The sequence below is a fragment of the Oncorhynchus mykiss genome, chromosome 16, assembly GCF_057628025.1.
Source record: "Oncorhynchus mykiss isolate SJ-2025 chromosome 16, ASM5762802v1, whole genome shotgun sequence".
Classification (NCBI taxonomy): domain Eukaryota; kingdom Metazoa; phylum Chordata; class Actinopteri; order Salmoniformes; family Salmonidae; genus Oncorhynchus; species Oncorhynchus mykiss.
The window spans coordinates 15,306,643-15,378,731 of record NC_143037.1 but is presented as its reverse complement, the minus strand read 5'-3'; the positions used below and the strand labels follow the sequence as shown (position 1 = coordinate 15,378,731).

General features: G+C 43.8%; 2 protein-coding genes and 1 long non-coding RNA gene across 3 annotated transcripts; 2 read left to right on the top strand and 1 right to left on the bottom strand.

Annotated features, from left to right (window-relative positions):
• Positions 1–16,972: 16,972 nt before the first annotated feature.
• LOC149976559 (uncharacterized) lies at positions 16,973–27,908 on the top strand. The gene is made up of 3 exons (XR_016487568.1): positions 16,973–17,235; positions 27,049–27,102; positions 27,827–27,908. It is a non-coding gene; the product is annotated as an uncharacterized LOC149976559 (long non-coding RNA).
• A 12,623-nt stretch (positions 27,909–40,531) lies between these two features.
• On the top strand, positions 40,532–43,256 carry LOC110491444 (bone morphogenetic protein 2). The gene is made up of 5 exons (XM_021564905.3): positions 40,532–40,961; positions 41,099–41,238; positions 41,329–41,445; positions 41,538–41,730; positions 42,693–43,256. Exons 1-5 carry the CDS (start codon positions 40,649–40,651, stop codon positions 43,115–43,117), a joined length of 1,188 nt encoding a protein of 395 aa, XP_021420580.2. The 5' UTR covers positions 40,532–40,648; the 3' UTR covers positions 43,118–43,256.
• Positions 43,257–48,662: 5,406 nt separating this feature from the next.
• On the bottom strand, positions 48,663–59,825 carry LOC110491443 (uncharacterized). Its single transcript, XM_036946291.2, has 3 exons — positions 59,531–59,825; positions 59,326–59,433; positions 48,663–56,146 (listed from the first exon to the last, which is right to left on the bottom strand). The coding sequence occupies exon 3, from the start codon at positions 56,066–56,068 to the stop codon at positions 49,316–49,318; it is 6,753 nt and encodes a 2,250-aa protein (XP_036802186.2). The 5' UTR covers positions 56,069–56,146; positions 59,326–59,433; positions 59,531–59,825; the 3' UTR covers positions 48,663–49,315.
• Between the last annotated feature and the right edge of the window lie 12,264 nt (positions 59,826–72,089).

Here is a 72,089-nt window from a genome sequence, read left to right as displayed (position 1 = left end):
AGCATGATCATTACACAGGTGTACCTTGTGCTGGGTACAATAAAAGGCCACTAAAATGTGCAGTTCTTTCACACAACACAATGTCACAGATTTCATTTTGAGGGAAAGCGACGCAATTGGCATGTTGACTGCAGGAATGTCCACCAGAGCTGTTGCCAGATAATACAATTTTCTTTCGAGAATTTGGCAGTACATCCAACTGGCCTCACAGACCACGTGTAACCAGGCCAGCCCAGGACGTTCACATCCGACTTCTTTACCTGCGGGATCATCTGAGATAAGCCACCCAGACAGCTGATGAAACTGAGGAGTATTTCTGTCTTTAATAAAGCCTTTTTGTGGGGAAAAACTCATTATGATTGGCTGGGCCTGGCTTCCAAGTGGGTGGGCCTATGTCCTCCTAGGCACACCCATGGCTGCACCCCTGCCCAGTGAAATCCATAGATTAGGGCCTAATAAATGTATTTCAATTGAATGATTTCCTTATATGAAATGTAAATCTTTGAAATTGTTTCATGTTGCATTTATATTTTTGTTCAGTATAGGTTGCACAGAACAGTTCCACAATGTTGCATAATGTTCCACAAATAATTCAGTTCGTATGACCTTCAGAACCTTCATTTATTTTACGTTTAACATAATATTCCATTGATGTTCACACAATGTGCATTTTACTTTACCTTGGAAAGTCCTCGGAACATTTCAAGAACATTCAGAAGATGTTATGATAAAGTATGATTTAATATTACCACAACATTCTCAGCATGCAAATGTGTAGCTCCTTAAACCATAAGAAAGCTAATTGCAATAAATCCCCATTATGTTTCTCTCCAGATTTAATGGCTATTCACATTTGAAGGTGATATAGGGACACATTACATTTTCATTTCATTCATATGACATTTGAACATAATTAATTCGTTGACACAAAATTATCAAACAGTCCGAATGCACAGAGGTGTCTGGGAAGAAGGATCACAATGGAGGACCAGCATGTGTGTGTGTTGGGGGGGAGGGGGGTATCCGAGTTCCATCAGCTAGGACTATACATTGGTTACTGTAATCAAATCTCCCCTTCCTGCTCAATTTGGCATGCCTTCTCAAACAGCTACAACGATATATGCATTCACACATCAAGTCTACTCTTGAGTTGGGCTTGGGGATTGGAACAACTGTTGAACAACTGAGCTTGTGGTTGTGTGTGTGTGTGTGTGTGTGTGTGTGTGTGTGTGTGTGTGTGTGTGTATGTGTGTGTGTGTGTGTGTGTGTGTGTGTGTGTGTGTGTGTGTGTGTGTGTGTGTGTGTGTGTGTCTGTGTGTGTGTGTGTGTGTGTGTGTGTGTGTGCGCGTGTGTGCGTGTGTGCGTGTGTGCGTGTGTGTGTGTGTGTGTGTCTGTGTGTGTGTGTGTGTGTGTGTGTGTGTGTGTCTGTGTGTGTGTGTGTGTGTGTGTGTGTGTGCGTGTGTGCGTGTGTACATTGTGTTTTCTATTTAATCGACCATCTGGATCCCTTCACAGCCTCATAGAGGATCTAGATTTGTTCCATATCCTCTCTGGATTACAACCAAACTATGATAATTGCACCATATCATATATTGGATCAAAAAAATACAACTTTTACATTATCGTGTAGTTTACCAATAAAATGGTCTGACTGTGACAAGGACATACTAGGTATTCATATCCAAAAATAAAGAAATGATCTCACTACAATACATTTCAATAGAAAGTAAGCAAAAATAGATAAACTCTTGCTACCATGGAAATGTAAATACTTGCATATTTTTGGAAAAATCAGCCTGAATGATTATTTAGTCATATCCTAGCTTAACTATTTATTTATTGCCCTGCCTACACTGAGCAAGTCAGACAAAATTAATTGGGGCTATTTATATAACGAATATGAATTTGGAGGCCTAAAAGTATTAAATATTAAAGCATTGAAACGTTTTTGTATAATCTTGGTTAATGATGTAGTAAATACGACTTATGTCACACATGCAGATAACAAAAATAAATGGCTGAAAAATCACAACATTTATCTAAAACTAACTCTGCAAATAGTACTGCTGGGCGACTTGAAAAGCCATAGTCTAGTTTGGTTGTAATCCAGAGAGGATATGGAACAAATCTTGAAAAGCCATAAATTTCTAGAAAGGTTTTTTCAATTTACGCCTAAAATGACATATCCAAATCGAACTGCCTGTAGCTCAGGATCTGAAGTAAGGATATGCATATTCTTGATACCATTTGAAAGGAAACACTTTGAAGTTTGTGGAAATGTGAAATGAATGTAAAACAATAGAACACATTTGATGTGGTAAAAGATAATCCAAAATATAAAAACATGCATTTTGAACAGAGCAGGGGTTCAAACTGTAGAAACCAATTCCTACATTTGAATATAAAAATGGATTTCATCAAACAAAACTATGCTACATTTTATCTCTGGGACCCTCAGGATGACAAATCAGAGCAGGATTACTGAATGTAAGTACATTATTTACCTTCCGAGGGGAATGTATCAAACCAGTTGCCGTGATAAATGTTTTTGTTGTTGTGCACTCTCCTCAAACAATAGCAGGGTATCTTTTCACTGTAATGGCTACTGTAAATTGGAAAGTGCAGTTCGATTAACAAGAATTTAAGCTTTCTGCCCATATTAAGACATGTCTATGTCCTGGGAAATTTTCTTGTTACTTACAACGTCATGCTAATCACATTAGTGCACGCAGCTCAACCATCACACGGGGGGGGGGGGGGGGGGGGGGGGGACGATGACACCGATCCCGTAGACAAATATGATATGAACATCGTAAAATCAGACTTATTTGGAAATGGTGGAACATTCTGCAACATTGTGGGAATGTTCTGTGCAACATTTGTGAATATCACAAGAATATTCTTACAACATCCCAGACAACTCCCATAACTTAATTAAATGTTCTTGGAACCTTTAAATATTTTAGACCAGGTGTTATGTCAACATTCTTAAAACGTTATAGGAATATCCTGTGCAACCTAACCTAAACATTGTAATGAATGTCATCACAACAGTATATTTTGTGTTTTGGGAACCTATGTCTTGTAATATATTCACACTGTTCCCACAACCTAATTAAATGTTCTGGGAACCTTTAAAGAACTCAGAAAGACTGTTATGTCAGCATTCTTGCAACATCAAATAAATAATCTGAATGTCAGCCCAACTGGACAGGTTTTGTGTTTTGGGAACATTTGCCGTAACTTAACAAATATTCTTGGAACTTTAACAGAAACTATTTCGATATTCTGGGTTAACACCCAACAAGCACTGTTGCTACTTCATATCCCATTGCATTACACTTGGGAAGAACACAGTTTGCTCAACTTGCCTTTGGCTAAACGTACCCCATTGCCTCTGGCTGAACTTACCACAAGGCAAACATTTTGACTATATTAGCCCACACAGCTACAAGTATGCACTTTCATACTAGGTTTAGGATCTCATATTGAAGCATATAGACTTGAAGAAAATCATTTTTTTTTACCTAACTTTTTCCATGTGGTTTCTTCCTTCAAAGACTCCATGAAATGATGACCTCTTCCTTAGATTCTGGTGAAATTATAGGTTTTATGTATGGTTTTCTAGAAACACGGGCGGCTCAACTTACCCCTTTGGCTCAACTTACCCCTCTCTCCCCTACTGAGTTGCCCCAACAAACCAAGGGTTTGAACAAACCTTGCCCTCGCCGCGACTAATCGAGAAACGATTGCCTCGGTGTGATTGTTGAAGTAGTTTGGCTGCAATTGAAATAACACCGCGGGGAAGAACACTATGTTTTAGTAACAGCAGGCGGTGCGTTTCTGTAACAACATATTTTTTGATGTTTAACGAAGGCGGCACTCTGAACTTCCATCCAACTCGGGGGTTTTTCTTTCTACTTTTTATTTGCCAGACTAAGAATGTCATTGTTAGAATGACATGAAGCTAGTAGAACGTTTCTAATGACTATATCAGTAATTGTCAAATCTTTTAATAAAATGTGATGTGTTTGACAGTGCTGTTTCCTTACGATATGGGGGGTTAGGTTATTTTACTCAGGCAGCTACTAGTCGGGTAGACAGTGTTTGTTATATCTTTATTTTCTCTCTGATGAGCTGAACAAAGAAAAAACAATGGTGGAATGTCCAGCCAGCTCTCGTTTTCCAAGGAAAACTGTAGCAGATGTCCGAGGAAGAAGGAATTTAGCTTATTTTGCCAGTGCTCTTGGGAATTTCACCAAGTGAAGGAGACAGGCGGAACACAGTAAAGAGAAAACCCATGCTCAGGACCCCGACCATGTGATGAAAGCTCAATCCACGGATGACAGGTCATCCCAGACGATGCCTTCCTCTGATTAGCCTGTTTTCTCTCTGATGCTGTTGTTCAAAAGATGTGCTCTGCTTTAGCCTGGTTAAACCAGAATGAATGATACACTCATCAAGTGGAACAATGCAGAGCCTCTTCCCCCTCAGGAGGTTGAAAAGATTTGACATGAGCCCTTCAATCCTCAAAAGGTTCTACAGCTGCACAATTGAGAGCGTCTTGACTGGCTGCATCACCGGTTGATGTGGCAACTGCACCGCCCTCGATCGCATGGCACTACAGAGGGTAGTCTGGACAGCCCAGTACATCACTGTGGCCGAGCTCCCTGCTATCCAGGATTTCTATATCAGGTGATATAAATGCCAGTGAAACTGTCCCCAAGCCATTGCACTGACTCTATGCACACTCACAGGACTCTGCACACTCACTCACACAAACTGACACTCCAACACACACAGCGGGGGCCCAATGGACATTTCCAGCCGCCAGGGTGGACGAAGGCCGGCTGACGTCAGTCATTCACGTACTGTCATATTGTAAGTTCAACGGACGCCCACACACACACACACACACACACACACACACACACACACACACACACACACACACACACACACACACTTAATTTGCTCCAACACACACTTAACATGCACTCATATTCACACAGACTATACACACAAGCACACACTCACACTCACACTCACACTGGCACTCACACTCATCAACAATCATCATATACGGTGCTGCTACTCTATTTGTCATATATCCTGATGCCTAGTCGCCTGACCCCGATACATACTGCATTCGGAAAGCATTCAGACCCCTTGGCTTTTTACACATTTTGTTACATTACAGCCTTATTCTAAAATTAATGAACATAATGACATAATGACAAAGCAAAAGCAGGTTTTAGATTTTTTGGCCAAAAAAATAAACAAATAAAAACAGAAATATTACATTTACATAAGTATTCAGATCCATTACTCAGTACTTTGTTGAAGCATTTTGGCAGCGATTACAGCCTTGAGTCTTCTTGAGTATGACGCTACAAGCTTGGAGAACCTGTATTTGGGGAGTGGGCCACTCAAGGACATTCAGAGACTTGTCCCGAAGCCACGCCTGCGTCATCTTCGCTGTGTGCTTCGGGTCGTTGTCCTGGTGCAAGGAGAACCTTTGCCCCAGTCTGAGGTCCTAGAGCGCTCTGAGCAGATTTCAATCAAAGGTCTCAATGTACTTTGCTCCATTCATCTATCCCTCAATCCTGACTATTCTTCTAGTCCCTGCTCCTGTCTTGGAGCTCTACGGACAATTCCTTCGACCTCATGGCTTGGTTTTTGCTCTGACATGCACTCCTGTGGGACCAAATATAGACAGGCGTATGCCTTTCCAAATCATGTCCAATCACTTGAATTGACCACAAGTGGACTCCAATCAAGTTGTAGAAACATCTCAAGGATGATCAATGGAAACAGGATACACCTGAGCTCGAGTCTCATAGCAAAGGGTCTGAATACTTAAGTAAAGAAGGTATTTCTGTTTTTTATTTTTAATACAATTGCAAAAATTTCTAAAAACCTGTTTTCGCTTTGTCATTATGGATTATTGTGTGTAGAATGCTGAGGGAAAAAAAGATTAAGGCTGTACCCTTAATAAAAAAAGATATTAAGGCTGTACCCTTAAAAAGTCAAGGGGTCTGAATACTTTCTGAATGCACCGTATCTACCTCTATCACTCCAGTATCCCTGCACATTGTAAATATGGTACTGGCACTGTTACAGTAGATAGTTCACTTTACTTACATGTTTTTCTTATTTATTTTATGTCTTTTTGAATTTTGAATTTGTTTTATAGTATACTATTTTTACTACTGACATTGATTACTACTTTGTTGGGAAAGAGCTTGCAAGAAAGGCATTTCACTGTACTTGTGCATGTTACAATACACCTTGGAACTTGATACTTGAAACAATGTTGAGTAGAGAATGCAGTCTGGTTTATTAATCAGGCTGGTTCTGGGCGGTTTGGGCAGGGCGGTAGTCCATGAAGAGTCTGTAAGAATATTTCAAAGATAAATACTGAGACAGATATGAAACAAACCAAACCATTATCAATTTCTGTTGGTCCAATGAAGATTGATGCAGGGGCGTGGAAAAGTAGTGAAGGCTCCTATCATCATACAACGTGGCACTCCATGTTATCCAGCTCCTCTGATGCTTCCTCCAGATACCATATTACTTGAACATGACTATTGTGAGTTGGTTTTGGATCAGCTCTCTGAAATTGACGATGGATACATGTCACTCATTGCAAGGTTGTCCATTTTGATGACAAAGCGGAGGCTGGAGAATTAAGAACTGATTGATTAGCAATCGGGGGTCAATCTCGGGGGAAGAAGCATAGTAAGATGATCAGAACCTGATAAGCTTCTATGTTGTACACAGCAGTCATCATCTTGGGGATATCTTGGTGAAATGTCCAACGTTTTCATGAAAACCAGGAAATGTTACTTTCACTTTTTTGTTTCCTTTGTTACAGGTTATGAGAATCTATCTTCTGAAGCTATAGCAATATCCCTTGACCCAAGGAATGTACCTGAAATGATACAAGATCATCGGTGAAGTGTTCATTAGAGAAGTCCTCATCAACCAGTGGAACGGAAGAAGAATTCCTCACTGCCGGCAGACTGTCAGAACATCATTTCTAGTGGTTATCTACAGTATGTATGTATTATTTTTATTTCTACTTTGCACATTCTTCCACTGCAAATCTACCATTCCAGTGTTTTACTTGCTATATTGTATTTACTTACTCACGATGGCCTTTTTTTGCCTTTACCTCCCTTATCTCACCTCATTTGCTCACATCGTACATAGACTTATTTTACTACTGTATTATTGACTGTATGTTTGTTTTACTCCATGTGTAACTCTGGGTTGTTGTTGTTGTGTCGAACTGCATTGCTTTATCTTGGCCAAGTCGCAATTGTAAATGAGAACTTGCTCTCAACTTGCCTTCCTAGTTCATTAAAGGTGAAATAAAAATAACAAAATAAAAAATGTGGGACTGATGCCAGTGTGGAAGAGCTGATCACTTTTAAAGGACTCGGTGAATGATTACCTTGCCAATAGGACGATTGAATATTCCTGTCTTGTAGACAATTGAGTTTCCTCCTAATACAGGATGTGGTAGGAATCGTCAGGGACATCAACATTACACCTGTTAATACTTATTTTCTATAACTTTGTTTGAAGTCTATTTCTTATTGCAACAGCAAGTCAAATATGTCCTTTGTGTTTTATAGAAATGCAAGGTGTTTAATGTGAAGAATGTTATGCTTACTGCTGTTTTCTATTTTTGTCTATTTTTTTCATGTTTTTCATTGTTTTCTAAAAATACATTTGAAGTAAGAGTGTAAGAATATTTTGAAGGTAAATACACAACGCAGAGTACAAGAGGTCAATAGAGTACTAATGATCAATGGAAATAGTGTTTTTTCTATAAAATCAATGGGTTAGAGACATGGGAGGAATTTCAGTCCGGGACTCATAGCTACAGTGCCTTGCGAAAGTATTCGGCCCCCTTGAACTTTGTGACCTTTTGCCACATTTCAGGCTTCAAACATAAAGATATAAAACTGTATTTTTTTGTGAAGAATCAACAACAAGTGGGACACAATCATGAAGTGGAACGACATTTATTGGATATTTCAAACTTTTTTAACAAATCAAAAACTGAAAAATTGGGCGTGCAAAATTATTCAGCCCCCTTAAGTTAATACTGTGTAGCGCCACCTTTTGCTGCGATTACAGCTGTAAGTCGCTTGGGGTATGTCTCTATCAGTTTTGCACATCGAGAGACTGACATTTTTTCCCATTCCTCCTTGCAAAACAGCTCGAGCTCAGTGAGGTTGGATGAAGAGCATTTGTGAACAGCAGTTTTCAGTTCTTTCCACAGATTCTCGATTGGATTCAGGTCTGGACTTTGACTTGGCCATTCTAACACCTGGAAATGTTTATTTTTGAACCATTCCATTGTAGATTTTGCTTTATGTTTTGGATCATTGTCTTGTTGGAAGACAAATCTCCGTCCCAGTCTCAGGTCTTTTGCAGACTCCATCAGGTTTTCTTCCAGAATGGTCCTGTATTTGGCTCCATCCATCTTCCCATCAATTTTAACCATCTTCCCTGTCCCTGCTGAAGAAAAGCAGGCCCAAACCATGATGCTGCCACCACCATGTTTGACAGTGGGGATGGTGTGTTAAGCTGTGTTGCTTTTACGCCAAACATAACGTTTTGCATTTTTGTCAAAAAGTTCAATTTTGGTTTCATCTGACCAGAGCACCTTCTTCCACATGTTTGGTGTGTCTCCCAGGTGGCTTGTAGCAAACTTTAAACTACACTTTTTATGGATATCTTTAAGAAATGGCTTTCTTCTTGCCACTCTTCCATAAAGGCCAGATTTGTGCAATATACGACTGATTGTTGTCCAATGGACAGAGTCTCCCACCTCAGCTGTAGATCTCTGCAGTTCATCCAGAGTGATTATGGGCCTCTTGGCTGCATCTCTGATCAGTCTTCTCCTTGTATGAGCTGAAAGTTTAGAGGGACGGCCAGGTTTTGGTAGATTTGCAGTGGTCTGATACTCCTTCCATTTCAATATTATCGCTTGCACAGTACTCCTTGGGATGTTTAAAGCTTGGGAAATATTTTTGTATCCAAATCCGGCTTTAAACTTCTTCACAACAGTATCTCGGACCTGCCTGGTGTGTTCCTTGTTCTTCATGCTCTCTGCGCTTTTAACGGACCTCTGAGACTATCACAGTGCAGGTGCATTTATACGGAGACTTGATTACACACAGGTGGATTGTATTTATCATCATTAGTCATTTAGGTCAACATTGGATCATTCAGAGATCCTCACTGAACTTCTGGAGAGAGTTTGCTGCACTGAAAGCAAAGGGGCTGAATAATTTTGCACGCCCAATTTTTCAGTTTTTGATTTGTTAAAAAAGTTTGAAATATCCAATAAATGTCGTTCCACTTCATGATTGTGTCCCACTTGTTGCTGATTCTTCACAAAAAAATACAGTTTTATATCTTTATGTTTGAAGCCTGAAATGTGGCAAAAGGTCGCAAAGTTCAAGGGGGCTGAATACTTTCGCAAGGCACTGTACATGACAAGTTGTCATTGGTCCAAATTGTTTATACATTGAATCTGAAATAGGATACTTGTTATTTGGCCTCTGCCCAGTATTATTGCAAAGAATTCTAATTGGTCAACCACAGGCTTGGGCTGGGTTCTAAAACGACATCCTGTAGTTCCGTGGAGAGAATCACAGGAGAGAATCACTCAGGAGAGAATCACTGAGGACAGGGGAGCATGAACATCTACCATCTACCTCCCCCTGATTTGCTTTGGTGTTTGTGTTATTGAAGAGTAACATCAACTGCTGACAAGGCTCATGGAGGTGGTAACATATGGATTGCTGATGATGTAATGCCAGGCATGGCGTTGTTGATAGTTTGTGTAGTCTATAGGTGCTCATCTCTCAATCGGAGCCTCATCCAGTTGGAGACTAAACAAAGATGCTTGTCCGGGATTCTTATAATGCCTCACAAAACGGTATGGCTTCTAAAGTACTGGTACACTGACCCACTGGCCTAAACCAGGGTGAATTGTACCCCATTCACAGGCTAATGTGACACATTTAAATCCTTTCAACTGGGTCTCCACAAGTCACATGTGTGATGATTGTGTGTTTAGAGATAATGTATGGAAAGGTTGAATGTTATTATAACACACAGCTCTGACCACCACTATTTGAAGTAAGGTTCTCTCCCTCTTTCACACCAGTGCAATTTTTAAACAACGATCTATGAAAAATGGCCTCAAACTGCCAACATCAAAAGCCTCAACAGACTTGTGTTACTAATGATAAGTGTGTTAGGTTTTATCTGTGATTTTTATTTCACCTTTATTTAACCAGGTAGGCCAGTTGAGAACAAGTTCTCATTTACAACTGCAACCTGGCCAAGATAAAGCAAAGCAGTGGTACAAAAACCACAACACAGAGTTACACATGGGATAAACAAACGTACGTTCAATAACACAATATAAAAATCTGTATACAGTGTGTTCAAATGAAGTAAGGAGGTAAGGCAATAAATAGGCCAATAGTGGCAAGGTAATTACAATTTAGCAATTTACACTGAAGTGATATATATGCAGATGGTGTGAAAAAGAGTAGAAAAACAAAAACAAATATGGGGATGAGGTAGGTAGTTGGTTGGATGGGCTATTTACAGATGGGCTGTGTACAGCTGCAGCGATCGGTAAGTTGCTCTGACAACTGACGCTTATAACTTCTTGATGCACCCATCCTGTTACCGGGATCCTTTTCGTCAAAATCTGCTGAATTACAGAGCGCCAAATTCAAATTAAATTACAAAAAATATTTAATTTTCATGAAATCACAAGTGCAATATAGCAAAACACAGCGTAGCTTGTTGTTAATCCACCTGGCGTGTCAGATTTCAAAAACGATTTTCGACGAAAGCATACCAAGCGTTTATGTAAGGACATCTCTCAGTAGACAAAACATTACAAACAGCTAGCAGCCAAGTAGATTGGTCACGAAAGTCAGAAAAGCAATAAAATGAATCGCTTACCTCTGATTATCTTCAGATGTTTGCACTCACGAGACTCCCAGTTACACAATAAATGTTCCTTCTGTTCCATAAAGATTATTTTTATATCCAAAATACCTCCATTTGGTTGGCGCATTATGTTCAGAAATCCACAGAAATCCACAGGCTCGAGCGGTCACGACCACGCAGATGACAATTCCAAATAGTATCCGTAAAGTTCGTAGAAACACTGTTTTTTATAATCAATCCTCAGGTTGTTTTGACAATATATAATCGATAATATTTCAACCGGGACTGTAGCTTCTTCAATAGGAGAGAGAGAGTACATGTCTGCTCCAAGCTATTGCACATGCAAAACGCTGCTCGCACCCAGCCATACAATGACACGATGTGATCTTTCTCGCTCATTTTTCAAAATAAAAGCCTGAAGCTATATCTAAAGACTGTTCACGCCATGGGGAAGCCATAGGAAAAGAAATTGGGTTGATATCCCTTTAAATGGAGCGAAGGCAGGAAATGGAAAGGAGACCTTTCAGGAAAAAAAGCACTTCCGGGTTGGATTTTCCTCAGGTTTTCTCCTGCAATATCAGTTATGTTATACTCACAGACAATATTTTGACAGTTTTGGAAACTTTAGAGTGTTTTCTATCCTAATCTGACAATTATATGCATATTTTAGATTCTGGACCTGAGAAATAGGCAGTTTCATTTGGGTACATTTTTCATCCAAACATCAAAATTCTGCCCCCTACACTCAACAGGTTAAAGTTAGTGAGGGAGATATAAGTCTCCAACTTCAGTGATTTTTGCAATTCGTTCCAGTCATTGGCAGAAGAGAACTGGAAGGAAAGGCGGCAAAAGTGGTGTTGGCTTTGGGGATGACCAGTGAAATATACCTGCTGGAGCGCGTGCTACGGGTGGGTGTTATGGTGACCAGTGAGCTGAGATAAGGCTGAGCTATACCTAGCAAAGACTTATAGATCACCTGGAGCCAGTGGGTTTAGTGACAAATATGAAGCGAGGGCCAGCCAACGAGAGCATACAGGTTGCAGTGGTGGGTAGTATATGGGGCTTTGGTGACAAAACGGATGGCACTGTGATAGACTGCATCCAATTTGTTGAGTAGAGTGTTAGAGGCTATTTTGTAAATTACATCGCCGAAGTCAAGGATCGGTAGGATAGTCAGTTTTACGGGGGTATGTTTGGCAGCATGAGTGAAGGAGGCTTTGTTGCGAAAATAGGATGCCAATTCTAGATTTCATTTTGGATTGGGGATGCTTAATGTGTGTCTGGAAGGAGAGTTTACAGTCTAACCAGACACCTAGGTATTTGTAGTTGTCCACATATTCTAAGTCAGAACCGTCCAGAGTAGTGATGCTAGTCGGGCGGGCGGGTGCGGGCAGCGATCATTTGAAGAACGTGGATTTAGTTTTACTAGCATTTAAGAGCAGTTGGATGCCACGGAAGGAGAGTTGTATGGCATTGAAGCTCATTTGGAGGTTTGTCAAAACTACAGTGTCCAAAGAAGGACCAGATGTATACAGCATGGTGTCGTCAGCGTAGAGGTGGATCAAAGAATCGCCCGCAGCAAGAGCGACATCATTGAGATATACAGAGTTGGCCCGAGAATTGAACCCTGTGATCTGTGAAGTCTTACCATATACAAACAGTCAAACTAAATACTGCCTCAGAAGATTGGCAGAGAAGTCCGTGAAACACGGCACCCCCCTAAAAAGAGACCTATGTCATCCAATGACATGATCAGTCAGTGGTCATTGCCAAACCTTCAAAGATTGGGATTGGAGGGAAGAGCTCAATCAAGCATATCTGACCTCATAGTGTCCCATGCTGCTGCTGAAAACACTGAACACTTTCCTATTGGCTTGGGCAACTTGGTTACTCTTGAGACAGTGGCGGTGAGGTCACAAGGGGATAAAACTGCTACTCCCGGTGAAATCTAACTTCTTGGCCTTGGATAAGTGTGAGAAATGAGAGAGAAGAGAGAGAGAGAGGAGAGCTAGGGAGAAAGGGGGAGAAATGGGTAGAGAGGGGAGAAAGGGGGGGAGTCAGCGCCCAAGTCTTGCGCCAAACACTCTTTCCCTCCCAGGACCTCTCAAAGGTCCATTAAACTCATCCTACAAGCAACAGCCTCAGGCCTACATCCCCTGCTGTTCAATGGATTCGCCAATCACTCTAAATCACTCTGTAAACAAAGAGAGTGATTTAGAAGGAAAGCAGGAAAGAAGGAAAGCAGGAGACCATGACCAGAGGGAGGGGTCTCATTTTCTAATTCCTTTCTGGATGTGTTTTCTTCATCAACTGGCAACATCCTCCTATCTGGATCTCTGTTGTTTGAGTTTATCTTCATGGAACCTTTTGTCTCTACTGTACCCGTATGGCCAAGTCTGGATGATATGCTGTTCTGTAGCTGGATGTCATTTTACAGGTTTGGATGGTATGCTGTTCTGTAGCTGGATGTCATGTCACAGGTTTGGATGGTATGCTGTTCTGTAGCTGGATGTCATTTTACAGGTTTGGATGGTATGCTGTTCTGTAGCTGGATGTCATTTTACAGGTTTGGATGGTATGCTGTTCTGTAGCTGGATGTCATTTCACAGGTTTGGATGATATGCTGTTCTGTAACTAGATGTCATTTCACAGGTTTGGATGATATGCTGTTCTGTAGCTGGATGTCATTTCACAGGTTTGGATGATATGCTGTTCTGTAGCTGGAGGTCATTTTACAGGTTTGGATGGTATGCTGTTCTGTAGCTGGATGTCATTTTACAGGTTTGGATGGTATGCTGTTCTGTAGCTGGATGTCATTTCACAGGTTTGGATGGTATGCTGTTCTGTAGCTGGATGTCATTTCACAGGTTTGGATGATATGCTGTTATGTAGCTGGATGTCATTTTACAGGTTTGGATGGTATGCTGTTCTGTAGCTGGATGTCATTTTACAGGTTTGGATGGTATGCTGTTCTGTAGCTGGATGTCATGTCACAGGTTTGGATGGTATGCTGTTCTGTAGCTGGATGTCATTTCACAGGTTTGGATGGTATGCTGTTCTGTAGCTGGATGTCATTTCACAGGTTTGGATGGTATGCTGTTCTGTAGCTGGATGTCATTTCACAGGTTTGGATGATATGCTGTTATGTAGCTGGATGTCATTTCACAGGTTTGGAAAGTTGGGTTCATTGGAATCTTTGGAGAAGGATCAAATGTCCACGGGGCCTAGTGTCACACTCCCTTCAACTCCCAAAAGACCAGCGATGACGACTGCTAGCTGAAATCAAGCTGGGTCTGTATCCAAATCTCCAGTGTGCATCACTAAAGTACATACTGTATCTCTTGGCAGAGCTCACTGTGAAGAAATAGAATGTCAGATCTGTTGGCAATCCTAAGTTGAGCCCTTGGATGAGACTCCTCTGGTATCATGGTCATTCTTTTCCGAGAAATGCATTCTCAATCAACATGTCATAATTTGTTCTGTCTTTGGTGATGCATCAAAAACAACAGGGGTTGAGAAACTGTTTCTCCCTAAATCTCCCGATGTTGTTTTGAAGAACATAGCATTGTATCATGTAGACAACTATAGGCTACTGTTCGTATAGAGAACATAATGTCATTCTTAGCCATAAACGTGTCACCACCGCTCACCGTGCTACCGCCATCCCTTCACTATTCTATGAACACATGCATAATCACATGTCATAAATACAAGTGTAGTGTACGCTAGAATAATATGCCTGAAGTCTTCTCGCCACGACCGAGCACAGTGTCAAGCCCCGTACTCCTCTGTTTGACTTGGACGGTCTACAGGAGCCGCAAAACAAATGGATGACCCCTGTGAACTTACAGAACTTACAGTCCAATGAAGTTCGGGTCTGAAGTGCCATGGGACTGCACAGAGGATGGAGGAGGGAGGGAAGGAGGAGGTAGAGAACTCAAACAACAGGCGATGAGGTGGCCACTGTCATGCCTTACTAGCTTTTACAGTTGGGTTTATGGGGCTAGTGGAGGCGGTGGGAGGGGGCCTGACATGGAATCACTGGTCACTTTAATAATGTTTACATGTTGCTTTACTCATCTTGTATGTATATACTGTATTCTATTCTACACTATTTTAGTCAATTCCACTCTGACATTGCACGTCCTAATATTTATTCACTCCATTATTTTACTTTTGGATTTGTGTATTGTTGTGAACTGTTAGATACTACTGCACTGTTGGTGCTAGGAACACAAGCATTTCGCTACACCCGCAATAACATCTGCAAAATATGTGTATATGACGATACAATTTGATTTCATTTGATTTTGACAGCTAGGCCTCTGGACAGGTATCCCATGAGCCTTTGCTCTTGAGTCGGTTGTTGGTTGGTGGCCACGTAGGACTGCAGTGAGAGATGAAGAATCGTCAGACAGGCGTGAAATTCGCCCCGCGGGAGGTTGTAGAAGTCTAGGATGTGCTACAGTAAAACTGTTCCCCCCCCCTCTCACAGTCTCCTCTCTCCCATATCGGTTCCCTCTTGTGTCTCTTTACCAACTGAAAGCCAAATGCTTTGCAAGTTCACGTTTCGGTCTCTATGGAGACACTAACATCTATAACCTTTACAAGAAATTCAGTAGTGTTTTATCACTAAAACCGACCTATAAAGTTTGTAATTTACTGTCATTTTGCAGTCGGTTGCAAATATCCCCTCATAACAATACTCTTAGTGTTGTTTTGTCTCGCCTCCATCCATCCCTCAGTGTTGCAGCCTCTACCCATGAGTTGTTTTTCTTGTGGGGGTGATCTATCCCTCTATGTGTAAGGAGTGACGCTGGAGAGGAGAAGCAGGCACGGGGAGTCAAACATTTTAATAGGGAACAGACATAGAACAAGACAGCAACAGGGTCAGAACACAGGTAACACGGACATATGACAATCAATCCCGACGCAGGGAACAGAGCTTGGGAACAGACAGATATAGGGAAGGTAATGACACAAGTAATTGAGTCCAAGTGAGCAATGATCGCTGATGCGCGTGACGGGGGGGGAGACAGGTGTGCGTACTGATGGTGGCTTGAGCGAGTAATGCTGGGGATCCTTGAGTTGAGTATCGGGAGCATCAACATTTGTGGGTTCGATTACAGGCTCAAAATGTCCAGAAACAAAGACCTTTCTTCTGAAACTCGTCAGTCTATTCTTGTTCTGAGAAATTAAGTCTATTCCATGAGAGAAATTGCCAAGAAACGGAAGATCTTGCACAACCCTGTGTACTACTCCCTTCACAGAAGAGCGCAAACTGGCTCTAACTAGAATAGAAAGAGGAGTGGGAGGCACAACTGAACAAGAGGACAAGTACATTAGAGTGTCTCATTTGAGAAACAGATGCCTCACAAGTCCTCAACTAGCAACTTTATTAAATACTACTCTCAAAACACCAATCTCAACGTCAACGGTGAAGAGGCGACTCCGGGATCCTGACCTTCTAGGCAGAGTTCCTCTGTCCAGTGTCTGTGTTCTTTTGCACATCTTAATCTTTTCTTTTTATTGGCCAGTCTGAGATATGGCTTTTTCTCTGCAACTCTGCCTAGAAGGCCAGCATCCCGGAGTCGTCACTTCGTTGTTGACATTGAGAATGGTGTCAAAAACAATATATATATATATATATATATATATATATCTGTGTCTGACCCGATTCAGGAATCTAGGTGTATGTCGTAAGTTACAACTTCACAAGAGAGCCGTTTTAAAGTTATTAAAGTTTTTATGAAAATGCGTTTTTGTTAGAAATGCCTTCTCGTACATGTGAACCTTCATGTGCCTTAATAACAGACTTGTATGCCATCTGTAAATACAAATTAAATTATTAAATTATGAGCCTTGGTTAAGCCACAGAAAAAGCGAGCAACCTTCCCACTAGCCATGATTGGCTGAGATAACGAGTGGGCTGGACGTACCAAGAGGGGAGTTCAGATTGGTCTGCTATATAGAAAGCTTCTGTCTATTTGAGTTGGTCAGTCTGTAATCCTGTCGATAATCCTGTAATCGTGTTTTTAAAATGTATTGTGTAGAGGAGCTGCATAAGTGTTGATCTCCAATTTCTGGAGGATCAAGTTTTGAAATCAGTGGAATAAGAGTATGATTGCTAAAGAGAAAACATCTGTCTCCGGATTACATTTTCAACCTTAGTGCATCCGTGGCATGGCATTCCTGACAGGGAGCTGTGTCCATCATGCATGATGATGTATAAAGGTAAGACATTCTAGCGTTAGCTAGCTACATTGACTGGCTCCCTAGCTGAGGTTATTATTCGTATCCCAGAGCTTTTTTTATATTTTCTAATTTGAGCCTAATGTTAGCTAGCTAACATAGAACCTAATTGCTTAGCTCCCAGCATATTCGTGCAGGGTAGTAACAACATTATTTTGGACTGTGTTCATTGTTGTTTAACTAGCTAACGTTAGCTGGCTGGCTCGTTAGCTGGCGTTACGTGACGTGTGTGATCTTATACTTTGTTTGTCTAGCTAGGTTCATTGTATACCTAGCTAGCTAGCTACATGTCTTAAGCTAACGTGTACAGTTAGCTAGCTAGCTAACTTTAGCTGGCTGGCTCCCTAGCTAACGTTATAATTCGTATCCCAGAGCCGTTTGTTTTTCTAGTTAGAGCCTAATGTTAGCTAGCTAACATTGCACCTGGTTGGTTAGCTCCCAGCATATTCATGCAGGTTAGTAACGACATGATTTGGCACTGTGTTCATAGTTGTTTAACTAGCTAACGTTAGCTAGCTGACTCGTTAGCTAACGTTATGTGACGTGTGTGATCTTACACTTTGTTTGTCTAGCTAGGTTCATTGTATACCTAGCTAGCTAGTTACATGTCTTAAGCTAAAGTGTACAACACCCATTGAATATGGCCGGTGTCGGTAAACGTCTGCAAAAAAGCATAATGAAATTGTTGCCAGCAGAGCTTGTTAGGCTGTTTTCATGTTATTCATAGGTAAACAAATCAGCAAAACGAGATGGGTGGGGATAAAGCTTAAGAGTGTGTGAATGATGCTGAATGGGTGTAGACAAAGAGGAGTTCTTAACTAGATACCAAAACATTCAAAGGCCATTTTCTCAAAAGTGAGTTTACAAGTTTATTAACTTTCAAAGCAGAATTACTTTCCCATTGTTCCTTAAACATGCAGTGTATGCTGTAACATTTTTTAGCTCTGAGTCTCTACTGTTATCCAATGTAAAAAACACAATTTCAAATGTTGCTACATAACACCGAGTCCAGGTGGTGTGTCACATATACACATTCATATGTGAATAGCTAGGCCTACTACGCTATGAAACCACACACTATTGCAGAGACTTTGATATTACCGGCCGCAATTGATATGGTGAAAACAATGTGTGGGGAGGCAGAGGCACAGAAACTCACATCAAAACCTTTGTCAGATTGTACTGTTAAACAAATCATTTATGCTATTGCTAGCAATCAAGAGGAAACTGACAGAACGAGTCAAAAACTCCTCAGCTAATGCACTCCAAATGGACGTTAGCTGGAAGTGCCAAGATGCTCATGCATTGGCTTTTTTTCGCTATACACGTCAGGGGATGCTATTCACGAGGACATTTTGTTCTGTCTCACGATTCCCGAGCATGAAAGGGCACATGGGATATTCAGTGTGCTGTGTGGCTATTTTGACGAAAAACAGATTGCATGGTGGGCTTTTGCACAGATGGAGCTCCATCTATGGCAGGACAGTGGGCAGGCCTCTGCACTCCAGTTATGACTGTTTCTTCCTCTGCCATATCAACGCTTTGTATAATACACTGAGAGCAATTGGCGGCAAAGGAGCTGAGCACAGAACTCGTAAATATACTGCAGCAAATAACTTAGATTGTAACCTACATCAAACTACATTCACTTGCGCGCACGCCTGTTCGCAGTACTACACTATATGACCAAAAATATGTGGACACCTGCTCTCGAACATTTTATTACAAAATCATGGGCATTAATATGGAGTTGGTCCCCCCTTTGCTGCTATAACAGCCGCAACTCTTCTTGGAACGCTTTCCACTAGATGTCGAAACATTGCTGCGGGTACTTGCTTCCATTCAGCCACAGGTTGAGGTTGGGCACCGATGTTGGGGAATTAGGCCTGGCTCGCAGTCGCCGTTCCAAATCATCCCAAAGGTATTCGATGGAGTTGAGGTCAGGGCACTGTGCAGGCCAGTCAAGTTCTTCCACACAGGCCAGTCAAGATCTCGACACACGATTTCTCGACACACGATTTCTGTATGGACCTCGCTTTGTGCACAGGGGCATTGTCATGCTGAAACAGGAAAGTGCTTTCCCTGAACTGTTGCCACAAAGTTGAAAGCACAGAATCGACTAGAATGTCATTCTACACGGTAGCGTTAAGATTTCCCTTTACGTGAACTAAGGGGCCTAGCCTAAACCATGAAGACAGTAGTGAGTGTTGCAACCGAGGACAGACGATTTTTTCGCCCTACGCACTTCAGCACTCAGCAGTCCCATTCTGTGAGCTTGTGTGGCCTACTACATTCGCATTTCCACTTCACAATAACAGCACTCGGGGCAGCTCTAGCAGGGCAGAAATTTGACCAACCGACTCGGAAATGCGACATCCTATGACGGTGCCACATTGAAAGTCACTAAGCTCTTCAGTAAGGCCATTCTACTGCCAATGTTTGTCTATGGCGACTGCATGGCTGAGTGCTCGATTTTATACACCTGTCAGTAACAAGTGGGGCTGAAATAGTCGAATTCTTAATATGAAGGGGTGTTCCAATACTTTTGTATACTGTATATAATGTATGTGGCGATATTGGATCATACCCAGGCTTGGTGGTTATCGAGTGGGAATGTTGGAAAAAAAATTGCATTGAAAGAGGAACTGTTGTCATTCACAATGGATGTAAAAAAAAAAAGAAAGAGTGTTTTGACTTTCTATCTCCTTGCCTATGTAACAGAAATATTTGGGGAACTTAACAGACTGAACACGTCCATGCAGGGAAAATACAGATACATTCTACAAATGAGTACCCGAATCAGTGGATTCAGAGGAAAGACTTCTTACTGGAGAGAAGGTCTTTCAAAAGCGAACCATGTCCCCTTCCCTCGGCTGTGCATATATCTAACAGAAAACAGCATCAGTAAGTGTCCCGGGTGCTATGAGACCAGGCCGGTGTCCCACACGAGTGATGAGTGCTCACCTCCAATGCTTGGAAGAGCACTTTGGGACATCTTCCCAATCCGTTTGTCTGTGATCCTGACTCAGTTGACATGCTGGTAAGTGCAATCGAACAGCTGATCGAGTTGTCATGTGAGTGAATGCATTCACAGGTCACTACGGTGGAGTTTTGGTTCCTTACTCAAAGGGAATACTTCTGCCTCTGAGCATTAATGCCACGTTCAAAACAACGGTGAACTCTGAACTGGGAATTCAGAAATCTCAAACTTCTGACTTCAGTGCGTTCAAGACAACTGGGAACTCTGAAAAAAACGACCTCCAATCGGGAAAAATAGTTTTGAACGGTCATCCAACTCGGCTTTCTGACCAGAAGATCACTGATATCATGATTTGACCTTGCATTTTTCAGAGTTCTCAGTTGTCTTGAAAGCACCATAAAACTCATGCTACCCTTCGCCAGCTCATATCTGTGTGAAGTTGGATTTAGTGCTCTCGTCTGCATTAAAACCAAATATCGATCCATTTTGGATGTGACAGCAGAGATGAGGTGCGCACTGTTGATCACGCCCCCTGACTTCTCAAAGTTGGGGGGTGGGACTTGTGTCACGGGTGACCTTGCAGGTCTATACACAAACACACACGGACACACACGCCCGAACGCACACTCACACACAAACACACAGTTGAAAACCTATCAGTCCCTGCTGTAGAGAACTCAACCATCATCTCTCGTGAGATAGGCTCCTGGACTGTGCATTTCCTCATAGCCATGACAACCATCTGATACAGTAGATAGCATCTTCAAACTGGATACTAATGAATGTGATAGGACAAACCACAGGAACAGAGCATTGGGGAGCCTTCTATCACAGTATCAGATAGTATGTACCTACATCATAGGCATATGGAATGGTTTAATTCTTTGATTGTATAACTTTGCAGTCCTGCATCATTTTATGGAAGCCCACACTGCTCAAAGCGAGAATGAACTGTCAACAGGCCGTTTGCAAGTTTCTCTGATTACAAAATTGGCCTGCTCCACCAGAGAGAGAGGCCTCGTTTGATATTTTATGTCTATGGTAGGGGCTTTTGGCGGCTGGGCCCTTCTTAGTCACTGTCCATCCTGAACGGTTTTATGTTCAGCTTGTCTTGGCCAGAGAGAGCATATCACTCCAATGACATTCTACAGACGTTTCCAGATTTGATTTGTGCCACGTTCATCTCTCGCTCTCTTTAAGTTGCATTCATATCTTCTCACACTGACTTGAGACTCCTATTCGCTGTTTCTCTCCCCTCCCGTCCTGTGACATCGCTCTGCTCTGGAACTGACAACAGTTCAGACGACTCCTTTGGTGCCACATTTCACAGATTTGTGACGTCTATGAATCTCCCACTCCATTCCCCATTGCTCCCCTCTCCACCTCTCCCTCTATCGCTGAGAGACTGACCGGGAGGGCTGGAGCAAGTCCTTGTGAAGTCTGGGAGTGTGTTAAATATGTCTCTGTCAGCAAGGCAACCATTCCTAACTGTCTGCTTATTGGTCGGTCGGAGCCAACTAACGCGCGTTGTCCGCCAAGGTGTGCTAAAGCAATCGGGACACATGATGTCAGACCACGACTCCCCCCCCCCTCTCTCTCTAACCGTTCAAAAGGGAAATGAGATATTTTTTTTCAGTTTATTCTTCGTTGAACCTCGGTTTAAAGACCCAAGGAAAAGTGAAAAGAGAAATCGATCCATTCATTTTGAGCATTAGATTTTCATCCCTGGGTCTCTGTGTCTGTGTTTTTACACAGTGTTGACAGTAGAGAAGTCATGCATTAGGTAATTTGAGCCAGTTTGCTACAGCAGGAAAATAATCCTGCAGCAACAGGAATTGTTCATTATTATGTGGATTAGAATTAGTGCTCATTTTTTAATGGGTTTAACTATTTCGTAAGGGAAAATCAAGTCAGAAAATTCCAATAGGATATTACAAACTTCAGAAGCCTCTTTAACCTCAAATGCACTACAGGTTTTCCACAACCTGCATCGAAAAAAAGTTCTCCTCCAACCGGGGAATTAAATTAAGATCCTACATCTGTACTCCAGTCAAGTATTCCAGTTCTTGGGACTTTTCTCTGTCATTGGTACATTTATTCATTATTGGCTTCTTTAGCTGCAATTCATCAAATCTTTCAATGTGTCATCTTGAACCATGGAGCCATCTAGTAGTGTTTAAGACAAGGTTGCACAACCTGAGATGAAAACTGATTCCCTCAGAAAATGGTCAAATGATTCATCCCGACTCACCATGTGCACAGCAGTGCACATTGATGTATGCATATCATTTTGTGCTGAGGATATTGAATTTACAGGGGAAGAAACATTCCGTCAAATATTCTAAGACACCCGTTACACACACACAAACACAAGCACAAACACAGAGACCCTTGCTCTGTGACCTGAGTAACCCAGTGATGGCAGAGAGGCAGTATGAGATAGAAGGAGGATGGATGGATTGTTGGATGGGGTGTTGGTGGTTGTAAACTCACTATAAGGGACAATGTGTTTATTTTGAGGCTGATTCACAGGACTGGTGACAGGTACGGATAGACTTCACAGCCCGTCCCACCTCCCTATATTTAGCAGCGCCCCTCCGATCATCCATCCTTCCTCCCCAAGTGAGCCTGCACCCCCAAAATCCCTTCTCAATGTCGGACTGAGACCCCCCCCCCCCCCCCACACACACACACACACACACACACACACACAGAGAGAGAGCAACAGACTAAGAAACAGTAGGAAAAATACCCTAAAACACTATATATCACTCGTTCACCTCTGATTGAAACAGAGCAGCACCATAGTACCCTCAAAGCTCAAAACTAAGCTAAGTATCCTAGGACTAAACATCTCCCTCTGCAACTGGATCCTCGACCTCCTGACGGGCCGCCCACAGGTGGTGAGGGCAGGTAGCAACACATCTGCCACGCTGATCCTCAACACTGGAGCTCCCCAGGGTTGCGTGTTCAGTCCCCTCCTGTACTCCCTGTTCACCCGCGACTGCATGGCCATGCATGACTCCAACACCATCATTAAGAACAACAGCGGTAGGCCTGATCGACGAGACAGCCTATAGGGAGGAAGTCAGAGACCTGGCCGGGTGGTGCCAGAAAAACAACCTATCCCTCAATGTAACCAAGACTAAGGAGATGATTGTGGACTACAGGAAAAGGAGGACTGCCCCCATTCTCATCGACGGGGCTGTAGTGGAGCAGGTTGAGAGCTTCAAATTCCTTGGGGTCCACATCAGCAACAAACTAGAATGGTCCAAACTAGAGGTCGACCGATTAATCGCAATGGAAGATTAATTAGGGCCGATTTCAAGTTTTCATAACAATCGTAAATCGGTATTTTCGGGCGCCGTTTTTTTTTTTTAAATCATATTTTTTTATACCTTTATTTAACTAGGCAAGTCAGTTAAGAACACATTCTTATTTTCAATGACGGCCTAGGAACGGTGGGTTAACTGCCTCGTTCAGGGGCAGAACGACAGATTTTCACCTTGTCAGCTCGGGGGATCCAATCTTGCAACCTTACAGTTAACTAGTCCAATGCAATACCGACCTGCCTCTCTCTCGTTGCACTCCACAAGGAGACGGCCTGTTACGCAAATGCAGTAAGCCAAGGTAAGTTGCTAGCTAGCATTGAACTTATCTTATAAAAAACAATCAATCATAATCACTAGTTAACTACACATGGTTGATGATATTACTAGATATTATCTAGCGTGTCCTGCGTTGCATATAATCTGACTGAACATACAAGCATACAAGTATCTGACTGAGCGGTGGTAGGCAGAAGCAGGCACGTAAACATTCATTCAAACAGCACTTTTGTGCGTTTTGCAAGCAGCTCTTCGTTGTGCGTCAAGCATTGCGCTGTTTATGACTTCAAGCCTATCAACTCCCGAGATGAGGCTGGTGTAACCGAAGTGAAATGGCTAGCTAGTTAGCGCGCGCCAATAGCGTTTCAATCGTCACTCCCTCTGAGCCTTCTAGTAGTTGTTCCCCTTGCTCTGCATGGGTAACGCTGCTTCGATGGTGGCTGTTGTCGTTGTGTTGCTGGTTCGAGCCCAGGTAGGAGAGAGGAGAGGGACGGAAGCTATACTGTTACACTGGCAATACTAACGTGCCCATAAGAACATCCAATAGTCAAAGGTTAATGAAATACAAATGGTATATAGTCCTATAATAGTCCTATAATTCCTATAATAACTACAACCTAAAACTTCTTACCTGAGAATATTGAAGACTCATGTTAAAAGGAACCACCAGCTTTCATATGTTCTCATGTTCTGAGCAAGGAACTGAAACGTTAGCTTTCTTATATAGCACATATTGCACTTTTACTTTCTTCTCCAACACTTTGTTTTTGCATTATTTAAACCAAATTGAACATGTTTCATTATTTACTTGAGGCTAAATAGATTTTATTGATGTATTATATTAAGTTAAAATACGTGTTCATTCAGTATTGTTGTAATTGTCATTATTACAAAAAAAATGAAATCGTCCGATTCATCAGGAAAGGTTTTTTTGGTCATCCAATAATCGGTATCGGTATCGGCGTTGAAAAATCGTAATTGGTCGACCCCTAGTCCAAACACACCAAGACAGTTGTGAAGAGGACACGACAAAGCCTATTCCCCCTCAGGAAACTAAAAAGATTTGGCATGGGTCCTGAGATCATCAAACGGTTCTACAGCTGCAACATCGAGAGCATCCTGACCGGTTGCATCACTGCCTGGTACGGTAACTGCTCGTCCTCTGACCGCAAGGCACTACAGAGGGTAGTGTATACGGCCCAGTACATCACTGGGGCTAAGCTGCCTGCCATCCAGGACCTCTACACCAGGCGGGGTCAGAGGAAGGCCCTAAACATTGTCAAAGACCCCAGCCACCCAGTCATAGACTGTTCTCTCTACAACTGCATGGCAAGCGGTACCGGAGTGCCAAGTCTAGGACAAAAAAGGCTTCTCAACAGTTTTTACCCCCAAGCCATAAGACTCCTGAACAGGTAATCAAATGGCTACCCGGACTATTTGCATTGTGTGCCCCCCCAACCCCTCTTTTTACGCTGTTGCTACTCTCTGTTTATCATATATGCATAGTCACTTTAACTATACATTCATGTACATACTACCTCAATTTGTCAGACCAAACAGTGATCCCGCACATTGGCTAACCGGGCAATCTGAATTGTGTCCCACCCACCACCCACCAACCCCTCTTTTACGCTACTTCTACTCTCTGTTCATCATATATGCATAGTCACTTTAACCATATCTACATGTACATACTACCTCAATCAGCCTGACTAACCGGTGTCTGTATGTAGCCTCGCTACTTTTATAGCCTCGCTACTGTATATAGCCTGTCTTTTTACTGTTGTTTTATTTCTTTACTTACCTATTATTCACCTAATACCTTTTTTTGCACTGTTGATTAGAGCCTGTAAGTAAGCATTTCACTGTAAGGTCTACTACACCTGTTGTATTCAGCGCATGTGACAAATAAACTTTGATTTGATTTGAGCATACAGACCTACACATGGAAGATCGGAGGGAAAGACAAACAAACCGATGGATCTTTCCTTCTCTCTTTCACTCTGTCAAACGTACTATTAGACGGCCATTAGTATTAAACAAGCAGATAATACTACAAGTGTTGGGGCTTTACTGATTTTGGCATATCTGTCCTGGCAAATGTTCTCATGTGGGAGAAACAGACAAGGAAGACAGAAATACAGCTGATGAAAACTGGTCAAATACAAGCCTGTTTCATGGTTAAAGCCTACTGGGATAACCTTTATGAGAAAGAGACTTAGTTTCACATGATATACTGGTAGCAATTGTTTTATCTTAAGTTCTCAAGGGCCATTACAGATCAATGTAAAAGCCTCAAGATTATCCAGCTCAGTGAGAAACGGGCGGTTCACCTAAGTGGATGGTGACAGATATGAGCTTGTGTATGGGGTGACCCAGAGTACAGTATACACTGACTGTACAAAACATTTCCATGACATAGACTGACCAGGTGAATCCAGGTGAAGGATATGATCCCTTATTGATGTCACTTGTTAAACCCACTTCAATCAGTGTAGATGAAGGGGAGGAGACAGTTTAAAGAATCATTTTTAAGGCTTGAGACAATTTAGACATGGATTGTGTGTGTGCCATTCAGAGGGTGAACGGGCAAGACAAAGGACTGTGCCTTTGAACGGGGTATGGAGGTCGGTGCCAGGAGCACTGATTTGAATGTGTCAAGAACTGCAACAGTGTTGTTTTTTTTAGCAACAAAACTGATGCATGTGCAATTATGGGACAAAACAGACAGGGTTGGCTTAGACTGTTAACGACATGTAAACTATATTTTGTCTCCAAATGTTTATCGAACACATAAATACATTTGCACTATGAGCACTTGTTGTCTCTCAAATATGTTGATACAGTTGTTGGTTAGCTAGCTAGCTAATTATGGTGCATGGCTAGAGCCCCTCTCTGTGGTCCCTCTGTGACCTCTCCCCTTACAGGCTTGTTGTGAGCTATACGCTGTGGTAATGTTGTGTTGAGATCAGGTTCTCTATTGCTTTTGGCCCTGCGTTAGCCGGCGAAGCCTTCCTCACCTGTCAAATTACAACTACTGTTTGTTTTTAGGTAATCACAAGTATCAGGGCCCGGCCTTCTCCAAACTGCCCTAGGGAAAGGCAGGCTACTTGACTTTATATTAGCTTTCATAGAACACTGTGGCCTCTCAGACGTTACTATGGAAGCAAATAAACAGGATTGTTTTTCACTCCGTGTTTTTTTAAGGTACAGCGAAGATAGTCGAGATCCAGCCAGCATCAGTTTTGGCGGCAAGTACAGGTATGTTCTGGTGGGGGGAAACATAGAGAGAGTTTTTGGATCATTAATAAAGCCTAATTGCAGTTAACCTAGCTGTTATCGGCTTGCCCTTAAGCAAGCTCTGTGGTATGAAACTCAAGATCTTCCTCTCAATTAGGCCAGTGTTAGCACACTTTATGTAAACACTTTATAAATCCTCCATATGAGGTAGTTGGTAGTACTAGCCCAGGGCCATTCATGGCCTGTTTCTCCAGCCTGAAGCGATCTCTCTCTCTCTGCATGGGCTTATTTAAAATAGGGTCTGTCTCAGATGTTTCATGGGATTTATAGCAAACCGCAATCCGCTGGAGCGAAGAGAGAAAAAAAAGGCCTGGTTCATGATTTTTTTATTTGCCTTTTGGAATTATTGCCTTTGTCTGCAGTTGGAAAAATATCCATGTTTCATTTGGGGGGGCAGACACAAAGGGGAGGCTGCCAGCAGGGAGAAGAGAGGCAACGCTAGAGAAAATCACTGCTCCACTTGGCAGGAAATTACAAATCCACCCTTCAGACAATCATGTCCTACCTGTACAACACTCAACCCATTCAGCCCCAAACACTTGGCCACTCCAAATGCAGCATAACTATAACCAGCCCAAGCACAACCCAGCGCTCTCTCTCTCTCTCAAAAGGCACACGAAGCAGCAGGCCACGGATGTACAATGATTGACTCTGACTCTTTCTTCTCTTCACATCCCATCCGCAGGTGGGAGAGCTTGATGAGGGTCCAAGAGAACAGAACACAAGGCTGCTGTCCACACCACTGGGATGGGATGAGAAATTGAGGTTTATGGTGTATGTCTTCCATATGCAGTGACCCCCCCCCCCCCCCCCAGGCCGTGAGCGACGAACCCAGTTGGGGAATACTGGGGGACTCAGGGGAGATGCATGGCCATTGGTCAACAGATGCTGATGTCATTATGGAGGGGAGGGGGGTCCGCTGTCTCTCTCCTATACCCCTGTCTGACTATGTTATAACTTACACAGCGCATTGGCATGCATACTGTAGAGATCCCCCTCTGATGCACCTCTTCTTCTGTAGTTTAACCCCTCTATTTCCCACTCCACCTTCATACATAGTTCCGTTTCCAACCATTGCGTTTGTTGAAAGAAAAAAAATTGAAAATTGTAGTGTTAGAAGCAAAGAGAAAATAAACATAATGAAAGAAAGAAATGAACGGTCAGATAGGCAAAGTTCCAAATTCTCCACAAAGGCTCTCCTCGCACCATTTGAACGATACTTCATTCAAACTTCTGACCGGTTTATGTAAACAGCCATTTAAAAGTCTCACAAAAGGAGTAAGAGATGCATGTCAGATAGCTTGTAGTTGAGGGACCTTTGGATAATAGGTAAAGGCATCGAGTGCCAGCTGAAACACACACACACACTAGTCAGTATTGTACGTATGTGCCTATGCCTACAGTAAATAAAAACAAGCCAACATAACCAGCTAACCATTACATATGTCTGAAGGCCTAAAGCCAATGGAGCCAGTGGACACAGACAGAATAATGAGGCTCCTTCAGTATATTTGCCCAAGTCTTCTTTAATCCACATCACTGCAGTGCTGAAGACCTAGAGCCACAGTGCTCTGTGGATGTTGGCACTCCAGTGGCCTGTACCCTGTCTGCCCACTGCTCCACCCCTCCTTCACCCTGCCACCCTTCTTCCCCTTCTAAACCCTCTGTTCCAGCACTGGCACCAGCTTGAACCCACTGGCACACAGGCCTATAGACTAGACCGACTGTCCTTGTACACACACACACACACACACACACACACACACACACACACACACACACACACACACACAGGCACTCTCACGTGCACACACACACACCATGCACAAATGCACATTCACACACCCACTTGCACGCACACACACACATATGCACATGCGCACACTCTCACGGTCCTCCACTCAGTGTACTGGGCAGTGGCTGCTGTTGGCTGGCTAGAGTAATTACCAATGTAATTAGAAACAGGAAAATATAATAACTCCCCTCTACTGCTGATATTGACAAAATAATAACACAGTAGAAAAAAATAACACTGCACATTTCGGCAATCGGGAATATCACCTAAACCCGCAACAACTTCCCATATGATGTAGCGTCTAGCCCTCTGAATGGTCAAGAGGTGAGGAGGCTACTCAGAAGTTTGAGAAATTGGAACAAAAAGTTAAACAGGTTCAGGGCCATGAGTACCTCTCTCTTTTTGTCTTTCTCTCTCGTTCCCTCTCTCTGCTCCCAAAACTAAATGTTCTCTCTCTTTTTTCAAAGCAAGAGAGCAATATTTAAAGGATAGAAATGAAAGATTTAACAGAGATCTCAGTCCCAAGCTCGGTGCATTCGTTCAGGGGTTCCCTTCCCTTGGCTCTCATTTCATTTACAACACCAAGCCCTGGCCCACACTCATCAAGGGAAAAATATGCACTATCCTGGAACAGACCGGTATTTAGCACCAACACTAACTAACCCGCCTACTGTTTTATCTGCTGAACCAATGAAAAATCAAGTGAGACTTCTTAACAGACAATCAAAGTATTTTCATTGTGAGGAACCACATAGGGAATCGAAAGCCTCCCTGACACGCAAAGGCCTGGATCCAACCCAAAGATCATTACACACCTCTGGCTGTCCTGCTCGTTTCTCTGAGGCAGAGAGGGGGATCCGAAAACGGATGTGATAAATATTATTGAGTTGTATCTGATACTGCGGTTGTGTGTTTGCGTAGAAGCTGGGCTAGTTAAGGGGCTGGAAGCTGTACAGAGGAGCAATTGCACACACCAATACACACACTCATGCCCCTTCAACCCCCCTCTCTCCTTCTCGTCCCAGGTTTAAAACGCCGGTGAAGGTCCTAGGAAGTGTGTTCACTTAGCAGGTGACCTCTCACTGGCTTCGATGTCTAATAAGCACGCGAGTAATACTCTATTGGTGAAGTAGAGGATGTACGTTTTTGAGGATCTTCCAGCACTAAGATTATGAGAGAAAAAAAAGTCATTTTCGACATCTCTCTTACACTCTTTTGTATCTCTCTCACTCCTATCCCCCTTCTTACTGGCCCGGCTTCCTTCTTCTAAAACTCCTCATTTGTCATGTATTTCAGTCATGCTACAGTCAAAGTAACATATCCAGGAACAGCACTCATCATATCCATTGAAGCTGATGTCCTGTGATATTCATGCTTAGGCTGCGGTGAGTACCACGCTAATGCTCCTGCTGGAAGTCTGTCCATGCAAGATAAGGCTCTTACAGCTCTCCTTCTCTGTCTGGGCTGCCTGTCCCCGTTTAGGCATAAAATAAGTATTTATGCACCTGTAATAGAACTGTGTGTGTGTGTGTGTGTGTGTGTGTGTGTGTGTGTGTGTGTGTGTGTGTGTGTGTGTGTGCGTGTGCGGGCGTCCGTTGAACTTACACTATGACAGCACGTGAATGACAGACGTCAGCCGGCCTTCGTCCACACTGGCGGCTGGAAATGTCCATTGGGCCCGGGCTGTGCATGAGGAGAATCAGGACCTGGAGGTAGTGAGGGAGGAGAGGACACAGTGCCAGACACGTGTTAGGACTAACAAGAATCCTCCTCGACACCCAGCATGGCTGAGTACAAGGAGGCCAGTGTAGAAGGTTGAAGAAGTTTCATCCACAACAGCAAACCCTCAGCAAAGACAGACAGCTAAAATAGTCCCTCTCCCTCAGCATCATCCTTCCGCAGTTCACCAACAGTCAATAAATAAGGACCATGTATCTTTGACATGGCAGTGCTGGCTCTAGTGAATGGTGAGATGTGAGATGTGAGTGGTGTCCTATAGAAGCAGCAGTGAGCATATGCCTCCGAGGGAAGTAGGGAGGGGCCTTACCGGACTCGCCACCCGCTCAGCCTGGCAGAGGCCCAGCACTGCTCTGTCAGCACCGCTTAGGGCTGTTTGTTTACCATGTGCCAACGTGTCTATCAGTGACCGGACGGGGCAGCAGCAAGTGTGTGTGTGTGTGTGTGTGTGGAGTGTACCCCCTCTAACGAACAAACACACAACCAGCCCCACACTCCACCCAGGGGCCCAGCTGCTCCTGTGCCAGGGATGAGGTGTTGAAAGATGGCTCAGACCCACTGGAGCAGATGGGCTGCCAAAAAGCAGAGGAGCTAGTCAAAGCATGGAGGTAGAGAGACTGAGAAGGGGAGGAAAGAGAGACTGAGACGGGCAGGGAAGGCAGACTGAGACAGGGAGGGGAGAGAGACTGAGACGAGGAGGGAAGACAAACTGAGACAGGGAGGGAAGACAGACAGACGGGTAGGGAAGACAGACTGAGATGGGGAGGGAAGAGGAGACAGGAAGGGAAGAGGAGACAGGAAGGGAAGAGGAGACAGGGAGGGAAGAATAGACAGGAAGGGAAGATGAGACAGTGAGGGAAAAGGAGACAGGAACGGAAGAGGAGACGGGGAGGGAAGACGAGGCAGGGAGGGAAGACAGACTGAGATGCAGAGGGAAGAGGAGACAGGGGGGAAGAGGAGACAGGGAGGGAAGACGAGGCAGGGAGGGAAAACGAGGCAGGGAGGGAAGATGAGACAGTGAGGGAAAAGGAGACAGGAACGAAAGAGGAGACGGGGAGGGAAGACGAGACAGGGAGGGAAGAGGAGGCAGGAAGGGAAGACGAGGCAGGAAGGGAAGACGAGGCAGGGAGGGAAGAGAGGACAGGGATGGAAGATGAGAAAGGAAGGGAAGATGAGACAGGGAGGGAAGACGAGACCGGGAGGGAAGGCGAGGCAGGGAGGGAAGACGAGACAGGGAGGGAAGGCGAGGCAGGGATGGAAGACGAGACAGGGAGGGAAGGCGAGGCAGGGAGGGAAGACGAGACAGGGAGGGAAGACGAGGCAGGGAGGAAAGACAAGAAAGGGAAGGAAGAAAGGACAGTGAGGGAAAAGGAGACAGGAACGGAAGAGGAGACGGGGAGGGAAGACGAGGCAAGGAGGGAAGAGGAGGCAGGAAGGAAGACGAGGCAGGGAGGGAAGACAGACTGAGATGCAGAGGGAAGAGGAGACAGGGGGGAAGAGGAGACAGGGAGGGAAGACGAGGCAGGGAGGGAAAACGAGGCAGGGAGGGAAGATGAGACAGTGAGGGAAAAGGAGACAGGAACGGAAGAGGAGACGGGGAGGGAAGACGAGACAGGGAGGGAAGAGGAGGCAGGAAGGGAAGACGAGACAGGGAGGGAAATTGAGGAAGGAAGGGAAGACAAGACAGGGAGGGAAGACAGGGAGGGAAGGCGAGGCAGGGAGGGAAGCCGAGGCAGGGAGGGAAGGCAAGACAGGGAGGGAAGACGAGACCGGGAGGGAAGACAAGACAGGGAGGGAAGACGAGGCAGGGAGGAAAGACGAGACAGGGAAGGAAGACGAGACAGGGAGGGAAGACAGGGAGGAAATGCGAGGCAGGGATGGAAGGCGAGGCTGGGAGGGAAGGCGAGACAGGGAGGGAACACGAGGCAGGGAGGGAAGGCGAGGCAGGGAGGGAAGGCGAGACAGGGAGGGAAGACGAGACCGGGAGGGAAGGCGAGGCAGGAAGGGATGACGAGACAGGGAGGGAATGCGAGGCAGGGAGGAAAGACGAGACAGGGAGGGAAGGCGAGGCAGGGAGGGAAGACGAGACAGGGAGGGAAATTGAGGCAGGGAGGGAAGGAGAGACAGGGAGGAAAGACAAGACAGGGAGGAAAGACGAGACAGGGAGGAAAGACGAGACAGGGAGGGAAGACGAGACAGGGAGGGAAAGTGAGGCAGGGAGGGAAGACAAGACAGGGAGGAAAGAAAAGACAGGGAGGGAAGACGAGACCGGGAGGGAAGGTGAGGCAGGGAGGGAAGACAGGGAGGGAAGGCGAGGCAGGGAGGGAAGGCGAGGCAGGGAGGGAAGACAAGACAGGGAGGGAAGGTGAGGCAGGGAGGGTAGACGAGACAGGGAGGGAAGGTTGAGGCAGGGAGGGAAGACAGGGTGGGAAGGCGAGGCAGGGAGGGAAGGCGAGGCAGCGAGGGAAGACGAGACAGGGAGGGAAGGCGAGGCAGGGAGGGAAGACGAGGCAGGGAGGGAAGACGAGACAGGGAGGGAAAGTGAGGCAGGGAGGGAAGACAAGACAGGGAGGAAAGACGAGACAGGGAGGGAAGGCGAGGCAGGGAGGGAAGACGAGACAGGGAGGGAAAGTGAGGCAGGGAGGGAAGACGAGACAGGGAGGGAAGGCGAGGCAGGGAGGGAAGGAGAGACAGGGAGGGAAAGTGAGGCAGGGAGGGAAGACAGACTGAGATGCAAAGGGAAGAGGAGACAGGGAGGGGAGAGGAGACAGGGAGGGAAGACAAGACAGGGAGGGAAGAGGAGACAGGGAGGAAAGACGAGACCTGGAGGGAAGACGAGACAGAGAGGGAAGATGAGACAGGGAGGGAAGGCGAGGCAGGGAGGGAAGAAGAGACAGGAAGGGAAGACAGACTGAGATGCAAAGGGAAGAGGAGACAGGGGGGAAGAGGAGACATGGAGGGAAGACGATGCAGGGAGGGAAGTTGAGACAGGGAGGGAATTGGAGACAGGGAGGGGAGAGAAGACAGGAAGGGAAGACGAGACAGCGGGGGAAGATGAGACAGAGAGGGAAGATGAGACAGGGAGGGAAGGCGAGGAAGGGAAGGAAGACGAGACAGGAAGGGAAGACGGGACAGAGAGGGAAGGCGAGACAGGGAGGGAAGACAAGACCGGGAGGGAAGGCGAGGCAGGGAGGGAAGATGAGACAGGGAGGGAAGACGAGACAGGGAGGGAAGACGAGACCGGGAGGGAAGGCGAGGCAGGGAGGGAAGACGAGACAGAGAGGGAAGATGAGGCAGGGAGGGAAGGCGAGGCAGGGAGGGAAGAAGTTAAAGAGAGGGAAGATGAGACAGGGAGGGAAGGCGAGGCAGGGAGGGAAGTCGAGACAGAGAGGGAAGATGAGGCAGGGAGGGAAGACGAGACAGGGAGGGAAGGCGAGGCAGGGAGGGAAGGAGAGACAGGGAGGGAAAGTGAGGCAGGGAGGGAAGACAGACTGAGATGCAAAGGGAAGAGGAGACAGGGAGGGGAGAGGAGACAGGGAGGGAAGACAAGACAGGGAGGGAAGAGGAGACAGGGAGGAAAGACGAGACCTGGAGGGAAGACGAGACAGAGAGGGAAGATGAGACAGGGAGGGAAGGCGAGGCAGGGAGGGAAGAAGAGACAGGAAGGGAAGACAGACTGAGATGCAAAGGGAAGAGGAGACAGGGGGGAAGAGGAGACATGGAGGGAAGACGAGGCAGGGAGGGAAGTTGAGACAGGGAGGGAATTGGAGACAGGGAGGGGAGAGAAGACAGGAAGGGAAGACGAGACAGCGGGGGAAGATGAGACAGAGAGGGAAGATGAGACAGGGAGGGAAGGCGAGGAAGGGAAGGAAGACGAGACAGGAAGGGAAGACGGGACAGAGAGGGAAGGCGAGACAGGGAGGGAAGACAAGACCGGGAGGGAAGGCGAGGCAGGGAGGGAAGATGAGACAGGGAGGGAAGACGAGACAGGGAGGGAAGACGAGACCGGGAGGGAAGGCGAGGCAGGGAGGGAAGACGAGACAGAGAGGGAAGATGAGGCAGGGAGGGAAGGCGAGGCAGGGAGGGAAGACGAGACAGGGAGGGAAGAAGGGAAAGAGAGGGAAGATGAGACAGGGAGGGAAGGCGAGGCAGGGAGGGAAGACAGACTGAGATGCAAAGGGAAGAGGAGACAGGGAGGGGAGAGGAGACAGGGAGGGAAGACAAGACAGGGAGGGAAGAGGAGACAGGGAGGAAAGACGAGACCTGGAGGGAAGACGAGACAGAGAGGGAAGATGAGACAGGGAGGGAAGGCGAGGCAGGGAGGGAAGAAGAGACAGGAAGGGAAGACAGACTGAGATGCAAAGGGAAGAGGAGACAGGGGGGAAGAGGAGACATGGAGGGAAGACGAGGCAGGGAGGGAAGTTGAGACAGGGAGGGAATTGGAGACAGGGAGGGGAGAGAAGACAGGAAGGGAAGACGAGACAGCGGGGGAAGATGAGACAGAGAGGGAAGATGAGACAGGGAGGGAAGGCGAGGAAGGGAAGGAAGACGAGACAGGAAGGGAAGACGGGACAGAGAGGGAAGGCGAGACAGGGAGGGAAGACAAGACCGGGAGGGAAGGCGAGGCAGGGAGGGAAGACGAGACAGGGAGGGAAGACGAGACAGGGAGGGAAGACGAGACCGGGAGGGAAGGCGAGGCAGGGATAGAAGACGAGACAGAGAGGGAAGATGAGGCAGGGAGGGAAGGCGAGGCAGGGAGGGAAGACGAGACAGGGAGGGAAGAAGTTAAAGAGAGGGAAGATGAGACAGGGAGGGAAGGCGAGGCAGGGAGGGAAGTCGAGACAGAGAGGGAAGATGAGGCAGGGAGGGAAGACGAGACAGGGAGGGAAGGCGAGGCAGGGAGGGAAGACGAGACAGGGAGGGAAGATGAGACAGGGAGGGAAGGCGAAGCAGGGGGGGAAGACGAGACAGCCACAACATGTTTAGAAGGCTCTCCTGAGTCCTGACAGTCCACATTTGTCCACTTCAATTAGAAATAGTTGGACAAGGTTTAACAGGGTTATAAGGGTTACTACTGGGCTCTCCTGAAATGGAGAAACTAGGTGCATACTGTCTCACTCTCAGCCAATCATTTCACTGTCTCCCCTCTTTTCCCTTTCCAGGCTGTTTAGACGTAATACATATGCTTCATCTTTATCATATAAAAGTGTCAGTGGCTGGTCCCAATCTTAAATCTTAAACATTGCCATATTAGGCGGCAAGGCTAATCTCCATGGCTGTCCCAGTCTGCTGCTAAAGTCAGACAGGAGTGAGGAGAGTAACTGTCTGTCTCAGTAGCCCTGTAAAAAACGACAAGCCCTTTCCACTTCTGTCTGCTTTCTGACACACCGTGTTCCTGCCTTTCGCTCAAGTCTTCAATATACTGTATGCTTGCAGTTAGCCACTGTCACAAATTCCTTGCCAACCACTCATTGTTAAATTTTGCGATTTCCAACTGTGTTGTGTAATGTTTATGTCCAAAGGCCAATGGGCACGGATATGTTTTATCTATGATTTCTCTTCATTATTTCTCTTCATATTGTGACGACCCTCCCACTCTGTCTGCCGAATTCTTTCTCTTTGCTCTTGTTTTCCTTATTAGGATGTCGGGACACACCTGGACCCGGGTGTGTCCCAGGATAAATACACCTCTTCCCCATTCATTGAGGAGACTCTCTCCATGCAGACACACTGTTAGATTTTGGTTGTGGCATTTTTGTGGCCATTTTGTTTACTTGCTTTGGGTGCTTGCTTTGGCATCTTTCAACACTCCTCATTATCACATCTATACACACAACCACTCACTTACACTACTGATTACTGACTACACACACCATTGTTTATTGTATGTAGATTACTTCCGTTAATAGATATTTTTTTTGTTATTCCTTATCTCCACGTTGTCTCCCTTTTTGTTACGGGCTTTGAGCCGGTTCGTGACAATATGACAAGGATTAAAAAGGATTTGACAGTAGATTATCGACTGGTTTCATGATGATGACTGCTAGATAAGATTTTGAAAGTATGATGTTGAGATGATCAGTCCAATCAAAACTACTGTACATATAACGTGATTTGACGACCTTTTATCTGTGGCTAATGACCTTGAGCCTTCTTGGATGGGCACTCCTAATGTAACTCCATGACAGCACCCAAGGGGCTAGAATTTTCGAGCTCTAGCCTTAGACTTGGTGGTGACGGAGTGTCCCCATGAGTGACAGAACACTGAGCAAATCTTGGAGCTACGCTCCGTGTTTTCTGCTGGCTTGCCGCACCACCACAGAAAGCACTGAACTAGGCTGAAGCACCTGCATTTTGGAGCTGCCTTACTCGAGAAAACCAAAAAGAGACCATATTTGTATGCACCTTTATTAATTCAATGATAAATATATTTTAGATGCTGTTTTCAAACTGATATGTGGTATGTATTAATGCCAAAATATCATGCGAAACACCCCCCGCCCCAGAAAATCTGCTAAAAAGGTGGGGCTCTTCACCTTTGCAAAGAAATTGGAAATTAGTATTAGTACTTCAGTTTTCTCAGCAGCAGCTGTAAGCAGCAGTCTCGTTGCAAAACGTAGACTTTTGCTGAAACAAAGTTCTGCTGAGTTATTCGAGGAAGGAAAGAGAAGAAGGTCCAACACCACTCTCCCACTTTAGTATCTTACCTAGTTGTTTTCTGATTATCTCATTTCTGATATTTTATAGCTTTGTCAACTATGTGTGTTTTCTATACCTGTTTGCTCCTCTCCATGTAGGCTTTACAGACACTCCCCCCCACTTGGCTGTAACCCTTATAATTTAGTGTCCCCTGCGCACACAACCCATGTGGAATTCCTGGACTCTGGCAGCGTTTGAAACAGCCGATCTGCAGTCAAGAATGCAGAGTTAATCTCAGCCTCTGCTGACCTTCCGTCCCTTGACCTTTTGGCCCTTACGGAGACATGGATCCCCTCAGAGAACGCTGCTACTCCAGCTCCTCTCTCTTCATCTGACTATGTTTCCTCTCGTCGTCCGAGAGCATCTGGTTGTCGAGGTGGAGGCACAGGGCTGGCTACTCCTTTCTCCTAAAATTTAGATTTGGTCTTTTCTCCCTCTCTCTCCCTCTCTCACCTCATTTGAATTCCATGCTTTCACTGTCACTTGTCCACTCAAGCTTGACATTGTTGTCCTCTATCGCCCACCAGGTGTCCCTAGAGAGTTTCTCAATGAGCTTGACACCTTGATAAGCTCATTTCCTGACGACGGCTCAGCGCTCTTCGTTCTTGACAACTTCAACCTCCCGACGTCTGCTTTTGATTAATTTGTTCCCAACTCTCTGTTTCCCCTCCTTGCCTCTTTTGCCCTCACCCTTTCCCAGTCCCCTCCCACTCACAAGACAGTCAATACGCTTGACCTCATCTTTACTAGAGGCTGTTCTCCTACTAATCTCACTGCAACCCCCCTCCAGGTCTCTGATCACTGCATTGTTTCCATTTCTGCCTCCCTTTCCTCCAACCCTAATCACACAGCCCCTACCCAGACGGTCATGCGCCGTCGCAATCTTTGATCGCTATCTCCCACTACTTTCTCCTCTTCGATCCTATCATCACTCCCTTCAGATAAATCCCTCTCCTGATTATGCCTCTCTGTCCTTACTTTCCTCCCTTTCTACATCCTATGACTCGCACTGTCCCCTTACGCCCGGCTGGATCGGCCCTCCCCTCAAGCTCCGTGGCTGAGTGACTCATTGCGAGCTTACAGAACAGGGCTGTGGGCAGCTGAGAAAAAAAAAACTTCAGGAGAACCTATCATCCTTTCACTCCTTCCTCTCTACCTTCTCTTCCTTTGTATCCAAGGCTAAAGCCACTTACTATCACTCAAAATGTCATGCTTCTGCCTCTAACTCTAGGAAGCAAGTCACTAGGCTCTGTCATATCCTCACATGGTCTCTCCTATCATTGCTTTCAGATGACACTCAACTACTTTTCTTCTCCTTCCCCTCTTCTGACACACAGGTGGTGACACGCATCTCTGCTTGCATGGCAGATATCTCAGCTTGGATGTCGGCCCACCACCTCAAGCTCAACCTCGACCAGACGGAGCTGCTCTTCGTCATCGGGAAGACCTGCCCGCTCCAAGACCTTTCCATCATGGTTGACAACTCCACTGTGTCCCCATTCCAGAGAGCAAAGAACCTTGGCGTGACCTTGGAAAACACCCTGTCGTTCTCTGCAAACATAAAATAAGTGACTTCTCCTGCAAGTTCATGCTCTACAACAGAAGCTTCTGAAAACATCTAAAACCCTACCTCTTCAAAGAGAGCGTCTGCTAAATGACAAAAATGTCAAATGTAGACATATTAACGTGATCCGTCCGAACTCTGACTTCACCCCGTAGAAGTTGAAATTTAAGGTATGGTTAAGGTAAAGGTTAAGGTTTAGGGTATGGACGTACCAAGGATCCAGGATAGCACTAACCATTGGTTAATGATGGGAAATGTGCAATGTTCTTTCAAAGTGATTGCCCACTCCGTACTAGTCACAACGAGGCTCCACATCAAAATGATTACCACAGAGACACATGCAGTGGGTATCAATTTATGCTTTGGCCAATGCCGCCATCTGCTGTATACATGAGGCTACTGCATTCAGCCAAAAACCAAGGCAGAGACGAGGTCGCTCTTATACAGTACAATGCAGGATAACGTGGTAGGCCTGTGAGATTCGGTCCACGTCATATGGCTTCTCTTCACGTTTATCAGTAATCCGCACATGGTCAATCCAAACATTTGAGGTGATCTCACACACTGCGTTTATTGGCCACAGAGGGGGCTTCCAATATGCCCTGCGCCGTGGATGACGCACATGCAGGGTCCCCTGTATGCACAACCGTCCACTTTCACTGCTGTTCAAATGCTTTTATGTCCATGGTGTGGTTGTCTGGCAAATATGCTCCTCAGTATTATAATCGATATGTATAATGGAAAATATGCACACAGTAAAATGAGGGACACATCCACAGTGTAATAAATTCGCATACAGTGATATGTCATCTGGCCATCGGGCTCACGTGCGTAAAATAACAACAGTGATCGAGTAATTGCCTCCAAATGAGGGGATCATCATTTGATTCAATTCATTATAAATTGAAGCCACATTGATCAATGAGACGATTTTAGGAATGTGTTCTCACCCTTGATTGAAGATAATCCCTGATTAATTTAAAATGCGAATACACAAATTATTGGATTTGGTGACACCTCCATTCATTAGCATTTAATCCTGTGAGTCATTCAATAAACAACGCCCAACAGAGACGGAAACTCCCCGTAACAACAAGTAAACCTCAGTTTTCATTTGCGTCATAGGTTTGTGTGTGCGTTCCTTTGGGGACCAACTGGCCTCATACAGATAACGGATAACACACTATAGATTTTTTTAAAAGAGGATAAACTGAGAAAAACGTTTGTCTTCTAGTTCATGATGTGAGGACGTGCGTCATTGGTCTTTTTGTTAAGCATAACGTTTTTTTTTATATATCTATGCTTGAAAACTCAAATGTAAACCATATGATGTCTTCAGGTTAAGATTAAGGTAGTATTTGACATATCAGTAGGCATAGTGATTTACGATAATGTCATGTCAAGTTCACCATTTAAAATTAGATTTATAACAATTGAATAATCTATCTTTTGTGAAGGGGAGAGAGGTTGGATCAGGCGAATAGTTAAGGTAACCCTCTTATTTGGGCCAACCTGCAATTTGTAGGTCAAATGATTCATTGTTTGTCTGAGGGGGTGCTACTTCCGTATTTAAATCCGCTATATGAATTCGTAGACCTTTAAATGGTCCATTCGACCATCACCCTCGGGACAGGGGCGCTTGCTCCTACCAAAGGCGGTGATAGCCGAACCACTGACCCATAACCAGTCGGGCTCATTAGGCTATCGCTAGCATGATATTACAGGGTCTACTCGTCTGGCTAGTCCTCACATTACCGCTAAGAACCGTGTCCATGTTCACTATCTCTTATGACGAAGAATCCAAAGAAACTGTTTGGAAAGAGAACCGTTTGGATATAACAAAGTCGGCTGAGAAGATGGACGAATTGTTCAATCCGAAGGATTTGCCTGAGATCTCTTCAGTGCCTCATAGAAAGGCACCTCAGTTTATGCTGGACTTGTTCAACTCAGTGGCGGACTCCAATGGATACCCCAGGAACTCGGAGAAACTAGAGGGCAATGTGGTGCGGAGCTTCGAGGACAGAGGTGAGTCCAAGCGCATAATACGCACAAACTTTTGTGACCAAGCATGTTTGAAGATAATGTACAACATTTTTATGTTATCTTAATGGGAAAACTTTCAGACTTTTTATTTTAACACAATTCTTGATATATTTATGCAGGACATGCCGGTGGAAGGTTTCATTTCTTCAATTTGTCCTCATTTGCCAGAGATGAGAGAATGATCAAAGCAGAATTTCGCTGGTTCAGGCAAAAACAACGACTTTTCCTTGGGCAGGCATATGGACCCCATTTCTACAAGGTTAGTTGGAAATAAATACTTTTAAGTGTGTTGAGATAACTCGATATAATTATTGTACTGTTTAGCCTAACGCATGCTTTGCGCGCGCAGGTGGACCTATATGAGGTGTTGGACAACAGAGTAAAACCTTGGAGAGGGAATCTAATCACGTCAAGACTGTTGCCTTTATACACTCAGGGATGGGAAGTCTTCAACGTCACACAAACAGTACGATCTGTTCACGTTTTATCACTGCACACCATATTTCAACATCACCCTTTCTATATTTTAATCGCATCATTTGTTTTCCCAAATGAAAGGTGTCCAACTGGATTCGCAACAGTGAGGAGAATAATGGTATTCTGGTGGTTACTACTCTGCCATCGGGGAAATGGATTAAGTCAGTCCTGCAGTCTTCAGAGAGACAGGGAGAATCACCTACGGAGAATGCTTTCCTGGTTATATTCTCAGACGACGGAAGAGGCTCGACCACTAATCAGTCACTAAATCAAGGTAAACTAGCAGGGTCAGAATTTCAGTTTTTTTATATTCAGACAGAATAACAGTAGAATCTTGTACAAGGCCTCAGACCTCCAAACTCATAGTTGTCAAAAAAATACATCGAGAGAACTCTTTTCAACGTTTTATTTTTCTACTTTTCATGTAAAAACAGACAAAAAATATGGATAACAAGGTTGATGAATATAGTTTCTGTTGCTTCGGATGAATAGTTATCATTCTCTCGTCCTAAGACATGGGCTCCTCGGTAGAGTTTACTCGGTGTAGTTCCTCCAGCTGTATGCCTGGCAGTACGTCTGAGGCGCACCAGGTGTACATTGGGGTGCGACATGAATAACAGCCTTGAGCAAAAATGCCTGTATAAAATTAATAACTCAAATACTGAGCTATATTGTATGTTAAAAAAAATGTATTCAAAATTCAAAAGGCCCTCGCACATCTGAGCTATCTTTTTTTGCAGGTGCATGGTAACAGTTGAATAAAATGAGAAAAAGCTCTGACGAAGGCCGTGAGGCCGATACGTGAAGCTTATTAAAGAGCAGTGATACTGTCAAGAGCAGTGTGCGAGTTCCTTCTTTTTTCTCATGTTAAAAAAAGGGACATTATATTATTTTATACTAACACAATTGCGCAGAGAAATATATTTTGTTTAACAAGTAGGCCTGGTGGGCGGGATGTTTAAATCGAATAATGGGCCAACAGTATGACTACTTGCAGGACTGAAAGATACAAACGGGGAGAATTAAACGTTGAAAATAAACGTTTATCTGATTGTAGGCCATGAATTGGACTTTGTTCATCATAGAACATGTAGTACGAACATTTCTACAAGCATATTAATGGGCTGTCAATGATCAAATTATATTATGTGAATGGTGGAGGTTTGCAGTTGTATGCCTAACTGTCGATAATTATTGAAATACTGATATATTCATTTCTCATGTACATTTTTGTAGGACATGTCAGCCACGCCACCGCACATGACAGTCCTGCGAAGGTATTGCGTCAAGACAGCGGGAGCAGAAGGAGGCGCGCAGCCCCAAGTTATCACCGCAGCCGCCCCATGTCCTGCCAGCGTATCCCCCTCTTTGTGGACTTCGAGGAGATCGGCTGGGCAGGCTGGATCATCTCTCCACGGGGGTACAACGCTTACCACTGCAAGGGCTCCTGCCCGTTCCCACTCGGAGAGAGTCTCCGCGCCACGAATCATGCCACTGTGCAGTCCATCATGCATGCACTAAAGCTCTCCAACGACGTGAATACACCATGCTGCGTGCCTGACAAACTCCAGTCCATCAGCCTTCTCTATTTTGACGACGAGGAAAACGTAGTTCTTAAACAGTATGACGATATGGTGGCAGTCAGCTGTGGCTGTCATTGACTACAGTGCGATTGCCAGCTGCACTCCGGGAACATTTCCCACGAGTTTCAGAAATGTTGCCTGAATTACAGTATGTCCAGTGATTCATGCATAAATGGACGTTATTTTTGAGAAATAAAAATCGCTCGTTGCAATTTAACATGTTTAGATTGATATTTGATTACGCTTTGAGGCCGGGCACAAGCAGTAATGGAAGTCCCTGTGGAGCTGACCAAGGTGCTGAAATGAAGCGTCAGTGTGGTGCAATTGCCGTGAAAGAAAACCCTTTAATGAATAAAAAGCATTGCCATTGTCAGAAATGCTGGCAATACTAACAAAGCGCATGAATTATCAAACTATTTTAGTGTCATGGTTGTCAACAAGATGAGGTTGTTATTGGTAAACTACACGTTTTCAAGTTTCAAATTTTATTGTCACGTGCACACTTACAGTGAAAGGCCTTTCATGCTAGCTTTTTCCCAACAATGCAGTGATCAATATCAGTAGTAAAAAATATGATAGTATAAAATAAACTAAAGTAGAACAAAAACAAAATAAAAATAGAATATGTATATTGACCACTATAATTTTGGTGGAGAAGGAATAATGTTCTGGAGCTGTTTTTCATGGTTCGGGCTAGGCCCCTTAGTTCCAGTGAAGGGAAATCTTAACGCTACAGCATACAATGACATTCTAGACGATGCTGTGCTTCCAACTTGGTCGCAAGTTGGAAGCACCAAATCCCAAAGTACTTAAAGTAGTCAACACACACGAACACAGTTGTGAAGAAGGCGCGACAATGCCTTTTCCCCCTTTGGAGACTGAAAAGATTTTGCATGGGTCCCCAGACACTTAAAAGTTCTACAGTTGCACCATCAAGAGCATCCTGACCGATTGCATCACCGCCTGGTATGGCAACCGCTTGGCATCCGTAAGGTGCTACAGAGGGTAGTGCGTACAGCCCAGTACATCACTGGGGCCAAGCTTCCTGCCATCCAAGACCTATATACTATGAGGTGTCAGAGGATGGCCCACATTTCTTTCAAAGATTCCAGTCACACAAGTCATAGACTGTTCTCTCTGCTACCGCACAGCAAGCGGTAGAAGGCTCAATAACTGCTAAACAATTAATCAAATGGCCACCCGGACTATTTGCATTGATCCCCCGCTTTTCTTTACACTGCTGCTACTCATTGTTTATTGTCAATGCATTGTTACTTTACCCCGACCTACAAGTACAAATAACCTCGACTAACCTGTACCCCCGCACATTGACTCGGTACCAGTACCCCTGTATATAGCCTCATTATTGTTATTTTGTTGTCACTTTTTATATATATATATATATATATATATATATATATATATATATATATATATATATATATATATATATATATATATATATTTATACTTTAGTTTATTCGGTGAATATATTCTTAACAATATTTTCTTAAAACTGTGTTGTTGGTTAAATGCTTATAAGTAAGCATTTCACAGTACGGTCTTCACCAGTGACAAATACAATTTGAGTTCATTTGATTCGCTTTTAAAACTCACCTTACTGTGAATGATCAATTTGAAGAAAGAAGTTCAACAATAGGTTGAAGCTGAGTGGAAAACATGGTCAATGTGAATGCTGTTTCAAAGCCTAACAATCAAACGGAGAGTGCTTTCTAAGGTGATGATTAATTCAAATGCTTACGCATAAGCATAGGTCTATACATGAGCCCAAGCCTGAAAAAACCCGCTGAATGAAAACAATGATTGTGCTGTTATACAATACAACGTACATAATTGGTTTAGCCTAAATTAAACACATTCAGATCTAGCATTCCATTTTTGTGAATTTGTTTTTGAATAGCCTAGTAATAGGGCTTTATATACACTGCTCAAAAAAATAAAGGGAACACTAAAATAATACATCCTAGATCTGAATGAATGAAATATTCTCATTAAATACTTTTTTCTTTACATAGTTGAATGTGCTGACAACAAAATCACACAAAAATTATCAATGGAAATCAAATTTATCAACCTATGGAGGTCTGGATTTGGAGTCACACTCAAAATTAAAGTGGAAAACCACACTACAGGCTAATCCAACTTTGATGTAATGTCCTTAAAACAAGTCAAAATGAGGCTCAGTAGTGTGTGTGGCCTCCACGTGCCTGTATGACCTCCTTACAACGCCTGGGCATGCTCCTGATGAGGTGGCGGATGGTCTCCTGAGGGATCTCCTCCCAGACCTGGACTAAAGCATCCGCCAACTCCTGGATAGTCTGGTGGATGGAGCGAGACATGATGTCCCAGATGTGCTCAATTTGATTCAGGTCTGGGGAACGGGCGGGCCAGTCCATAGCATCAATGCCTTCCTCTTGCAGGAACTGCTGACACACTCCAGCCACATGAGGTCTAGCATTGTCTTGCATTAGGAGGAACCCAGGGCAAACCGCACCAGCATATGGTCTCACAAGGGGTCTGAGGATCTAATCTCGGTACCTAATGGCAGTCAGGCTACCTCTGGCGAGCACATGGAGGGCTGTGCGGCCCCCCAAAGAAATGTCACCCCACACCATGACTGACCCACCGCCAAACTGGTCATGCTGGAGGCAGCAGAACGTTCTCCACGGCGTCTCCAGACTCTGTCACGTCTGTCACATGCTCAGTGTGAACCTGCTTTCATCTGTGAAGAGCACAGGGCACCAGTGGCGAATTTGTCAATCTTGGTGTTCTCTGGCAAATGCCAAACGTCCTGCACAGTGTTGGGCTGTAAGCACAACCCCCACCTATGGACGTCGGGCCCTCATACCACCCTCATGGAATCTGTTTCTGACCGTTTGAGAAGACACGCACATTTGTGGCCTGATGGAGGTCATTTTGCAGGGCTCTAGCAGTGCTCCTCCTGCTCCTCCTTGCACAAAGGCGGAGGTAGCGGTTCTGCTGCTGGGTTGTTGCCCTCCTACGGCCTCCTCCACGTCTCCTGATGTACTGGCCTGTCTCCTGGTAGCGCCTCCATGCTCTGGACACTACGCTGACAGACACAGCAAACCTTCTTGCCACAGCTCGCATTGATGTGCCATCCTGGATGAGCTGCACTACCTGAGCCACTTGTGTGGGTTGTAGACTCCATCTCATGCTACCACTAGAGTGAAAGCACCACCATTCAAAAGTGACCAAAACATCAGCCAGGAAGCTGATCTTGTGCATGACACAAGTCATTTTTTCAACAATTGTTTACAGGCAGATTATTTCACTTATAATTCACTGTATCACAATTCCAGTTGGTCAGAAGTTGACATACACTAAATTGACTGTGCCTTTAATAAACAGCTTGGAAAATTCCAGAAAATGATGTCATGGCTTTAGAAGCATATGATAGGCTAATTGACATCTAAGTCAATTGGAAGTGTACCTGTGGATGTATTTCAAGTCCTACCTTCAAACCCACTGCCTCTTTGCTTGACATTATGGGAAGATCAAAAGAAAAAAGACCTCAGAAAAAAAAATTGTAGATCTCCACAAGTCTGGGTCATCCTTGGGAGCAATTTCCAAAGGTACCACGTTCATCTGTACAAACAATAAACGTACTTTGGTAAACGTACTTTGGTGCGAAAAGTGCAAATCAATTCCAGAACAAGAAGAAAGAATCTTGTGAAGATGCTGGAGGAAACAGGTACAAAAGTATCTATATCCACAGTAATACAAGTCCTATATCGACATAACCTGAAAGGCCGTTTAGCAAGGAAGAAGCCACTGGTCCAAAACCACCATAAAAAAAGCCAGACTACGGTTTGCAACTGCACATGGGGACAAAGATTGTACTTTTTGGAGAAATGTTCCCTGGTCTGATGAAACAAAAATATAACTATTTGGCCATAATGACCTTCGTTATGTTTGGAGGAAAAAGGGGGAGGCTTGCAAGCCAAAGAACACCATCCCCACCGTGAAGCACGATGGTGGCAGCATCATGTTGTGGGGGTGCTTTGCTGCAGGAGGGACTGGGGCACTTCACAAAATAGATGGCATCATGAGATCGGACATTTATGTGGATACATTGAAGCAACATCTAAAGACATCAGTCAGGAAGTTAAAGCTTGGTCGCAAATGGGTCTTCCAAATGGACAATGACACCAAGCATACTTCCAAAGTTGTGGCAAAATGGCTAAAGGACAACAAAGTCAATGTATTGGAGTGGCCATCACAAAGCCCTGACCTCAGTCCTATAGAACATTTGTGGGCAGAACTGAAAAAGTGTGTGCGAGCAAGGAGGCCTACAATCCTGACTCAGTTACACCAGCTCTGTCAGGATGAATGGGCCAAAATTCACCCAACTTATTGTGGGAAGCTTGTGGAAGGCTACCCAAAACGTTTGACCCAAGTTAAACCATTTAAAGGCAATGCCAATCAAATACTAATTGAGTGTATGTAAACTTCTGACCCACTGGGAATGTGATGAAAGATAGAAATGCTGAAATAAATCCTTCTCTCTACTATTATTCTGACATTTCACATACTTAAAATAAAGTGGTGATCCTAACTGACCTAAGACAGAGGTTTTTACTAGGATTACATGTCAGGAATTGTGAAGAACTGAGTTTAAATGTATTTGCCTAAGGTGTATGTAAACTTCCAACTGTATTTCTGATGTCCCAATTAACTAAATCGTGTAAGCCTATGAATAATTTGTTTGTATCTTTTTTTGTTTGTTTGTTTGTTTGCAATATCATACACTAAATCATACACTACAGTTGTTATTTCCCTCTTCAGTGTAACAAAGAATACACACTAGATGATGCCAGAGGGCTGAGATTCACATAAAAAAAAAGTCAATCTCATGCATGGTATAAGACAGCATTCCCAAACTAGGGGTCGCGTGATTTGAAAAGGGGGGTTGCAAGTGAAACTGTGGTTGTAATAAACGCAAGGGTTTGTTTTCTTCCTACAAATGTGATTCTAACTTTTGAACGGTTTAAGCTTGAAAATATTGTGACCCCATCATTGAAAGATAAGACTCTTCTACAACGCCCCCAAGTCTCATCAGAACATTTGAACAAGACCAGGTGCTAAATCAGACTGGGGGGGGGGGGAATAAAATAATCAATGATGATGTTGTTTTCTACACAGAAAATCATACAACATCATTGCCTGATGATCTTCTGAACTTCCCAATACCTTTCTGATGCATTTCAGTCACTTGAAACCATATTTCTTTCAGATGAAAATACTGTACAGAAGTACAGAAATACCATCAGACTGATTTGTAATAGACTGGCATAGTCCCAATTAAAAAAGGTGGCCGTTTATTACATTACTTTTTTTACATGGTGGCGTCGCGATTTAAAAAAAAGTTTGGAACCACTTGTATATGATCTCTCACCATGAATTGGAATGAAAAAAAAGAAGAAAAAGCATTACAATATGGTGTATAAATGCAGTTTAGGCCTAATCATCATGTGTTGGTAGGCCTACCTATGAAAAGGTAGGCCTTTTTATAAGTGGATAAAAATCACTTCATATTTTAACAAGCTCAAGATTATGAAATAACAGCAAAGGATAACTCTAGTTCTTCAGATCTTTTTTTTATTGGAATGATTTACAAAAACAAAATGTAGACCTGCTTTTTCTAGCCATTCGATGCAAAATACTGCCAAACATATTTCCAAGTATCTCCAATTATTTTACAAAGCATAAATCATTGCCAAGTACATTAATGGTATTTCAAGCATTTAGATATTAGTATGAAACGTAATGTGCGACTTTCAATATTCAGTTGCATGTTGACTGATATTGACTACTGAAACGTAGATTAAAACACAATGTATCTTTATGTTTAAATAAATAAATAAAAATCTGACTAAATTGTGTTTATGTGAGGGCAAACTGCTTGTGGAAAAAGTCTAAAAAAAAGCAGAACTTTACATATCAATAAAATAACAAAACAATACATAAAAATGCATAACCAAACTTCATGTCTGCGTGTGAAAATACATATTAACACGGAACACCCATGTCCTTTCTCTTTAAGCTGTCATTTTCCATCAATAACATTACAAATCACATATTTATCGTACATGAATCCCTGAAGTCAGACACTCCCAAATGCCAATTTTATATTAAGTCTAAAGTAGCTCATATAAACCACAAATTCAAAAATGCAAATGAACACTCCACTTCAACTCTGTTAAAACGTTTCTCACAAAGTTGATAAAAGCCCTATCAACTCATACAGTCATAAAGATCCTCAGTGCCTAAGAACTCCCCTAGCATGTGATCTTGGGAGCCGTTCACTGGCTCTAGGTAGCGATGACTATCGTTTGTGTGTTTATACCTCTGCCTTTCCAGCCTTTGTTCAAAGTCTTCCTGGTCCAACTGTGAGGCGGGGACAGTGGATTTCTGCGATGGGATGGATGAGACAGGCACTGGGACAAAGGAACCGTGGTAGAGTACCATTGGTGCGGTTATCACCTCCATGGTGGAAGCCTGAGACACAGGGCCCTCAGGAGGCTGAACAGGTAACTGCACGTAATTCCCAGTTTTGGGATCAAAGAAGGTCTTCGTTTGGACCTGGACGGACATGTCAACTACGAAGTACTGCCCCGAGTCTGGATCCTGCAGCAACTTCCGTTGGGTCATTGGGTAGGAGGCGTAACCGTGCTCGATGCTGGACTGACGAGAGAACTGGCTGGTGTAACTGGACTGGCGGGATAGATTAGGGTGAGGTGATGTCAAGTCTATAACGTCACTGGCATAGGAATCAACACTATGGTTCCAATTCTCTGGTTTCTCTCTGTTGGATCTCTCTTGGGCTCTGCCCCTCTGAGACAGCTCCTCCCTAATGGACTTCTCAATACGCTGACTCCTCGGTACTGGTCTGTCCCTAGGAGATGTCTCACTACTACGAATTCTCTGTTCCACTTTATTACCGATGTGTCCATCCATGCTCTGAGCTCTATGACGCGGGGTTCTCTCACTTGTGGATCTCTCACTGTTTTGCCTTTTATTCTCACTGACAGCTCTGTCGCTGCTGCGGAATCTCTTTTCTTGCATCCCTCGGCCGTGTTTCTCACTACTACGGCCCTCACGCTTGGAATCACCAGGACTTTGCTTGTCACTCTTACGGCCTTGATGCTCTGATTCACCATGCCTCTGTTCGTCAATGCTGCGTCCTTGCCTGTGTTTCTCACTACTATGACTGCTGTGCTCTTTTTTTTCTGTCGGGGGCTTCTCATTAGCATGGCTCTGATGTTCAGGTACACCATTGTGGTGCTTCTCACTCTTATAGGCTTGACGCTCTGATTCATCCTGCCTGGGCTTTTCACTACTACGGCCTTGATGCTCCGATTCACCACGGCTGTGCTTTTCACTGCTATGGCTGATGTGTTCGGTCCTTTCCTGATGTTGCTTCTTACTACTACAATGCTTGTCAATACTATCACTGCTACTATTTTTATGCTCCGATGATTTATCAATCTTGTTTTTATCACTTCTACTGCTGCGGCTCTTGTGTGGTTGACTTCCCTTCTCCTCCTTTCGGATCCTTCTGGTGGTCAGCTTCATGGCTTTGAGGAGGGCCTTCTCTGACTTGGGAGGGACCACGGGGGGTCTGCCGGGGCCTTGGGTGTCATTCCCGCTGCAGACTGACCCAGACTGCACCTTGGAGTCCTCTGGGTTGTTATCAGCTGTATCCACTGTGCTTGTCCCCCCTTCTGATGATGGACTCACCCCCGAATGTATGTAATCTTCCTGAGGGACAGTGAGGAAAGACCCATATTGTTGGCTTTTGGGGGTGTTTTCGGGGGTCAGTTTTGTGGGAGACAGTGGGGAGTGTGTAGCGTGGTGAGATTGAACCTCTTTGGGTTTGAGATGTTTGTCTGGTGTGGTGGCAGCAGCATGGGGTTCAGGGATATCAAGATGATCTTTCTCGCCCCTCTCAGAGCCACTCAAGCACTCCCTGGGTGACCATGGCGCACGTTTGTCTTTCTGACTGTGTTCGGGGGCTAGTTTTGAGGGAGACAGCGGTGACTGTGGAGAGTGGGGAGATGCCGTCTCTTTGGGTTTGAAGTGTTTGTCTGGTGTGGTGGCGACATTATAGGGTGACGGTATTTCAATAGACTCTTTAAGATGATTGAAAGGATCTTCCTCGCTCCTCTCAGAGCCACTCAAGCTTTCCCTAGGTGACCACGGTGCACGTTCCGCTGGGTCATGGTTTGTCTTGTGCAGAACCTGTTTCACTGTCTTGGTTACAGGTGAGACATGATGCTTGAAGGTGTTGTCTTTCACTTTGAATAGAGCCGGTTTCCCCAGAACTGGTGAAGAGGCGTTGGACTGAGATGTTGGCGTTTGACTGTTTGTGTTGTCCATGGGGCTCTGGAGCCATCCAATTTTGTCAATCTCTCTGGCTCTTGACTCGTTGTCATCCTTCCGGGATGTTTCCCTATCTCGCCTGGAAGGGATTACTGGCTTAACTCCAACTTCCTCATTTTCATGATCACTTACAGAGTAATACTCCACTTCTATCTTAGACTCCAAATCCCATCTCACACGTTCTGCCACATCCTCTACTCCTTCCTCAACCTCCTCTAATTCAGCAATCAAATTCTCCAAAGAGTGAAAGATGTTTGAGTCAGTTTCATTGTTTCTTTGCAATGAACTCGCGACAGAGAAATATGATGACTTCGAGGACATACTGGTTTGATCCTGTTGACTTTGATTTATACTACTGCTATTTGACAACGGAGACACTAGTTCTCTAATATCTTCATCAACATTTGCAATATCTTCAATAATCTTAACTGATTTGTTTGACTCTTCAGTTGCTTGGCTCTTTTTCATGGTCTCTTTTTCCATTATTGATTCATCCTCAGTAGTGATGTTTACTTGGTTTGAAGGTTTTGAATGATCTTTGCCTGGTTTTAAAGGGGCCTTCCTTCTTACACAGGGTTGTTCCTGTTGTTCCATATTGTTTGGTGTTTGTTCTGCTTTGGGCTCCCTTACAGGAAGTTTATTAGTTTGGCTTTCATTTAATAAAGCCTTCCTTTCCTTTTCCTTCTCTTCACTGAGTGAAAAAGAGGCATTTGTTTCATGGGGATGCTTTGAATGTTTAGAATAGTCTTCTAGAATAGTCTTCTTCTGGGGATTATTTTGTATAATTGGCGTATCTTGCTCAGTCGTCGTCTCTGTTTCAAGTGCATCTGTTTGTCTTTCTGCTTTTATCTTTGCATCAAGGGCCTCCCTGTTTGAGACCTTGCCTCTTGCCCGTGTGTTCCTTTGTTGTTGAATTGTGTCATTAGTACTATCCCTTCTTGAAAGTTCTCTATTCTTTATATCCTCCTCAATTATATTCATAACATTCCCACATTCTTTCTCCTCCTCTGTGCTGTCCTCTTTTTCAGTGTTCCCTTTCTTGCTCCTCGGTGGTGCCTCTGGTTTGAGAACGGGTGCGTCTGGTTGACTCTCCTCTCTGACGACCTCATCATTTGTAGAGGTGTCATCGCTTGTTTCAATAGATAACTGTCTAGCAACAGTTCTATCACTCTCCTCTGCTGAGTATTTGCTGGATCTAATATTGTATTTTTGTTTGTCACTGACATTATTGATGATGTTTCTAGTCTCTTGATCCTCCCTGATAGGTCTTGTTGCGAGTTTCTTTTCTTCAGCATAGATTGTGGCACCCAACCTGTGATTTCCACCAAGTTGTGTCTCAGTCTTGGTAATGATTTCTTGTGTCTGATGATGATGATGATCCCTCGGATCTCCGAGCCTCTCTCTCGCCTCCTTTTGTTCCTCCTCTGCTGCTGTCCTGATAGATTCCTGTCTTGCTTGTCTACGCTCTTGGACTCTAACATTACAACTATCATCAGTGTTCTCACCTGGGACTGTATTGACATCCTCTTCTTTATTCTTTAAGACTTTCTTTTTACGTTTCTCTTCTCTATCCGATATGATTTCCTCGAGGGCCATTTTAGCCTTGTCATAATTGTCGTTGATCAATGCCTTGTTTATAACAACGTTGTTGTCTATCTTTGAGAATACATTATGCTTAGTTTGCTCCTTCTCTTTGTTCACAAATACCTCTTTTTTAGCGAATGTGTTTCCTCGCATGGAAAGCATGCCCCTTTTGATGTTCCTAAGCTCCCTGGAAATTAAATTGTTTTTTGCCTTTGTCTCCCTATCTATCCCTGGTTCGAGGTTCAAATTCTCACTGTCCTTGATAAGGTGTTCACCCAATCTAGCCTTTTCCAGCTCTTTCAGTGCATGTAAGTCACTTACTTTCTTTTCGCTATCTTTCATTTCTTTGTGCACCATCTTCTCTGTATAATGTACTTCTTCATCCACATCTTTCTTATTATTTACCTCCATTTTAGGTTCAAAATCCTCCTCATCTTCCACTTTCTCGCCACTCTCCTTCGTTGCATATCTTTGGCTTTTAATATAGTTGTTTTGTCTCGCTGAAAATACGTGTTTAAACCTGCCTTGCTTTTTAACCGGCTCCTTCTCCTTTTCTGACAAAATAATTTCTTTCTCTTTTTCCGCACATTCTATAAATCCGTTGGTGAGTGTGTTGTCAGTTGGATATGTCTCACCTGTTGTCTGTCGCTCTATCCGTCTGTGGCTTGGCACTGAAAGGGAATGAAGTGAATGTCTATCCTCAACTACAATTGCATTGTCATCTTTCTCTTGGGACGCCTCTGTTTTGACAATGTTGTTCTTGTTCATGGTTAATTCTTCTACAGCTTCTGTTCTATTGGGAGATAATATTTTGGTTTGAGCGGTGGATATTGCTTCCAAACCGGCTTTCGTAACCTCTTCAACTGCATATTTGACATTGAACTCGCTCATGTCCTTTGTTGACCTTTTGGTATGGTCTTTTCTTTTCGAGAACAGCACTTTATTTTGGGCTGTAGTTAATGTCTCCCTAATAGCTGTGATGGCTTCTCTTGTATTTACAGTCTGTTCACCGATGTGTTCTTCCTTCAATTCCACAGTGTCTTTTGTTGGTTGTTTAGCGTTGGCTGTTAAATTTGGCGACGACACTTTGTTTTGCGCTGCAGGTAAATTGGGAGATGCCACTTTGTTCTGTGCTGTATTCCTTATTGTATGTACAGGCTGGTCACCGATGTCTTTCTCCTTTTGCTGCAACATCTCTTTTGCTGGCTTTTCTGGTATATTCAGAGAAATCCCTTTCTTTTGTGCACTAGGATGGTACGTTGTCTTGTCTGAAATATTCAGAGAAAGTCCTTTGTTGGGTGTGGCAATGGACAAAGTATCCTTACTCAATGACGGTGAGAAGTGTTTCATCTCTGGCCCCGCAGGACTCTTGTACAAGTTCAGAGTTGGGTATGTTTGTTTCGTAGTCAGGGAGCGCTTGTTCACCTTTGAGTGTGTGAAGGGCGACCCAGGGCTCCTGCTACCCGCAGCCTCTCTTTTGGTTTGCAATAAGTTGGATATTAAGTAATCGTCTGATATATCCGAATCTATATATTTCCTAAGACCAGCATTGCTAGATTCTGAAACAGCTGGGCTACAGATAGGCAGTCCATCTAATAGAATGGGAGGTGTGCTTAAACCGGAGGCTAGAATGGCAGGTGTACTGAAGCCAGAGGCTATACTATCAGAAGGAGCATTTGCATATTTGAGTAGTCTCTGTTCCAGCAGCTTTGGAGACAGAGTGCTACGATCCGCCTGTTCGGTTTTGAACTTTGGCGGGCTGTACCTGCTCTTGACCCTCTTCCTGTTATCCTTGAGGTTGAACAACAAACTGGACGCAATAGATTTGTAGCTGTCTCGTTTGACGACCTCGGAGGTCGACCTTGATATGACTGGCGACACATGCTCTATGTCTAGGAGGGGGAGATCGAGGAGAGAGGGAGAGAGCACTGCTGACAGGATCTCTGAGGTGTCTGTAGCCTGTCTGAACAGTATTACGGGTGTCATCAGCTGAGAAATGCTGAATGGAGTATTGGTCAAAGAGCACGACTTCTCCACTTCTTTCACCTTTGCCGACTTGACTTCCTTTTTATACAGCAGAGGAATCTCCTCCATCAGTTTTGGGGTTTCAGTGGGAGGGCAAAGTACTCCCGGTTGGTTGACAGTTACAGCACTCTTGGCTCTCGCTCTGTTTCTCCTCCAGGGGGCGTTGGTTTCACCCTTAGAAGAGGTGTCCGACGCAGACCTCTTCTCGGGGGCAGAGGGTTTTGGCAGAACCTTGGGTGGAGGACGAGGAGGAGGAGGGGGTTCGACTGGTTTCTGGCACTGCTGCTCTGTCTCCTCCGCAAGCAGTGTATCTATTCGATGCGCCTCAGTCAGTTGTTTGTATAGCGGGGAGTCATACCATTTAGGGAGGTTGTCCACCACCGGGAGAATGGAGGTGATGCCGTCTTGACCTAACGGAAAGCGGTTAAAATCCCTCCACGATTGGAACGGGCTGAACTCGCTGTGGAGAAAAAAGTTTTTGATATTCAGCTTCCGCAGCTTGAAAATAGATTGGCCATTTTTAGTCTTGGAGGACTTTGCATTTTTGTCTGATTTCTTGGCTGTGAGGTTCTTGCAATCCGAGGAGAATTCTGATAGTTCCCTTTCGATGCTGAAGAGGGCCGACTTATCCAACGAGTCCCCGTTAGGGTCCTTAAAATCACTATTTTTAATCAACACGTTGGACATGCTCTTCTTCTGCCTCCAGGGTTGAGTGTCTTTGGCACCATTGAGTTGGTGCTTTGTACCAGCGTCTTTAGTCTTTTCCAGGGGCTTCTCCACTAGGGGCTTGTGACAGCTGAAAGGGAATCCATATGAAAACTCATCGTTGTACACGGCCTCGTCTCCGATGCACAGGCTCCGGAAGGCTCGGTCAGTGAGCGTGCTGACCTCTCGGTCCGTCTCGTCCAGGAAGATTTCAGTGAAGCCGTTGGGGAAGCGGTGGTGGAGCATGGTGTTCCGGTGGCTCACGTGTTGGCGCTTCTCCACACAGGTCATGGTGATGGCTGATGGTTGACAATGGGTTTTAGATGGTTGAGTCTATAGCGTCCCTAGTTGGGTCAGCTTACCATCTTCCTGGGAAAGAAGGAAATACGTAGAGTGTCACAATCAGGAAACAGCAGCACTTAATTGCTTTATTCAGATTGTATGGTGACTGACTTTGAAGCATGTAGAGTATCTGCTCAATGAAAGTTCCAGGCGTTTGTCGATGCATTCCTGAGATGCAAGCGTTTTTTCATCAGCCTAATAATTTTTACAAATTACAAGCTAGATGTAGTTTTTTTTTATGTGATTCCTCCTAACACTACAGAAAGGGCTGTGTCCATTTTGATAGAACAATAAATTGTTTGGTAGACCATGTACTGTATCTCACTCTGTCCTTTGTGTCCATGATATGTGTGAGCTGAACTATCTCATTGCTATGTACACCACAGACAAACACATACCATACCGCAGGCTATTTCAAGGGAAGGAGGATGCTTCTACACTGTCTCCTAAACATCAAGGATGACCATGGATATGAGCAGCATGACAATAAAGAACTTTTGACCTCGTGTCTCATAAATACTGAGATTTTATAGGAGCTGGTGTCCTTGATGCCCTGTACCACAGTGTATCTGTTGTACTGCCTACAGATGTAGGATCTTAATTTCAGCCAGTTTGCTACAGCAGGAAAATTGTCCTGCAGCAACAGAAAATGTGGACTAATTAATGGACATTTTTGTAGGGGTTGATACATTTGCTGTAAGTAAAAAAAACAAATTGGTAGGGCAAATCAATTCTGAAATTTCAAAGGTGAAATTAAAAGCTTCAGAAGTATTTTTAAACCTCAAATACACCACAGGTGTGATATTTCTTGCATTGGAAAAAAAGTTATCCTGCAACTGGGTGATCAAATTAAGATCCTACACCTGTATGACTATGTTAGTCTATAGGCATTATTATCTGACTATATCAGGGTTCTCCAACCCTGTTCCTGGAGAGCTAATGTCCTGTACGTTTTTGCTCCAACCCTAACCGAGCACACACAATTCTAATAATTAGCTAGTTGATACGCTGAATCAGGTTAGATACAACTGGGGTTGGAGTAAAAATGTACAGGGGGGTAGCTCTCCAGGAACAGGGTTGGAGAACCCTGGTATAGTCCGAATATAATGGCTATAGACTAACAGGCTATGGACGAACAGACTAATAGACTAACATAGGCATTATCATCAGAAAAGGCCATCACATTGTAATCACTGTTATTGTTTGCAACATTCCTATAAATCAGCATAGGTTTGTGTACAACCATGTGGGTTGCATGTTAACAGCATGTTAGAACATGCTACAGGTGCAGGATCTTCATTTCATCACCCTGTCATTGCAGGAGATGCAAACATGTGGTGTTTTTGAGGTTTAAAAATGCTTAAAATGTTAGTCATTTCCACTCTACAAAAATGTCCATTATTATAACCACACAATAATTCACTTTTCCTGTTGCTGCAGGATTATTTTCCTCCTGTGGTCACCTTCACAATGGATATACAGTACTTATTATATTCCCCCGAGTGGACAAAACATTAGGAACAATAGGAACTCTTTCCATGACAGACTGACCAGGTGAATCCAGGTGAAAGCTATGATCCCTTATTGATGTCACCTGTTCAATCCACTTCAATCAGTGTGGATGAAAGGGAGGAGACAGGTTAAAGAATGATTTTTTTTGAGCCTTGAGACAATTGAGACATGGATTGTGTATGTGTGCCATTCAGAGGGTGAATGGGCAAGACAAGATATGTATGTGCCTTTGAACAGGGTATGGTAGTAGGTACCAGGCGCACTGGTTTGTGTCAAGAACTGCAACACTGCTGGGTTTTTCACGCTCAACAGTTTCCTGCGTGTTTCAAGAATGGTCGTCCACCCGAAGAACATCCAACCAACTCGACACAACTGTGGGAAGCATTGGAGTCAACATGGGCCAGCATCCTTGTGGAACACTTTCAACACCTTGTAGAGTCCATGCCCTGATGAATTGAGGCTGATCTGAGTGCAAAAGGGGGTGCAACTCAACATTAGTAAATGTGTTCCTAATGTTTTGTACAGGCAGTGTATATTTTCATAATATGATTGATGGTCAAGCTTATATAAGCAAATCACACGCCACGATGCTCTTTAGACATGTTATGTGCAGAATAAGTTTACATGGGGCGCTGAGAATGCTTTTAAATCGCGTCGTTGTTCACAGTGCACTTTGCAGCAGCTGCTTAGCTCAGTTTAGCTATCTGGGTGAGGGTCTAGAATAGCTCATTAACCCATTTCAATATTCTGACCTGGGAGCTTAACCGTTGGCATATTGGTCAATGTTATTGTTCCTACAAAACTCCTTAAAAGAAGCTGCAGCTGATCAAGATAAATAGACACACAAACACAGTGAGAGTACCGAATGTATAGAATATGCCATAGTGTTGCATTCAATTTAACCCTCTGAGTAAAACGGGATTCAAAAGCACAGAAGAAGAAACATGATTCCGATTCATGATCATGTCAAGATCAACAGCAGTTACCCAGACATGTGTAGGCCGAGCTCTGCGTACAGCCGTCGTGCCTTTGCCAGTCACACACATGCATTTTCAATCTTTTGCCCTCAATATTTAACAACACACTTTATTATGTAACTGGAACTGAGATGAGAGAATGCATTCACTTTCCAGGAGAATTTGGCCAGCACTAAGCTATTTTCCAGTGCTTATAATGTGATGCCAGCTACAGAGGCAGGGTGATTTCCCAGCCTCTAGTTGGTGTATTAATACCAGAGGAGAAACAAGAGTAGAGAGGCTATCTATCCCTCCTATCAAACCCCAAGGTAACTATTCAGTATTATACAGTTAAGGTACAGTAATATACAGTAAATTTAGTGTCAGCAACATAACAAACACCGTCTTCAAAGTTCCGCCTCATAACTCATGGACTTAAAAATGTTTGGACTTAAATTGTTTGGACATAAAAGTGCACAATTTGGACAAAAGCTTCAGTTGGTAAATATGTATATATATATTTGCAAATGGCTATCATAAAAATTAAAAGTAAATATTGACATGTTTGTCGTGTACATGTGCCATATGTTTGTTTGGGTATTAGGGTAGAAGGGTCAGATTGTGAGCCCTTCACCCCACACACAAAGAAACGATCCAGACTGTGTGATCCAATCATCCCCTTACATTTCCATGCTTTGGACAGTTATTACCATTAATGAAGATACAATTCGGCTTTACCTTTTGATCGTGTATTCCATGTTTGGTTGGGGGTAAGGGTCAAATCAAGACGGGGGGGGGGGGGGGGTCATGAGGAAAAATCCTTAAGTCCTGATGAATCGACGGCACCTGCAAAAAAAATCGTAGGAGTGAGTAACAAGTTTACAAGCAGGAAAAAAGTTGACTTTGAATAAATAAATAACCAAAGATAAATCCTTGAACCTACTCAAGCTCTGAGTTCCATGCGGTAAATGCAGCGGGGTAAAGGACCCTAAAAGCTAAGCATGGAAGAGTGGCTACCGAAATAGACACAGAAGACGGTGTGGCCAAACTGAGCAGTAACACTAATTTTAGTATCTAAGAGCATGTGTCCATAGCAGCACGCTAGCCTTATCTTTAAGCGCCTTCAAAGACTACAGTGGAGTAGTCTCTAGCTCCTGTTGGACTCATGGGGTGATGGTTTTAAGTCTGTGACTCACTTGTCTTTCCCATGGTCTCGCCATACAAACAAGGTATCAAACATAGCTCATTGCGTCATCCACACAAGTGTCACACTCCTTAAAGCGGAGAATGAGAGACAAATGGCATCTGATTACCATGACGGGTTTGGTTTCCCCCCCCCCCTCACACACACACACACACACACACATTATCCATGCTTTGTTTACTGGGATAAGCTGTGTGGTCTGTGTGTTTGAAGCTTCTGTTGTTTCAGTGAGATTGAAGTGAGAGGCGTCTAGTTTCTGGTAACTTTTACTCAATTTAGTCAATCATTGTTCAACCACATTGGTGGAACTTTCATAATTACTTTGGTAAGGAAAATAAGGACTTGATTAGTACACACATAAAATAGCTCTTGTAATCCTGCAGACAAATTAAGATTTGAATCGTTCCTACAATTAATCAATTTCCCCCTTTCATTGTCAATACCACACTTTCATTCAGGGTTGAGCAGTAGCTGATTGCATGTAATCAATTCCATGTAATCTGATTACATTTTTTTTTAAACTGTAATAATTGACGTTAGCAGCACAAATATTATAATCAGATTATAGATACTTTTGTAAAACTAGATTACTTATTGGATTACTTTTACATTTAGAAACATGTTTGCGAGAAGAAAAAAAAACATTATGACACATTTCTGTTTTCTCAATGACATTCAAGTCAGCATTGAAAAAATGACTCATCAATCAGGCAAAAGCACAAAATAGGAATAAGGAGGAATCACATCTACGAACATAGACAAGGCTCTAACTCCCCTAGCTCCACAATGAGATAGGGTGCAGGCCAGGCAGCAGGCTGTTAGCCAGCCTGCCAGCTTAGTGGAGTCTGCCACTAGCACAGTCAGTGTAGTCAGCTCAGCTATCCCCATTGAGATCGTGTCTGTGCCTCGACCTAGGTTGGGCAAAACTACATCTCAAAATAGGGCTACTTAATGTTAGATTCCTCACTTCCAAGGCAGTTATAGTCAATGAACTAATCACTGATCATAATCTTGATGTGATCGGCCTGACTGAAACATGGCTTAAGCTTGATGAATTTACTGTGTTAAATGAGGCCTCACCTCCTAGTTACACTAGTGACCATATCCCCTGTGCATCTCGCAAAGGCGGAGGTGTTGCTAACATTTACAATAGCAAATTTCAATAAAAATAAAAAAAACTATGTTTTCGTCATCTAGTCATAAAATCTATGCATCCTACTTAATCACTTTTTAATAGCTACTGTTTACAGGCCTCCTGGGCCGTATACAGCGTTCCTCACTGAGTTCCCTGAATTCCTATCGGACCTTGTAGTCATGGCAGATAATATTCACATTTTTGGTGACTTTAATATTCACATGGAAAAGTCCACAGACCCACTACAAAAGGCTTTCGGAGTCATCATCGAGTGGGTTTTGTCCAGCATGTCTCCGGACCTACTCACTGTCACAGTCATACTCTGGACCTAGTTTTGTCCCGTGGAATAAATGTTGTGGATCTTAATGTTTTTCCTCATAATCCTGGACTATCAATTGTTTGCAATCACAACAAATAATCTGCTCAGTCCCCAACCAAGGATCATCAAAAGTCGTGCTATAAATTCTTGGACAAACCAAAGATTCCTAAATGCCCTTCCAGACTCCCTCCGCCTAACCAAGGACGTCAGAGTACAGAAATCAGTTAACCACCTAATTGACAAACTCAATTTAACCTTGCACAATACCCTCGATGCAGTCACATCCCTAAAAACAAAAAACATTTGTCATAAGAAACGAGCTCCCTGGTATACAGAAAATACCCGAGCTCTGAAGCAAGCTTCCAGAAAATTGGAACGGAAATGGCGTTGCACCAAATTGGAAGTCTTCCGACTGGCTTGGAAAGACGGTACCGTGCAGAATCGAAGAGCCCTCAATGATGCTCGATCATCCTATTTTTCCAACTTTTCTCCAAAAAGTACGATCTTTGTCCCCATGTGCAATTGCAAACCGTAGTCTGGCTTTTTTATGGTGGTTTTGTACTAGTGGATTCTTCCTTGCTGAGCGGCCTTTCAGGTTATGTTGATATAGGACTCGTTTTACTGTGGATATAGATACTTTTGTACCTGATACTCCTTGTACTTTTGTACCTGTTTCCTCCACCATCTTCACAAGGTTATTTGCTGTCATGACGTACAGATGAACGTGGTACCTTCAGGCGTTTGGAAATTGCTCCAAAGAATGAACCAGACTTGTGGAGGTCTACATTTTTTTTTTGCTGAGGTCTTGGCTGATTTCTTTTGATTTTCCCATGATGTCAAGCAAAGAGGCACTGAGTTTGAAGGTAGACCTTGAAATACATCCACAGGTACACCTGCAATTGACTCAAATGATGTCAATCAGAAGCTTCTAAAGACATGACATCATTTTCTGTAATTTTCCAAGCTCTTTAAAGGCACAGTCAACTTGGTGTATTTAAACTTCTGACCCACTGGAATTATGATACAGTGAATTATAAGTGAAATAATCTGTCTGTAAACAATTGCTGGAAAAATTACTTGTGTCATGCACAAAGTAGATGTCCTAACCGACATGCCAAAACTATAGTTTGTTAACAAGAAGTGTGTGGAGTGGTTGGAAAATTAGTTTTAGTGACTCCAATCTAAGTCTATGTAAACTTCCGACTTCAACTGTAGCTACTGACCATTGAACTGACCCTGTACAGTGCCTTTTGAAAGTATTCGGCCCCCTTGAACTTTGCGACCTTTTGCCACATTTCAGGCTTCAAACATAAAGATATAAAACTGTATTTTTTGTGAAGAATCAACAACAAGTGGGACACAATCATGAAGTGGAACGACATTTATTGGATATTTCAAACTTTTTTAACAAATCAAAAACTGAAAAATTGGGCGTGCAAAATTATTCAGCCCTTTTACTTTCAGTGCAGCAAACTCTCTCCAGAAGTTCAGTGAGGATCTCTGAATGATCCAATGTTGACCTAAATGACTAATGATGATAAATACAATCCACCTGTGTGTAATCAAGTCTCCGTATAAATGCACCTGCACTGTGATAGTCTCAGAGGTCCGTTAAAAGCGCAGAGAGCATCATGAAGAACAAGGAACACACCAGGCAGGTTTGGATACAAAAAGATTTCCCAAGCTTTAAACATCAGAAGGAGCACTGTGCAAGCGATAATATTGAAATGGAAGGAGTATCAGACCACTGCAAATCTACCAAGACCTGGCCGTCCCTCTAAACTTTCAGCTCATACAAGGAGAAGACTGATCAGAGATGCAGCCAAGAGGCCCATGATCACTCTGGATGAACTGCAGAGATCTACAGCTGAGGTGGGAGACTCTGTCCATAGGACAACAATCAGTCGTATATTGCACAAATCTGGCCTTTATGGAAGAGTGGCAAGAAGAAAGCCATTTCTTAAAGATATCCATAAAAAAGTGTAGTTTAAAGTTTGCCACAAGGCACCTGGGAGACACACCAAACATGTGGAAGAAGGTGCTCTGGTCAGATGAAACCAAAATTTAACTTTTTGGCAACAATGCAAAACGTTATGTTTGGCGTAAAAGCAACACAGCTCATCACCCTGAACACATCATCCCCACTGTCAAACATGGTGGTGGCAGCATCATGGTTTGGGCCTGCTTTTCTTCAGCAGGGACAGGGAAGATGGTTAAAATTGATGGGAAGATGGATGGAGCCAAATACAGGACCATTCTGGAAGAAACCCTGATGGAGTCTGCAAAAGACCTGAGACTGGGACGGAGATTTGTCTTCCAACAAGACAATGATCCAAAACATAGAGCAAAATCTACAATGGAATGGTTCAAAAATAAACATATCCAGGTGTTAGAATGGCCAAGTCAAAGTCCAGACCTGAATCCAATCGAGAATCTGTGGAAAGAACTGAAAACTGCTGTTCACAAATGCTCTCCATCCAACCTCACTGAGCTCGAGCTGTTTTGCAAGGAGGAATGGGAAAAAATTTCAGTCTCTCGATGTGCAAAACTGATAGAGACATACCCCAAGCGACTTACAGCTGTAATCGCAGCAAAAGGTGGCGCTACAAAGTATTAACTTAAGGGGGCTGAATAATTTTGCACGCCCAATTTTTCAGTTTTTGATTTGTTAAAAAAGTTTGAAATATCCAATAAATGTCATTCCACTTCATGATTGTGTCCCACTTGTTGTTGATTCTTCACAAAAAAATACAGTTTTATATCTTTATGTTTGAAGCCTGAAATGTGGCAAAAGGTCGTAAAGTTCAAGGGGGCCGAATACTTTAGCTACTGACCCTGTACATAGCTACTGACCCTGGAACTGATCCTGTATATAGTTACTGACCCTGTATGTAGCTATTGACCCTGGAACTGACCCTGTATATAGCTACTGACCCAGTCATGATCCTCTGAAATATGACCTGTTAAGCCGCGCTTCTTAACACCTCTCCCTCAACATGATCAAGGTAAAGGAGATGATTGTGGACTATAGGAAAAGGAGGACCGAGCACGCCCCCATTCTCAACGATGGGGCTGTAGTAGAGCAGGTTGAGAGCTTCAAGTTCCTTGGCATCCACATCACCAACAAACTATCATGGTCCAAGCACACCAAGATAGTCTCGAAGAGGGCACAACAAACGCTATTCCCCTTCTGGAGACTGGAAATATTTGGCATGGGTCCTCAGATCCTCAAAAGGTTTTAAAGCTGCACCATCGAGAGCATCCTGACAGGTTGCATCACTGCCTGGTCTGGCAACTGCTCGGCCTCCAACCGCAAGGCACTACAGAAGGTAATGCGTACGGCCCAGTACATCACCAGGGCCAAGCTTCCTGTCATCCTGTCGACCTCTATACCAGGCGGTGTCAGAGGAAGGTCCTAAAAATTATCAAAGACTCCAGCCACCCTAATCATAAACTGTTCTCTCTGATACCGCACGGCAAGCGGTACCGGAGCGCCAAGTCTAGATCCAAGAGGCTTCTAAACAGCTTCTACCCCCAAGCCATAAAACTCCTGAACATCTAGTCAAATGGCTACCCAGACTATTTGCATTGCCCCCCCCCCCCTTCTACGCTGCTGCTACTCTCTGTTATTATCTATTAATAGTCACTTTAATAACTCTACCTACATGTACATATTACCTCAATTACCTCGACTAAACGGTGCCCCCGCACATTGACTCTGTACTGGTACACCCTGTATATAGCTGCATTGTCTTAAAACTGCATTGTTGGTTAAGTGCTTGTAAGTAAGCATTTCACTGTAAGGTTGTATTCAGGGCACGTGACAAATAACATTTGATTTGCAGGCATCCGGCCCGCAACAAGGAATAGCTACTTGGCGATGAGCCAAGTAAAGCCCCACCGGCCAAACCCTCCCATAACTCGGACGACGCTGAGCCAATTGTGTGCCGCCCTATGGGGTTCCCAGTCATGGCCGGATCGAACCCCAGGCTGTTGTGATGCCGCTACTCTTCAATGCAGTGCCTTAGACCGCTGCACCACTCATGAGGCCATTTTTTTTCCTTTTAAATTAATGATATGTAAACATTGATTCTTTAAGAATATATTTTATACATTTCCCATGAACAGTTCAACTGTTCTACCAAATCTACCAAATCAGCACCCAACATATGAACTTGTTTTTCCCCAAAACAAGGTAAATTTAAACAAACATGGTTAAAATTATTATGGATGGTAAGTCCTTGCATCCATACCCCCGTCTATGAATTAGAGAGTGGTTACATTTCTCCAGCTCCATCCCTCAGCTTTTCACCGAAACAGGGGAGGGGGAAATTATTTGTTATTGTTTCAACTGCTGAATGCTGCTTTAAGGGGAAAGTAATCCCAAAGTAACAAAGTAATCAGATTACGTTACTGAGTTTGGGTAATCCAAAAGTTACATTACTGGACATGTATTTAGTAACTGTAATGGATTACATTTAGAAAGTAACTTATTCAACCCTGATTTCATTGTTTTTGTTCCTTGGTTTGCTTTTCCATGAACTTCTCCTGACTTACTGTACCAAGGTGCTCTATTTAAGCAGGTCTATTTCTGTCATGTTGTATTTCATACAGTAACAACATGTCTCTCGTTCTGTCACACCTTCCATATCTCAGCTAATCAGTCAAATGTCAGGCCAACAACACCTGTTACTGGCAGCAAGCAAGGTCCAATGTGATTCCAGGGGATGGAAACAGTGTCTGCAATGCCTTTGCTGACTTGAGAGATACAGTGTGAAGAGTTGTTGCAGAAAGTATAGACACGGGATTGGAAGGACTGTATCTTTGAAAAAGCAAGATTTCAAGGGAAATTTGAGAAATGTGTGATTTTACACAACTTTTCTGTTTGCAAGCAAAGGTGACACATACTTTTATTTAAACATTCCCTAGATGGTTTGACAGAAAAAAAAGCATGAAGTCATGAGCTCTGCTAGCCAGCTACTGCGTAGCAACCTAGCGGTGCCATAAGCCCTAGTCTGCCCTAGAAAGCCCATTATGATCGCCACAATGGCCAACAGGCTATGAGGAGGCTTGCACCCTCATGCCATAGACATTAAGGTTGACTCCCCCAGTCAGGATGAAAATGATTACATCAACCATGATCCTTTGCTAGTTATGGCCACTTTCACCATGATTATTAGCAATTATTTATAAGTGCCATTCAGTCCCATTATGCAAAATGGTGCACTTCAAATTAAAATACTTCCGGGTTCATGGGAGCTTTCCATAGGAATATATGGATGATGTCAGCGCTATCACTATCTACTGTTTTAAATGTGTATGGGATATACTAGACAATTTATCGATCTCAGACTGGGAAATTCCCTTCATTGTTGGAGAGATTGATAAGATGATTTAAAAGTAGAGTGCAATCCGAGTGCATTTCCCTATTGCTATCTGTAGCCAGCCACTCAACCTTTCCCGGAATCAGGTCACATGGTGTCAGCAGGAGGGTCTCCCCTAGCAACCCAGCCTCCAACCAAGTTCCAAACAGACTTTCGTGTCAGTTCCTCTTGCTGCCCTTCTCCCTGCAGCCAGCTAATGCTAAAATAGGAGATTGGAGCGGCGCGGGCCGCTTTCCGCTGGAGTGTTAGTCAGGCAATCAGGGACATAGTCATGCAGGCCGGCAGGGATGCAGAGCCCAGACCCTATCTGATGGACACACACACATGGGTCTGTGCTGGGCAGCAGTGGGGGGCTAGTTATCAGTCACAGCCACTGGGGACCATGCAGGCAAGCACATGACTAACTGACTGGCTGTCATGACAGCCCAGTAAAAACAGGCATTTCTGTTCGGTATGAGGACGATGTGCACAGCTGGTGGAATGCCCCTCATTCCTGTCCACTGATGCAGTTAGCACAGCTGGGATCAGCTAGTTGATCTTCTGTCCAACTCCTCTTGGATACATTCAGTAGGCCCATGGTTCCCTGGATCAGATAGATAGAAAAGCAGTGTGTTACTGAAACAGCCAGACCAATTGGTCAGCCAAGGACAGCCCAGACATTCTGACACCTCTGAGGTGACATCGATAGTTTGACAAGCTAGGAATGAGGCCACCATTACTGTATGAAGCAAGTTGGAACTGGTCAGAGAAACACATTTATAACCTTTATAGAGAAACATTATATCAAAATAGATTAGCGTCTGTTCGAACAGAACAAACAAAACTAACCTCTGATTATCAAGCTTAATGTACAATCCAAAGAAACCAGTGGAGGCTGCTAAGAGGAGGACGGCACATAATAATGGCTGGAACGGCACAAATGGAATGGCATCAAATACATGGAAACCATGGAAACTATGTGTTTGATGTATATGATTCCATTCCACTAATTCCGCTCCAGCCATTACCATGAGCCCGTTCTCCCCAATTAAGGTGCCACCAACCTCCTGGGAGAGAAACCATGATACCTTGTTCATTTGTTTGGTTTCATGGATCAAGATACTAAAATGCATACTTAACTCAACCACATTCAATCCGTGGTCTCAAGAGTGTGTGGAGCAGAGGAGACAAGGCTCCAGTGTGATACTGTCTGTGGCATGTGTCTAGGTCTGGAATCACACCGGAGGCCATCATAATTCCAGGAAGCCAGAAGAAACTGGAGAGGCAACCGACTGTATGCCAACGACACAAGGTCACAGTCTGAGGAGGCCTCATTGACCTCCACGATTTTGGAGGACCATGTGGCTTGGCCCATAAAGTGGCATGTAATCATGGGAGCCAGGATTCACATGGGTAGAATAACATGTAATACTGTAGGTATTCAAGTGTCCCAGTGCAGTGTCTGCCATCTCCGTTTAATTCAAGGATTTATTTGAGCAAAATAATGCACACATTTTGTATACTGAATTGTGCAGTATGAAAGGCTAGGAAACATGATTGCAAACATTACCAAAATACTTTTTGGTTTGTCATCTAATCACTGTAGTTTATCCAATACATGGCACACCCACCCGTCTGTTTGTTTGTTCATTACCTTCATCCAATCAATGCTTCCAAAATCCCCCCTTGTCCCTACTAACAACCTGCAAAGACCCAGCTCATGTTAATATTGTCTTCTCTCCTTATCTCCCACACCTCTCCAGTGTAGGGAGCTGCAGTGGAGTGGTGGGGGGGGGTTGAGGTTAGTGGGTTGGTTGGTCGTTGCTGGCTGGCTGGCAGGGGCCATGGGGGGTGCTCTGGGCCCATGCCAAGGCATCCTAGGCAGCTAGGCGCACAAAGCTACCCATGCCATTGTACATGTCTGCGCCTCTCCAAAATTTACACAGCAGGTCAAAAATAATCAAGAGATACCTGGTGATATGGACCAGGCTGTTGCTATTAATGAAGCAGTAGACTGTGTCTTTACAAGGGAAAGCTGGGAGAGTTTGAGCATTGCTGCCTGCTATTAAACCCAACCATGACCCGAGCACTGAGAAGGGGCAAGCTCTCCTCGGTGTGCCCTGAAGAGCCCATGTTACGAACCTGACACCCCGGGCTTCTCCGGGTCCAGACTTCTCAGGGTCACGGAGAAGGGAATGGGAGGGTTGAGAGGGGGCCGGGGTAAACTCCCCTTAAGGTCACTGTCCGGTTGTTGTTGAGCAAAACACAAACAGCTCAGAAAATTGTTAACTGCCAAAGAGAATTGTCTGCCTGTGGGTGGCATGCTCCACAGTTGCCCTTGGGATTTATGTGCTGTATATTATGGTGGAACATGTCTGTGCCCGTCTGACCCACATGCCAGGCAGAATTCATTCCAAAATACCAAGTACTGTGCACCCAACATACCCAACATCCAAGTGTCAATGACTGCTGTGTAATCATAAAGCAACAGCACTCCACCACATACAAGTTCATACATGTAGATTTCGATCCAGATCAACAATAACACAATATTATTGTAATATACACCGCACCAGTAGGACCCAATGTTTTCTTTACCATCTATAACTTAACGATCCATTTTGCAAAGTGAACATAGTCCCTGTGCATTGACTACTGTGTTGCATGGCCCTGTGTAGTTTACAAATATTTACAAATCATAGGCTAGCCAAGAAATTACAAATATGAATGTATCAACCGTTTTCATAATCATATACAGAATTATATCTAAAAACAAACTTGCCATTATCAAGCATACAGTGGCAAGTATGTGAACCCTTTGGAAATAACTGGATTTCTGCATAAATTTGTCATAACATTTGATCTGATCTGCATCTTGGTCACAATAATAGGCAAACACGGTCTGCTTAAACTAATAACACACAAACAATTATATGTTTCCATGTCTTTATTGAACACACCGTGTAAACATTCACATTGCAGTGTGGGAAAAGTATGTGAACCCTTGGATTTAATAACTGGTTGACCCTCCTTTGGCAGCAGTAACTTCAACCAAACATTTTCTGTAGTTGCGGATCAGACCTCCACAACAGTCAAGAGGAATTTTGGACCATTTGTCTTCACAAAACTGTTTCAGTTCAGCAATATTCTTGGGATGTCTGGTGTGAACCGCTCTATTGAGGTCATGTCAATCGGGTTGAGGTCAGGACAATGACTGGGCCACTCCAGGAGGCGTATTTTCTTCTGCTGAAGCCATTCTGTTGTTGATTTACTTCTCTGTTTTGGGTCATTGGCGGACAGCATAACATTCTCCTGCAAAATGTCTTGATAAACGTAATACATTTTTCCATCGATGGTGGTAAGCTGTCCAGACCCTGAGGCAGCAAAGCAGCCCCAAACCATGATGCTCCCTCCACCATACTGTACAGTTGGGATGAGGTTTTGATGTTGGTGTGCTGTGCCGTTTTTCTCCACACGGCGTTGTGTGTTCCTTCCAAACAACTCAACTGTAGTTTCATCTGTCCACAAAATATTTTGCCAGTAGCGCTGTAGAACAGCCAGGTGCACTTTTGCAAACTTCAGAAATGCAGCAATGTTTTTTTTGGACAGCAGTGGCTTCTTCCTTGGTGTCCTACCATGAACACCATTCTTGTTAAGTGTTATATGTATCGTAGACTCGTCAACAGAGATTTTAGCATGTTCCAGATATTTCTGTAAGTCTTTAGCTGACACTCTAGGATTCTTCTTAACCTCATTGAGCATTCTGCGCTGTGCTTTTGCAGTCATCTTTGCAGGATGGCCACTCCTACGGAGAGTAGCAACAGTGCTGAACTTTCTGCATTTATAGACCGTTTCTCTTCCCATACACTGATGAACATCAAGACTTTTAGAGATACTTTTGTAACCCTTTCCAGCTTCATGCAAGTCAACAATTCTTCATCTTAGGTCTTCTGAGATCTCTTTTGTTCGAGGCATGGTTCACATCAGGCAATGCTTCTTGTGAATAGCAAATTCTCCAATCTCATCTCATTGATTGGACTCCAGGTTAGCTGACTCCTGACTCCTGAAAATTATCAGGTTAGCTGACTCCTGGTTAGCTGACTCCTGGTTAGCTGACTCCTGACAATTATATTTTGGAAAAGTCATTAGCCTAGTGGTTCACATACTTTTTCCAACCTACACTGTGAATGTTTAAATTATGTATTCAATATAGACAAGAAAAATACAATAATTTGTGTGTTATTAGTTTAACCTGTCTACGATACTGGTTCCCAATTGGGAATCAACCCTCCCACGTTCAGCTGAAACGGTGGCGCATGGAACGCAAAAATATTCTTAAAAATATTTAACCTCCACACATTAACAAGTCCAATAGCTCAAATGAAAGATAAACATCTTGTTCATCTAGCCAGCAAGTCAGATTTCTAAAATGTTTTACGGCGAAAACATAGCACATATATATGTAAAACCACCACCAGACACAGCTCATTTCAATAGCCAAAACATGCAATCAACAAACGCAGGATTAAAAAATAAATCGCTCACTAACCTTTTGAAAATCTTCATCAGATGACAGTAATATGACATATTACACAGTACATATTTTTTTTTTTCAATAATATGCCATTTATATCCATAAATGTCCATTTACAGTGAGTTCACCTTCAGAAATTACTCAAAAATGCCCGCAGGAAATCTATGTAGCGCGGCAAGATAACGTAAATAGACATCATAAACTTTGACTAAATATACATGTTCTACATATAGTTAGAAAGATACACTGCTTCTTTATGCAACCGCTGTGTTAGATTTATTTTTAACGTTACAGAAATCGCACACTATTCCATATGCTGAGACAGCGCTCAGTTCCAAGCTACATTTCCACGTAATGTTGGAGTCAACAGAAACACAGATTTAAGCATAAATATTCCCTTACCTTCGATGGTCTTCGTTCAGAATGTTCTGGAAGGCTTCATACTTACCCAATACATCGTTTGGTTTCAAGTCTTGCGTCTTTGTATTAGCTACTGCTAATAACATCAGCTGAAATGCACCCAAAACGTCCTCTGGTCCGGATAAGTTGCGCATCAAAACTTCAAAATTACACATTATATGTCGACTAAACAGGTCAAACTAAGTGCAGAAGCAAGCTTTATGATGTTTTAGACATGCAAAACAAACTTCAATTCAATCGGCCATCGTCTGCCCTTCTCTTGAGTGCTGGAAACAAAGGAATGGCTGGGACCAATTCGCGCCCATACGCACAGCCTATTCTCTCGTGGCACGCACTAATTTCACTCCCATAGGGTCAATTCTCGCGGGATTTGAACGATTCAAAGCTCTAATGAAAGAGGACATCTAGCGGAAGAGATAGAAAGTGTCCTCAGAATCATAGCTGGTTGGGAAGGGTGGGGGCCATGACGTCAAAGTTGCTCCAACTTTCATGGCCACAAAAACTAGTTTGGAAGAATGCCTGCCCTG

Coding starts and splice junctions, on each gene's coding strand:
- LOC110491443 (XM_036946291.2), bottom strand. CDS start 56,068: ATGACCTGTGTGGAGAAGCGCCAACACGTGAGCCACCGGAACACCATG.
- LOC110491444 (XM_021564905.3), top strand. CDS start 40,649: ATGATATTACAGGGTCTACTCGTCTGGCTAGTCCTCACATTACCGCTA. Junction 41,239..41,328: donor ATGGACCCCATTTCTACAAG/GTTAGTTGGAAA, acceptor TTGCGCGCGCAG/GTGGACCTATATGAGGTGTT. Junction 41,446..41,537: donor TCTTCAACGTCACACAAACA/GTACGATCTGTT, acceptor CCCAAATGAAAG/GTGTCCAACTGGATTCGCAA.